This window comes from Heterocephalus glaber, unplaced genomic scaffold (assembly GCF_053883595.1).
Source record: "Heterocephalus glaber isolate CG9 unplaced genomic scaffold, H.glaber_assembly_v1.0 deba00000470, whole genome shotgun sequence".
NCBI lineage: Eukaryota > Metazoa > Chordata > Mammalia > Rodentia > Bathyergidae > Heterocephalus > Heterocephalus glaber.
The window spans coordinates 13,537,885-13,609,973 of record NW_028258145.1 but is presented as its reverse complement, the minus strand read 5'-3'; the positions used below and the strand labels follow the sequence as shown (position 1 = coordinate 13,609,973).

Genomic DNA, 72,089 nt, shown 5'->3' with positions numbered 1-72,089 from the left:
GACACCATCATGATGTCTCTCATCACAGGGAACACACTGACCCACCCCATTCAAGACAGGGAAAACTGGGAACACCACCATGGGGTCCCTCTATGCAGGGAACATGCCAATACAGCCCATTTCAGAAAGGAACAACTGTGGACACCATCAAGGTATCTCTTGTCACAGGGTACACACCGATCCATGCCACTCCTGATAGGCAAATCTTTGGACACTGTCACGGGGTCCCTTGTTGCAGGGAACATGATGCTCCAGCCCTTTCTGGACAGGCACACCTGTCGATGATGATGTGGGGTCCCTTGTTGTGGGAAACATGCCAATCCAGCCCCTTCCAGACTGGTGCAACAGTGGATGCCATTGCGGGATCCCTTATCATGGGGAACACTCCCCTCCAGCCTGTTCCAGGCAGGCACACCTGTGGACACTGTTGTGGGGTCCCTCGTCATGGGGAACATGTCGATCCATGCTGTTCCATACAGGCACAACTGAGGGTGACATCGCTGGGTCACTTGTCGAGGGGAACACACCAATCCAACCCGCACCAGAAAGGCACACCAGAAGATGCTGTTGTGGTGTCTCTCAACGTGGGGAACACACCGATCCATCTCACTCCAGACCGGTACACCTGTGGACACCATTGCCAGTTCCCTCATTGTGGGGAACATGCCAATCCAGGCCATTCCAGACAGGCACAGATGTGCATGACATCGTGGTGTCTCTTCTCATGGGGAACACACCAATCCACCCCCTTCCAGACAGGCAAACCTAGGGACAACATCGTGGGGTCCTTTGATGGGGAAACAGCCAACACAGTCTGTTCCTGAAAGGCACAGCTGTGGACCGCATCATGGCATCTCTCATCATGGGGCACACACCAATCCACTCCATTCCAGAGAGGCAAAACTGTGGACAACATCGTGAGACCCTTTGTCACAGGGAACATGCTGCTCCAGCCCTTTCCACATAGGCACACCTGTGCACGATGATGCGGGGTCACTCACTGTGGGGAATATGCTGTTCCAGCCAATTTCAGACAGGTACACCTGTGGACGCCATCACGGAGTTCCTCATCACAGGGAACATGCCACTCGAGCACATTCCAGGCCAACACACTTGTGGACGTCGTCACAGGGTCCCTGATCACAGGGAACTGGATGTTCCAGCCCAACCCACATATGCACACCAGTGGATGCCATCATGGGGTTTCACATCAAGGGGAACATGCTGATCCATCTCGCTCTGGACTGGCACACGTGGATGACATCAGAGGGTTCCTCGTCATGGGAAACACGTCTATCCAGCTCATTAGAGACAGACACAAATGTAGACACCATTGCGGGTTCCCTCATCATGGGCAACACACCGATCCAAACCATTCCAGACAGGCACACCTGTGGACTTCTTCATGGTGTCCCTTGTTGCAGGGAACACACTGGTCCACACAATTCCAGACAGGCAAACCTGTGGAAACCATTGCAGGGTCCCTAGAAGCAGGGAACATGCCGATACAGCCCAATGCAGAAAGGAACACATTGTGGACACCATTGTGGCATCTCTCATCATGAGGCACACACCAATCCATGACATTCCAGACAGGCAAATCTTTGGACATTGTTGCGGGGTCCCTTGTTGCAGGGAACATTGCACTCTAGCCCTTTGCAGAGAGGTACACCTGTCACTGTTGGCATGGGGACTCTCATGGGGAACATGCTGCTCTAGCCTGTTCCAGACAGGCACACCAGTGGACACGGTCACACAGTCCCTCAGCATGGGGAAAATGCTTATCCAGCCCCTTCCAGAGAGGTGCAATTGTGGATGGCATCACGAGGTCCCCTGACACAGGGAACACACCACTCAAGACCATTCCAGACAGGCAAAAATGTGGACCCTGTCGTGTGGCCCCTCACTATGGGAAACACTCCCCTCCAGCCTGTTCCAGACAGGCGCAACTGTGGACGCTCTCAAGGGGTACCTCATTGAGGGGAACACACTGATCCATGCCATTCCACAGCAGCACAACTGAGGACTCCATTGCAGGGTCACTAATCACAGCAAACATGCCAATCCAACCTGGACCAGAAAGGAACACCAGAGGATGCTGTTGTGGTGTCTCTCAATGCGGGGAACATGCCAATCTAGCCCATTCCACACAGGAACACCTGTGGACCCATCACGGTGTCACTCATAGCAGGGAATATGCCGCTGGAGCCCTTTTGAAACAGGCACACCTGTGGATGCCACTGCGGGGTCCCTAGTACCTGGGAACACACTGCTCAGACTTGTTCCAGACTGGCACACCTTTGCCCAGCATCGCGGTGTCCCTGGTCGCAGGGAACATGGCCCTCCAGCACATTCCAGACAGACACAACTGAGGATGCTATTGTGGGGTCCCTCATTGGCATGAACAGACCTCACCATCCCGTTCCAGACAGGAACACCTGTTTACACTGTCACTGGTTCTCTCATCGAGGGGAACATGATGATCCAGACCATTCCAGACAGGCAAACATGTGGACACCGTCGTGGGGTCCCTTGTCACAGGGAACATGCTGTTCCAGCCCTTTCCAGACAGGGACACCTGTTGACAATGGCACAGAGCTGCTCCATGTGGGAAACATGCTGCTCCAGCCTGTTCCAGACAGGCATACATTTGGATGCCTTTGTGGGTTACTTCATTGTGGGGAACATGCTGATCTAACCTGTTCCAGACAGACACACCTGGGGATGCTGTCATGGTGGTCTCAATTTGCAGGGAACACAACAATCCACCAAATTCCAGACAGGCAAACCTGTGGGAACCGTCGTGGGGTCCCTTGATTCAGGGAAGATGCCGATACCACCCATTCCAGAAACTCACACCTGAGGATACCATTGTGGCATCTCCCATCCTGAGGCACATGTCGATCTATGCTATTCCAGATAGGCAAATCTTTGGAAACCATCGTGGAGTCCCTTGTTGCAGGGAACATGCTGCTCCAGCCATTTCCAGACAGACACATTTGTCAATGTCAGCACAGGGACCCTTGTTGTGGGAAACATGCTGCTGCAGCCCGTTCCAGACAGGCACACATATGGATGACTTTGCGGGTTCCCTCATCTCGGGGAACTCACCGATCAAACCTGTTACAGACAGGCACACCTATGGACGCCATCATGGTGTCTCTCATTGTGGGGAACACAGCAATCCACCCAATTCCAGAGAGGCAAAACTGTGGACACCATCGTGGGGTCCCTTGTTGCTAAGAACATTGTGCTTCAGCCCATTCCAGACAGGGACAACATTGGACACCTTTGTGGGTTCCCTCATTGTGGGGAACACAACTATCTAACCTGTTCTAGACAGAAACACCTGGGGACGCCATCATGATGTCTCTCATCACGAGGAATACACTTATCCACCCCATTCCAAACAAGGAAAACTGAGAACACCACCATGGGGTCCCTGTATGCAGGGAGCATACTGATAAAGCCCGTTTCAGAAAGGCACAACTGTGGACACCATCAAGGTGTCTCTTGTCACAGGGCACACGCTGATCCATGCCATTCCCGACAGGCAGATCTTTGGACACTGTCACGGGGTCCCTTGTTGCAGGGAACATGATGCTCCAGCCCTTTCTGGACAGGAACACCTGTCGATGATGATGTGGGGTCCCTTGTTACGGGAAACATGCCAATCCAGCCCCTTCCAGACTGGTGCAACAGTGGATGCCATTGCGGGATCCCTTATCATGGGGAACACTCCCCTCCAGCCTGTTCCAGGCAGGCACACCTGTGGACACTGTTGTGGGGTCCCTCGTCATGGGGAACATGTCGATCCATGCTGTTCTATACAGGCACAACTGAGGATGACATTGTGGGGTCACTTGTCACGGGGAACACACCAATCCCACCCGCACCAGAAAGGCGCACCAGAGGATGCTGTTGTGGTGTCTCTCAACACGGGGAACACACCGATCCATCTCACTCCAGACCGGCACACCTGTGGACGCCATCGTGGGTTCCCTCATCATGTGGAACACGCTGATCCAGACAGGCACTCATGTGGATGATGTTGTGGTGTCTCTCTTCATGAGGAACACACCAATCCACCCCCTTCCAGACAGGAAAACCTAGGGACACTGTCACAGGGTCCTTCGATGGGGGAACATGCCAACACAGTCTGTCCCTGAAAGGCACAGCTGTGGACCCCACCATGGCATCTCTCGTCATGAGCCACATGTCAATCCACCCCATTCGAGACAGGCAAACCTGTGGACACCATCGCAAGATCCCTTGTCACAGGGAGCATGGTGCTCCAGCCCTTTCCAAACAGACACACCTGAGGACAATGGCACAGGATCCCTTGTCACAGGGAACATGCCACTCCAGCCTGTTCCAGACAGACACACCTGTGGAAGCCATGGCAGAGTTCCTTGTCATGGGGAACATGCCACTTGAGCCCTTTCTAAACTGACACATTTGTGGATGTCATCGTGGGGTCCCTGATCACAGGAAACTCGATGCTCCAGCCCATTCCTGACATGCATACCAGTGGACACCGTCATGGGGTTCCTCATCGAGGGGAAGATGCTGAGCCAACTCACTGCAGACCAGCACAAATGTGGACAATGTCACAGCATACCTCATCATGGGGACCACACCTATCCAGCCCGTTAGAGACAGGCACACATGTGGATGCCATCACGGGTTCCCTGGTTCCAGGAAACAAGCCAATCCAACCCGTACCACATAGACACACCTCGGGATGACATCATGGTGTTTCTCATCATGGGGAATACAATTCACCCCATTCTAGACAGGCAAAACTGGAGACACCACCATGGGATCCCTCAATGCAAGGAACATGCCGATACAGCCCGTTTCAGAAAGGCACACCTGTGGACATCGTCTAGGTGTCTCTTGTCATGGGGCACATGCCAAACCATGCCATTCCAGACAGGCAAATCATTGAACACGGTAGTGGGGTCCCTTGTCACAGGGAACATGCTGCTCCAGCCCTTTCCAGACAGGCACACATTTCCACAATGGTGTAGGATTCCTCATCATGGGAAACATGCCAATCCAACCCCTTCCAGACAGGTGCAACTGCGGACACCATTGCGGGATCCCTCATTGTGGGGAACACTCCCTTCCAGTCTGTTCCAGACAGGCACACCTGTGGATGCTGTCACGGGGTCCCTTGTTCATGGGGAACACGTCAATCCATGCTGTTCCAGAAAGGCACAACTGAGGATGACATCTCAGGGTCACTCACTGCAGGAAACATGCCAATCCAACCTGTACCAGACAGGCACACTGGAGGATACTATTGCAGTGTCTCTCGATGCAGGGAACACACTGATCCAGCCCATTCCAGACAGGCACACATGTGGACCCATCACAGGGTACCTCATCACAGGGAACACACTGCTCCAGCCTTTTTGCACACAGGCACACATTTGGATGCCATTGTGGGGTCCCTAGTGCTCGGAAACACACCACTCCAGCCCATTCCAGACAGACACACCTGTGCACACCATCCCAGTGTCCTTGGTCACAGGAAACACGGCCCTCCACTCCATTCCAGAGAGGCACAACTGTGGATGCTGTCATTGGGTCCCTCATTGCATGGTCCCTCATTGTGGGGAACAGGCTGCACCATCTCATTCCAGACAGGCACATGTGTGCACAAAGTCATGGGGACTGTAATTGTGGGGAACATGACACTCCAGCTCATTACATACAGGCACAACTGTGGACACCATCACGGGATCCTTCATTGTGGGGAACACTGAGCTCTAGCCCATTCCACAGAGGCACACCTGTGGACTCCATCGTGGGGGCGCTCGTTGTGGGGAATACTCCCCTCCAGCCCATTCCAGACAGGCAAAACTGTGGATGCCATGGAGGGGTCTGTCATTGTGGGGAACACGCCGATCCAGCCCGTTCTGGAAAGACCCACCTGTGGATGCCGACACAGGGTCCCTAGTCATGGGGAACATGCTGCTCCAGCCCATTCCAGACAGGCACACCTGTGGACACCATCATGATGTCCCTCATCATGGGGAACATGCCCCTCCAGCACATTCCAGACAGGCATACCCGTGGATGCCACTGGGGGTTCCTCATTGAGGGAAAAAGCTGATCCATCCCTTTCCACACAGCACACCTGTGGACACTGTCATGGTGGCTCTCATCACAGAGAACACACCGATCCACCCAATTCCAGACAGGCAAACCTGTGGACACTGTTGCGGAGTCCCTCAACACAGGGAACACACCACCACATCCCATTTCATAAAGGCAAACCTGTGGAGACCATTGGCATCTCTTGTCAGAGGGCACAAGCCGATCCATGCCATTCCAGACAGACAAACCTTTGGACACCATCATGGGGTCTCTTGTCACAGGGTACATGTTGCTCCAGTCCTTTCCAGAGAGGCACACGTGTCAACAAAAGTGCCAGGCCCATCATTGTCGGGAACATGCTGTTCCAGCCTGTTCCAGAAAGGCACAATTGTGCATGCCATCGCACATTCCCTCATCACGGCAAACCATGCTGATACAACCCGTTACAGACAGGCACACCTGGGGATAATGTCTTGGTGTCTTTCATCATGGAGAACACACCAATCCACCCCATTCCAGACAGGCAAGCCTCTGGACACTGTCGCGAGGTCCCTTGATGCAGGGAACACACCAATACAGCCCATTCCAGAAAGGCACACCTGTGGACAACGTTGAGGCATCTTTCATTGTGGGGCAGACGCCAGTCCATGTCATTCCAGGCAGGAAAAATTTTGGACACTGTTGCGGGGTCAACTGTGGCAGGGAACATGCCATTCCAGCCTTTCTGGATGGGCACATCTGTCAAAGATGGCACGGGGACCCTCACTGTGGTGAACATGCTGCTCCAGCCCATTCCAAACAGGCACACCTGTGGACACAGTCATGCAGTCCCTTGTCATGGGGAACACGCCAATCCAGCCCCTTCAAGACAGGAGCAACTGTGGATGCCATTGCGAGGTCCCTCAACATGAGGAACGCACCACTCAAGCCCATTCCAGACAGGCAAACCTGTAGATGTCATCACATGGTCCCTTGTCATGGGGAACACTCCCCCTCCAGCCCGTTCCAGACAGGCACACCTGTGGATGCCGTTGAGGGGTACCTCATCACAAGGAGCAAGCTGATCCATGCCATTCCAGAGGCACAACTGAGGACACCACTGTGGGGTCATTTGTCATGGGGAACACGTCAATCCAGCCAGACCAGAAAGGAACACTAGAGGATGCCATTGCGGTGTCTCTCAATGCCAGGAACATGCCAATCCAGCCCATTCCAGACAGGCACACCTGTGGACCTGTCACAGGGTCCCTCATCATGGGGAATATGCTGCTCGAGCCCTTTCCAAATGGGCATAACTGTGTATGTCACTCTGGGACCCTAGTACCCAAGAACATGCTGCTCCAGCCCGTTCCAGACAGGCACTCCTTTGCACACCATTGTGGTGTCCCTGGTCGCAGAGAACACAGCCCTCCAGCACATTCCAGATAGGCACAACTGTGGACACCATCGTGGGGTCCCTCGTCCCGGGGTCACTCATCGCTGGGAATAGGTCACACCATCCTGTTCCAGACAGGCACACCTGTGGATGAAGACATGGGAACCCTAATTGTGGGGAAAATCTCACTCCAGCCCTTTCCAGACAGGCATACCTATTGACGATGGCACAGGGCCCCTCCTTGTAGGGAACATGGTGCTCCAGCCATTCCAGACAGGCACAACTTTGGACACCATCGTGGGATCCCTCATTGTGGGGAACACTCCCCTCCAGCCCATTCCAGAGAGGCACACCTGTGGACACTGTCACAGGGTGCCTTGTCATGGGGGACACATTGATCCATGCTGTTACAGACAGGCACAACTGAGGATGACATTGTGGGGGTCACTTGTCACAGGGAACATGCCAATCCAACCTATAACAGACAAGCACACCAGAGGATGATGTATCGGGGTTCCTCATCATGGGGAACATGCCAATCCAACCCATTCCAGACAAGCACACCTGTGGATGCCGTTGTGGGGTTCCTCATTGCAGGGAACATGCTGATACATCCCACTTCAGGCAAGCACATGTGTGGACACCATCACAGGGTACCTCGTTGTGGGAAACACTCCTCTCCAGCCTGTTACAGGCAGGCACACCTGTGGACACCATTGTGGCATCCCTTGACATGGGGAACATGCTGATCCAGACCATTCCAAACAGGGACACATGTGGACGATGTCGTGGTGTCTCTCATCGCGGGGAACACACCAATCCACCCCCTTCCAGACTGGCAAAACTATGGACACCATTGCAGGGTCCTTTGATGGGGGAATATGCCAACACAGCCCATTCCTGAAAGGCACAGCTGTGGACCCCATTGTGGCATCTCTCGTTACAGGGCAGATGCCAATCCAGCCCAGTCCAGACAGGCAAACCTGTGGACACCGTCGTGGGATCCCTTGTCACAGGGATCATGCTTCTCTAGCATGTTCCAGACAGGCACAACTGTGGATGTCATGACAGGGTCCCACATTGTGGGAACATCCTCTCAAGCCCATTTCAGAGAGGCACACCTGTGGACACAGTCAGACGGTCCTATATCAGGAGAATATGCAGCTAGACAGTTCCAGAAAGGCACATTTGTGGAAACCAACGTGGGGTCCCTTGTCAAGGAGAACACGCCAATCCAGGCTGTTCCAAACAGGTACACCTGTGGACACCATCGCTAGATCCCTCATCACAGGGAACAAGTTGATCCAGGGCATTCCAGACAGGTACAACTTTGGATGCCATCACAGGGTCCCTCATCTTGGGGAACATGTCACTCAAGCCCATTCCAGACAGGCACACCTGTGGCCACCATCACAGGATCCCTCATTGTGGGGAACAGGCTGCACCATCTAATTCCAGACATGCACAGCTGTGGATGAAGTCACGTTGACCGTAGTTGTGTGGAACCTGCCACTCCAGCCCATTCCATTCAGGCACACCAGTGGATGTCATTGCGAGGTCCCTTGTCATGGGGAACACACCGATCCACCCCATTCCAGAGAGCCAAAACTGTGAACACCATCGTGAGACCCCTTGTCACAGGGAACTTGCTGCTCCAGCCCTTTCCACACAGGAACACCTGTGCACGATGGTGTGGGGTCACTCACTGTGGGGAATATGCTGCTCTAGCCTGTTCCAGACAGGCACACATATCGATGTCATCACAGGGTACCTCGTCACAGGGAAAACACCAATCAAACCCACTCCAGACACACACACCTGTGGATGCCATCATGTTGTCTCACATCACAGGGAACACACTGATCCACTCAATTCCAGGCAGGCAAACCTGTACATATTGTCCTGGGGTTCCTCAAAGCAGGGAACATGTTGTTACAGCCATTCCAGAAAAACACAACTGTAGACACCATCATAGCATCTCATCATGGGGCAAATGCCACTCCATGCCATTCCAGACAGGCAAAACTTTGGACACTGTCTCGGGGTCCCTTGTTGCAGGAAACATGCTGCTCCAGCCCTTTCCAGACAGGCACAGCTGTCGACGATGGTACAGGCCCCTCACTGTGGGGAACATGTTGCTCCACCCCATTCCAGACAAGCTCAACACTGGACTCCATCGCGGGTTCCCTCATTGCGGTGAACATGTGGATTCAACCCTTTCCAGACAGACACACCTGGGGATGCTGTCATGGTTTCTCTCGTTGTGAGGAACACACCAATACACCTCATTCCAGACAGCCAAAACTGGGGACACTGTTGTGGGGTCCCTCAATGCAGGGAACATGCCAATACAGCCCGTTTCAGAAAGGCACACCTGTGGACACTATCAAGGTGTCTCTCAACAAAGGGCACACAGTGAACCATGCCATTCCAGACAGGCAAATGTTTGCACACTGTTGTGGGGTCACTTGGTGCAGGAAACATGCTGCTCCAAACCTTTCTGGACATGAAAAACTGTCAACAACAGCATGGGTTCCCTCATGGGAAACATGCTGATCCAGCTCCTTCCATACAGGTGCAACTGTGGATGCAATCGTGGGATCCCTCATTGTAGGGTACACTCCCCTCCAGCTCATTCCAGACAGGCACAACTATGGACGCCTTTGTGGGGTCCCTTGTCACGGGGAACACATTGGTCCATGCTGTTCCAGACAGGCAAAACAGGACGTCATCAAACGTCACTCATCATGGGGAACACGCCAATCTAACCTGTACCAGACGGGCAGAGCAGAGGATGCTGTTGTGGTGTCTCTTGACATGGGGAACATGCCAATCCAGCCTGTTACAGACAGGCACACATGTGGACCCATTGTTGGGTACCTCATTGCAGGGAACACAACCCTCCAGCCCATTCCAGACAGGCAAAACTGTGGATGCCATCGCTGAGTCTCTCATCATGGGGTCCCTTGTTATGAGGAACAGGCTGCATCATCCCAATCCAGACAGGTACAGCTGTGGACAAAGTCATAGGGACCCTGACTGTGGGGAACATGCTGCTCCAGCCCATTATATACAGGCACACATGGGATGGCATTGCAGGGTCCTTTGTCATGAGGAACACTAAGCTCCAGACCATTCAAGACAGGCACACCAGTATAGGCTGTTGTGGGGTCTCACTTCATGAAGAACACGCCCCTCCAAACCATTCCAGACAGGCAAACCTGAGGATGCCATGGCAGGGTCCATCATCATGGGCAACATGCCACTCTAGCCTGTTTCAGACAGGCACACTTGTTGATGCCATCATGGGGTCCTTCATTGATGGGTAACTTGCCGATACACCCTGTTCCAGACAGGCACACTGGTGGACACAACTGTGGCACCTCTTGTCTCAGGGAACACCCTGATCTACCCCATTCCAGACAAGCAAACTTGTGGACACAGTCACAGGCCCTCTCATCACAAGGAACAAGCCGCTCCACCCTTTTCCAGACAGGCACAACTGTGGATGATGGCCTGGCGTCCCTCATCATGGAGAACATGCAGCTCTAGCCCATTCCAGACAGGCACACTGGTGGACTCCTAGACGGGGACCCACCTCTTGGGGAACAGGCCACTCAAGCTTGTTCCAGGCACCACACCTGTGGGTGCCATCAAGGGGTCCCTCATCACAGGGTCCCTCATCACGGAGAACAGGCCGCACCATCCATCCCAGTCAGGCACCCCTGTGGAGGAAGTGATGGGGACCAAGTTCTGGTGAACATGCTGCTCCAGCCTGTTCCATTCAGGCACACCTGTGGAAAACATCACGGCTTCCTTCATCTCAGGGAACACGCTGCTCCAGCCCAATACAGACAGGCACACCTGTGGACAGCAGTATGTTGTCAAGGGCCATTGGGAACACTTCCCTCCAGCCCATTCCAGAAAGGCAAATGTGTGGACACTGTGGCGGGGTTCCTCATCACAGGGAACATGCTGCTCCAGCCCATTTATGAAAAGCACAACTATTGAAGCAGTCATGGTGTCCCTAATCACAGGGAACACACCACTCCAGCCAGTTCCAGATAGGCACACCTGTGGATGCTGTCATGAGGTTCCTCGAAATGGGGACCACTCCATTCCTGCCCGTTCCAGACAGGCAAACATGTGGATGGCATCACGGAGTCCCTTGTCAGGAGAAAACACCCCTCAACCCCATTTCAGACAGGCACACATATGGATGCCATCACGGGGTCCCTAGTCATGGGAAACATGCTGCTCCTGCGCATTGCAGACAGGCACTCCTGTGGACACCTTGTGACATATCTCATTGCGCAGAACACACTGATCCACCCCATTCCAGACAGGCAAAACTGTGAACACCATTGTGGGGTTCCTCGACGTGGGGAACATGCAGATACAGCCTGTTCCAGAAAGGCACACCTGTGGATGCCATCTTGGCTTCTCTTGTTGGGGGGAAAATGCCGATCCACCCCATTCCAGACAGGCAAACCTGTGCACACTGTCGTGGAGTCCCTTGTCGCCAGGAATATGATACATCACCCCTTTCCAGACAGGCAAACCTGTGGATGATGCCACTGGGTCCCTCATCATGGGGAATAGTCTGCTCTAGCCCATTAAAGACAGGCACACCTGTGGACACTGGTGTGTGGTCACTGGCCGTGGGGAACACTCCCCTCCAGCCTGTTCCAGAAAGGCAAACCTGTGGATACTGTGGCAGTGTGCTTCGATGTGGAGAACATGCAGATACAGCCTGTTGCAAGAAGGCACACAAGTAGATGCCATCGTGGCTTCTCTGGTGGCTGGGAACACATTGATAATGCCCATTCCAGACAGATACATGTGTGGACCCATTGGGGGTCCCTCGTCACAGGAAATTGCCGCTCCAACACGTTCCAGACAGGCACACCTGTGGAGGTCATCATGGGTTCCCCCATTATGAGGAACACGGCACTCCATCCCTTTCCAGACAGGCAAACAGGTGGACAATGTGGCAGGATCCCTTGATGCAGGGAATACGCTGATAGGGCTCTTTTCAGAAAGGGACACCTGTGGACACCATCATAGTGTCTCTCATCTCGGGGCACACGCCAATCCATGCCATTGCAGTCGGACACATCTTTGGACACCTTGGCAGGGCACTCTGTCACAGGGAACACACTGCTCCACCCACTTCCAGAGAGGCACACATGTGGATGCCATGGGGGGGGGTCCCTCCTCACGGGAAAACACCGACACAGCCCCTTCCAGATAGGCACAAATGTGGTCACCATCACGAGGTCACTCATTGTGGGGAACAAACTGCTCCAGCCCATTCCAGGCAGGCACAACTGTGGAAAACTTCGTGGGGTCCCTCATAGTGGGGAACACTTCCTTCCAGAATGTTCCAGACAGGCACACCTATAGACAGCATCGTGAGTTCCCTCATCACAGGGAACAAACCAATCCAACCCGTTCCAGATAGGCACACCTGTGGACTATGTCATGGTGTCTCTTGTCACAGGGAACACACCGATCCACCCTATTCCAGACAGGCAAAAACTGAGCACAACATGGCAGGCTCCCTCAATGCAGGGAACGTGCCGATGCAGTCTTCCAAAAAGATACCCCTGTGGACAACGTCGAGGGATCTCTCATAGCAGGGCACGTGCCGATTCCATGCCATTCCAGATCGGCAAATCTTTGGACAACATCACAGGGTCCCTTGCCACAGGGAACATGCTGTTCCACCCTTTCTGGACAGGCACATCTGTTGGTGATTGGGGCCCCTCATTGTGGGTAACATCCTGCTCCAGCCCATTCCAGACAGGCACACCAGTGGACGTGGTCGCACAGTCCCTCAGCATGGGGAAAATGCTTATCCAGCCCCTTCCAGAGAGGTGCAATTGTGGATGCCATCATGAGGTCCCTCGACACAGGGAACACGCCACTCAAACAGGCAAAAATGTGGACCCTGTCACGTGGCCCCTCATCATGGGGAACACTCTCCTCCAGCCTGTTCCAGACAGGCACAACTGTGGACGCTCTCAAGGGGTACCTCGTTGAGGGGAACACACTGATCCATGCCATTCCAGAGTGGAACAACTGAGGACTCCATCGCGGGGTCACTCATCACAGCAAACATCCCAATCCAACCTGGACCAGAAAGGAACACCAGAGGCTGCTGTTGTGGTGTCTCTCAATGTGGGGAACATGCCAATCTAGCTCATTCCACACAGGAACACCTGTGGACCCATCATGTGGTCCCTGGAAGCAAAGAATATGCCGCTTGAGCCCTTTTGAAACAGGCACAGCTGTGGATGCCATTGTGGGGTCCCTAGTACCCGGGAACACACTGATCAGATTTGTTCCAGAGAGGCACACCTTTGCACACCATCATGGTGTCCCTGGTCATAGGGAACATGGCCCTCCAGCACGTTCCAGACAGGCACAACTGTGGATGCCATCGTAGGGTCCCTCATCGCTATGAACAGGCCTCACCATCCCATTCCAGACAGGAACACCTGTGGACAAAGACATATTGACCCTAATTGTGGGGAACATGCTGCTCCAGCCCTTTCCAGACTGGAACACCTGTTGACGATGACGTGGGGCCTTCTTCTGGGGAACATGGTGCTCCACCCATTCCAGACAGGCACAACTGTGGACGCCTTTGTGGGGTCCCTCATCACGGGGAATATGCGGATCCAGCCCCTTCCAGACAGGCATAGTTGTGGACGCCATTGGGGCGTACCTCGTCATGGAGAACACTCCCCTCCAGTACATTCCAGAGAGGCACACCTGTGGACACTGTTGAGGAGTCCCTCAATGCAGGGAACATGCCAATATAGCCCATTCCAGAAAGGCACACCTGTGGACACCATCATGTTTTCTCTCATGTGGAGCACATGCGAATCCATGCCATTCCAGACAGGCAAAGCTTTGGGAACCATTGAGAGGTCCCTTCCCCAGGGAACATGCCACTCCAGCCCTTTCCAGACAGGCACACCTGTTGATGTCGTGGTGGGGCACCTCATTGTGGGGAACATGCTGCTCCATCCCATTCCAGACAGGCACACCTGTGGATGCCATCATGGGTTCCCTAGTCATGGGGAACACGCCGATCCATCCCACTCCAGACCGGCACACATGTGGATGACATTGCAGGGTACCTTCTCATGGGGAACACACCTATCCAGCCCATTAGATGCAGGCACACATGTGGACACCATCATGGGTTCCCCCATCGCAGGGAACATGCCAATCCAACCCATTCCAGACAGGCACACCTGTGGATGCTGTCATGGTGTCTCTTGTTGCAGGAAATACACCAATCCACCCAATTCCAGACAAGCAAACCTGTGGACACTGTCACGAGGTCCCTCAATGCAGAGATATGCCAATATGCCCCATTCCAGAAAGCCAAACCTGTGGACATGATCGTGGCATCTCGTCATGGGGCACATGCTGATCCATGCCATTCCAGACAAGCAAACCTTTGGACACCGTCGTGGGGTCCCTTGTCACAGGGAACATGCTGCTCCAGCCCTTTCCAGACAGGCACCTGCTGCCATCAGTGCAGGGCCCCTCATTCTGGGGAATATGCTGCTCCAGCTTGTTCCAGACAGACACACCTGTGGAGGCCATCACAGGTTCTGTTGTTGCAGTGAATCATGCTGATCCAACCCATTCCAGACAGGCGCACCTGTGGACAATGTCATGTTGTCTCTGGTCTTGGGGAAGACACCAATCCACCCCATTCCAGAAAGACAAACCTGTGGACACCATTTCAGGGTCCCTAGGTGCAGGTAACAGGCCAGTACAGCCCGTTCCAGAAAGGCACACCTGTGAACACTGTCCAGGAGTCTCTCATCATGGGGCAAATGCTGATCCATGCCAATCCAGACAGACAAATCTTTGGACACCATTGTAGTGTCCCTTTTCACAGGGAACATGCCACTCCAGCCCTTTCCGGACAGGCACACCTGTTGATGGTGGAACGGTGCCCCTCACTGTGGAGAACATGCTCCATGTATTCCAGACAGGCACACCTGTGGATGTGGTCACCACACCCCTCATCGCAGGGAACATGCTGATCCAGCCCCTTCCAGTCAGGCGTAACTGTGGATGCCATCACGAGCTCCTTCATCTGGGGGAACACACCACTCCAGCCCATTCCAGACAGGCAAACCTGTGGATGCCGTCTCAGGGTCCCTTGTCATGGGGAACACTCCCCTCCAGCCCATTCCAGACAGGCACAACTGTGGACAGTGTCATGGGGTCCCTCACCGCGGGGTCCCTCATTATGGGGAACAGGCTGCACAATCCCATGCCAGACAGGCAAAACTGTGGACAAAGTCACGGGGACCCTAATTGTCGGGAACATGCCGCTCCAGCCCGTTACATACAGGCACACCTTTGGATGCCATTGCAGGGTCCTTCATCATGGGGAACACTCAACTCCAGACCATTCCAGACAGGCACACCTGTGTACCCTATTGTGGGGTCTCACTTCCTACAGAACACTCCCCTCCAAACCATTCCAGACAGGCAAACTGCGAATATCATGGTGGGGTCCATTGTCACAGGCAACAGGCCACTCCAGCCCATTCCACACAGGCACTTGTTGATACCATCATGGCATTTCTCATCATGGGGAACATGCTGATCCACACCACTCCAGACAGGCAAACCTGTGGACACTGTTGCAGGCCCACTCATCACAAGGAACATGCTGCTCCACCCCTTTCCAGACAGGCACAACTGAGGATAATGGCCTGGGGTCCCTCACTGTGGGGAACATGCTGCTCTAGCCCATTCCAGACAGGCACACTTGAGTACTCCATTGCAGGGTCCCACCTTGTGGGGAACATGCCACATGAGTCCATTCCAGGCAGGCACATCTGTGGATGCCATCAAGGGGTCCCTCATCACAGGGTCCCTCATCACAGGGTCCCTCATCACAGGGAACAGGCTGCACCATCCCATTCCAGTCAGGCACACCTGAGGAAGAAGTGACAGGGGCCTAGTTGCAGCAAACATGCCACTCCAGCCCGTTCCACACAGCCACACCTGTGGACAACATCGCAGCTTCCCTCATCACGGGGAACACACTGCTCCAGCCCAATACAGACAGACACACCTGTGGACACTGTGCCAGGGTTACTCATCACAGGGAACATGCTGCTCCAGCCCATTTAGGAAAGGAACACCTGTTGATGCAGTCATGGGGTCTCTAGTCATGGGGAACATGCCACTCCAACTGGTTCCACACAGGCTCATTTGTGGATGCCATCATGGGGCACATCATCAAGGGGAACATGCTGATCCAGCCAGTTCCAGACAGTCACACCTGTGGACACTGTCACAGGGTTCCTCAAAATGGGGAACACTCCGCTCCTGCCTGTACCAGATGCAAACCTGTGGTGTCACAGGGTTCCTCATCGGGAGAAAACACTCCTCTACCCTGTTTCAGACAGGCACACATGTGGACGCCATCATGGGGTCCCTAGTCACAGGAAACATGCCACTCCTGCCCATTCCAGACAGGCACTCCTGTGGATGCCTTGTGGCATATCTCTTTGTGGGGAAGACACCGATCCACCCTATTCCAGACAGGCAAAACAGTGGACACTGTCACGGGGTCCCTCGACATGGGGAATACGCAGATACACCCTGTTCCAGAAAGGCACACCTGTGGATGCCATCGTGGCTTCTCTTGTTGTGGGGAAAATGCTGATCCACCCCATTCCAAACAGGCAAGTCTGTGGACACTGTCGTGGGGTCCCTTGTTGAAAGGAGCACGCTGCTCCAGCCCGTTCCAGACAGGCACACCTGTGGATGATGCCACTGGATCACTCATCATGTGGAACAGTCTGCTCCAGCCCATTCCAGACAGGCACACCTGTGGACACCAGCACATGGTCATGGGTCATGGGGAACACTCCCCTCCAGACAGTTCCAGAAAGGCAAACCTGTGGACACTGTGGTGGTGTCCTTTGACACGGGGAACATGCAGATACAGCCTTTTGCAGAAAGGCACACTTATGGATGCCATTGTGGCTTCTCTTGTCACTGAGAACACACTGACCCTGCCCATTCCAGACAGGCACACCGGTGTACACATTGCGGGGACCCTTATCATGGGAAATCGCTGGTCCATCATGTTCCAGACAGGCACATATGTGGGCGTTGTCACGGGTTCCCTCATTGTGGGGCACACAATGCTCCATCCTGTTCCAGACAGGCAAACATGTGGACGTGGCAGGGTCCCTTGATGCAGGGAACACATAGATACAGCCCGTTTCAGAAAGGCACAACTGTGGACACTGTCATCATTTCTCTCATCTCAGGGCACACACCGATCCATGCCATTCCAGACAGGCAAATCTTTGGACGCTGTCGTGTGGTCCCTTGTTGCAGGGAACATGCCGCTCTAGCCCTTTCCAGACAGACACACCTGTTGATGACAGCACGGGGCCCCTCATTGTTGGGAACATGCTGCTCCAGTCCCTTCCAGAGAGGTACACATGTGGATGCCGTCACAGAGCCCCTCATCACGGGGAAAATGCCAATCCAGGCCCTTCCAGACAGGCACAAATGTGGACACCATCACGAGGTCCCTCATTGCAGGGAACACACCGCTCCAGCCCAGACAGGCACAACTGTAGACGCCCTTGTGGGGACCCTCATCATGGGGAACACTCCCTTCCAGCCCATTCTAGACAAGCACACCTGTGGACACCATCGTGATTTCCCTCATCACAGAGAACACACCGATCCAACACATTCAAGACAGGTACACCTGGGGACATCATGCTGTCTCTTGTCATGAGGAACACACCGATCCCCCCCCAATTCCAGAGAGGCAAACCTGTGGACAACGTGGCAGGGTCCCTCAATGCAGGGAACACATTGATACAGCCTTTTCAAGAAAGGCACACCTGTGGACAACATCGAGGCATCTCTCGTCGTGAGGCACATGCAGATTCCATGCCATTTCAGACAGGAAAATCTTTGGACACCATCACGGGGTCCCTTGTCGCAAGGAACATGCTATTTCAGCCCTTTCAAGATAGGCACATCTGTCAACAATAGTGCAGTGTCGTTCCTTGTGGGTAACATCCTGCTCCAGCCCATTCCAGACAGGCACACCAGCAGACACAGTCGTACAGTCCCTTGTCGTGGGGAAAATGCCAATCTAGCCCCTTCCAAAAGAGGAGCAATTGTGGATGCCATTGTGAGGTTCCTCAACATGGGGAACACACCACTCAAGCCCATTCCAGACAGGCAAACCTGTGGATGCTGTCACATGGTCCCTCATCATGGGGAACACTCTCTTCCAGCCTGTTCCAGACAGGAACACCTGTGAATGCCATCAAGGGGTACCTTGTCGAGGGGAACACACTGACCCATGCCATTCCAGAGAGGCACAACTGAGGACTCCATTGAGGGGTCACTTGTCATGGCAAACATGTCAATCCAACCCGGACCAGAAAGGAACACCAGAGGATGCTGTTGTGGTGTCTGTCTCTCGATGTGGGGAACATGCCGATCCAGCCCGTTCTAGACAGGCACACCTGTGGACCCATCACGGGGTCCCTCATAGCAGGGAATATGCTGCTTGAGCCCTTTTGAAACAGGCACAGCTGTGGATGCCATTGTGGGGTCCCTAGTACCCAGGAACACACTGCTCAGACTTGTTCCAGACAGGCACACCTTTGCACACCATCACGGTGCCCCTGGTCATAGGGAACATGGCCCTCCAGCACATTCCAGACAGGCACAACTGTGGATGCCATCATGGGGCCCCTCATTGCTGTGAACAGGCCTCACCATCCCGTTCCAGACAGGCACACCTGTGGACGAAGACATGGGGACCCTAATTGTGGGGAATGTGCTGCTCCAGCCCTTTCCAGGCCAGCACACCTGTCAAAGATGGCACGGGGCCCCTCCCTCTGGGGAACATGGTGCTCCAACCATTCCAGACAGGCACAACTGTGGAAGTCTTTGTGAGGTCCCTTATCATGGGGAACACGCCCCTCCAGCCCCATTCCAGTCAGGCACAACTGAGGATGCCATTGTGGGGTCACTTGTCACAGGGAATATGCCAATCCAAACTGTACCAGACAGGAACACCGGAGGATGCTGTCATGGTGTCTCTCAATGTGGGGAACATGCTGATCCAGCCCGTTCCAGACAGGCACACCTGTGAACCCATTATGGGGTCCCTCGTCCCGGAGAACACACCACTCCAGCCCTTTTCAAACAGGCACACCTGTCCATGCCATTGTGGGGTTCCTAGTACCCAGAAACATGCTGCTCCAGCCCATTCCAGACAGGCACATCTGTGCACACTGTGGCAGTGTCCCTCTTCACAGGGAACATGGCACTTCAGCCCATTCCAGGAAGGCATAACTGTGGATGGCATCGCGGGGTCCCTCATCACACAAACAGGCTGCACCATCCCATTCCAGACAGGAACATCTATGGATGAAGTCATGGGGACCCTAATTGTGGGGAACATGCCACTCTAGCCCTTTCCAGACAGACACACCTGTCTATGAAAGCGTGGGGCCTCTTGTGGGGAACATGCTGCTCCAGCCTGTTCCAGACAGGCACACCTGTGGATGCCATCGTGGGGTCCCTCATGGGGAACAGGCCACACCATCCCCTTCCAAACAGGCACACATGTGGATGAAGTCATAGGGACACTAATTGTAGGAAACATGCTGCTCTAGCCTGTTCCATACAGGTACAACTTTGGATGCCATCACAGGGTCCCTCATGGGGAACACTCTGCTTCAGCCCATTCCAGACAGGCAAATTTGTGGACAATTTAGTGGGGTCCCTCATTGCAGAGAACACACTACTCCAACCCATTCGGGAAAGGCACACATGTGGATGCCATTGCGGGGTCCCTAGACATGGGGAACACAGTGCTCCAGCCCGTTCCAGACAGGCACACATGTGGACACCATCACAGTCTCCTTCATGGTGGGGAACATGCCTCTCCAGGCCATTCCAGGCAGGCACACCTGTGGACACTCTCAGTGGTTCCTCATCATGGGAAAAAGCCAATCCATCCCTTTCCAGACAGGCACACCTATTGACGCTATCACGGGGTCCCTTGATGCATGGAAAATGCCGAGCCAGCCAGTTACAGACAGGCACACCTGTGGACACTGTTGCGGTGTCCCTCACAGCAGGGAACATACCCCTCCAGCCTGTTCCACACAGGCACACCTGTGGATGCTGTTTGGGGTTCCTCTTCATGGGGAACATGCCGATGCATCCCATTCCAGACAGGCACACCTGTGGACACTGTCACAGGATCCCATGACATGGGGGCCCTTGTCACAGGGAACAGGCTGCACCATCCCACTCCAGACAGGCACAGCTGTGCATGATGTCACGGGGACCCTAGTTGCAGGAAACATGCTGCTCCAGCCCATTCCACAAGGCACAACTGTGGATGCCATCGTGAGGTCCCCTGTTGTGGGGAACATGCTGCTCCAGGATATTTCAGACAGACACACCTGTGGACGCCATTCCAGGGTCCCTCCTCACAAGGAACATGCCTCTCCAGCCCTTTCCAGACAGGCACTTGTGTGGAGCATGGCAGAGGGTCCCTCATCATGGGGAACATGCTGCTCTAGCCTGTTCCAGACAGGCACACCTGTGGATGCCGTGACAGGGTCCCACATCACGGGGAACATGATGCTCTAGCCCATTCCAGACACGCACAGCTATGGACACCATTGTGGGTTCCTACATCATGGGATCCCTCATCGCAGGGAACAGGCCACACAATCCCATCCCAAACAAACACAACTGTGGAGGAAGTCACGGGGACATAGTTGTGGGGAACATGCCAATCCAGCCCATTCCTTGCAGGCCCACCTGTGGATGCCATGGTGGGGTCTGTTGTCACAGGAAACACAATACTCCAGCCCATTCCAGACAGGCACACTTGTGGATGCTGTCACAGGGCTGCTTGTTGTGAGGAACATTAAACCCCCCAGCACGTTCCAGACAGACAATCCTGGGGATGCTGTCACAGGGTCCCTACTCACAGGAAAGATGCCACTTCAGCCCGTTCCAGACAGGCACACCTGTGGATGCCTTTGCGGGGTTCCTCATTGTGGGGAACATGCTGATCCAGTCCATGCCAGACAGGCACAACTGTGGACACAATCACGGGGTCCCTCCTCTGGGGAACAGCAGCTCCAGACCATTCCAGACAGGCACACCTTTGTAAACCATCACAGTGTTTCTTGTCAAGGGGAAAATGCCACTCCGGCCCTTTCCAGAAAGGCACACATGCGGATGCCATTGCGGGGCCCCTCGTCGTGGTGCACAAGCCAATTCAACCTGTTCCATACAGGAACACCTGTGGACGCCAACGTGGTGTCTCTCATCAAGGGACACATGCCAATCCACATCACTCCAGACAGGCAAAACTGTGGACACCATCACGGTGGCCCTTGTTGCAGGGAACATGCCACTCCAGGCATTTCCAGACAGGCACACCTGTGGAGGATGGCACGGGGTCCTTGGACATGGGGAATATGCTGCTCCATTCCATTCCAGACAGGCACACCTGTGAACACCATCATGGGATCCCTCATCCAGTGGAAAATGACAATCCACCCTGTTCCATACAGGCACACCTGTGGACATCGCATGGTCCCTCATCACAGGGAACATGTCACTACAGCCCATTCCAGTCAAACCTGTTGATGCCATCTTGGTGTCCCTCACGCAGGGAACATGCAAGTCCAGCCAGTTCCAGACAGACATAACTCTGGATGCCAGAACGGGGTCCCTCCTCATGAGAAACATGCTGCGTGAGCCTGTTCCAGAAAGGTACACATGTGGAAGTCCTCATGGGAGTCCCTTGTGTTGGGGAACAGGCCACAACAGCCCATTCCAGACAGGCACACCTGTGAATGCCATCGCAGGGTCCCTTGTCACCCGGAAAACACTTCAGTCTGTTCCATAAAAGCACAACTGTGGATGCCATCACAGGGTCCTCAGTCATGCGGAACATGTCGATCCAGCCAGTTCCAGACAGGCACACCTGTGGATGCCATCCTGGGTTCCCTCATCAAGGTGCACAAGCTGATCCAGCCTGTTCCAGACAGGAACACCTGTTGGCCCCATCATGGCATCTATTATCGAAGGGCACAAGCTGATCCACCCCATTCTAGACAGGCAAAACTGTGAACACCAGTCAAAGTGTCACTTGTCACAGGGAACATGCCACTCCAGCCATATCCAGACAGGCACACATTTGGACAACTGCACAGGGTCCCTTATCATGGGGAACACATCAATCCAGCCCATTCCAGACATGCACACTTGTGGATGCCATCGCGGGGCTGCTCTTGTAGGTAACATTCCCCTGCAGCACATTCAGGACAAGCAAACCTGTGGACACTGTTGCAGCATCCCTAGTCATGGGGAAGATGCCACTCCAGGCCATTCTAGACAGGCATACTTGTGGATGCCATTGTGGGGTTCATAACTGTGGGGAACACGCCAATCCACCCTTGCCAGACAGGCACATCTGTGGATGCTGTCACGGGGAACCTCGTTGGGGGAATGTGCAGCCCAGACTGTTTCAGACAGGCATACCTGTGTAAACCATGATGGTGTCCTGTATCAAGGGGAACATACTGCTCCTGGACTTTCCAGACAGGAAAACCTGGGGAAGCCATTGTGGGCTCCCTCATTGTGGTGCACAAGCTGATCCAGCTTGTTCCAGAAAGCAACACCAGTGGACAATATTGTGGTGTCCCTTGTCAAGGGGAACATGCCGATCCACCCCATTCCAGACAGACAAAACTCTGGACACTGTTGTGGTGGCCCTTCTTGCATGGAACATGCCACTCCAGCCATTTCCAGACAGGCACACCTGTGGATGATGGCGCGGGGTCCCTGGTTGTGAGGAACATGCTGCTCCACCCCATTCCAGACAGGCACAACTGTGAACACTGTCAAGGGGACCCTTGTCGAGGGGAACATGATGATCCACCCCATTCCATACAGGCACACCTGTGGATGATGGTGCAGGGTCTGTTGATGCATGGAATATGCCAACTTAGCCCATTACAGAGAGGCAAAACTGTTGATGCCATCACAGTGTTCCTCACGTGGGGAACACACCACTCCAGCCTGTTCCAGACAGGTAGAACTCTGCACGCCAGAGTGGGGTCCTTTGTTGCGGGGCACATGCCACTAGAGCCCGTTCCAGACAGGCACACCTGTGGAATTCCTCACGGGGTTCCTTGTGTTGGAGAACACGACACTCCAGGCCATTCCAGACAGGTACAACTGTGAACGCCATCGTGGGGTCCATCATCATGGGGAACACACCGCTTAGGCCCGTTTCTGGCAGGGAAACCTGTGAAAGTCCTTGTGGGGGCCCTGTGGTGGGGAACATGCCATATCAGCCCATTCCACACAGGTACACCTGTGAATGCCATCGCAGGATCCCTCGTCATGCAGAACATACCACTCCGGTCTGTTCCATATAAGCACAACTGTGGATGTCATCACAGGGTCCTTCGTCATGCAGAACACGTCGATCCAACCAGTTCTAGACAGGCACACCTGTGGATGCTGTCGCTGGGTCCGTCATCATGGAAACATGAAGCTCCAGACCATTCCAGACACGCACAAATGTGGACACCATTGCAAGGTCCATTGTAACAGGGAACACAATGCTCCAGCCCATTCCAAACAGGCACACCTTTGGATGCCATCATGAGGCCGCTCATTGAGGGGAACATTCCTCTCCAGCCCATTTAAGACAGGCAAACCTGTGGATGCTTTTGTGGGGTCCCTAGTCACAGGGAAGATGCCGCTCCAGCCCATTCCAGACAGGCACACTTGTGGACATCATCGGGGGGTTCCTCATTGTGGAGAACAGGCCGAACCACACCGTGCCAGACAGGCACACCTGTGGATGCCATCTCGGGGTCCCTAGTTGAGGGAACACGCAGCTCCACAATGTTCCAGAGAGGCAAACCTTTGTAAACCATCGTGGTGTCCCTCAAGGGGAACATGCTGCTCCAGCCCTTTCTAGACAGGCACACCTTGGATGAAATCGCGGGGTCCCTCATCATGGTGCACAAGGCTATCCAGCCTGTTCCATACAGGAACACCTGTGGACACCATCATGGCATCTCTCATCAAAAGGGCACACACTGATCCACCCCATTCCAGACAGGCAAAACTGTGGACACCATTCCTGTGTCCTCTGTCGCAGGGAACATGCCACTCCAGCCACTTCCAGACAGGCACAAGTGTGAACGAAGTTGCAGGGTCCCTCGGGGGGGCAACACGATGATCAACCCCATTCCAGACAGGCACAACTGTGGATGCCGTTGTGGGGTCCCTCGATGCACAGAATATGCTGATTCAGCCCATTCCAGACAGGGACACCTGTGGACACCATCACGTGTTCCTTCATCACAGGGAACATGCCACTCCAGCCCATTCCAGACAGGCAAACCTGTTGACTCCTTCAAGGTATCCCTCACGAGGGGAACACACCACTCCAGCCCATTCCAGACAGGCACAACTCTGGACACCGAAGGGGGTCCCTCATCACATGGAACACGCTGCTTGAGCCCGTTTCAGATGGGCATATCTGTGGAAGTCCCTGTGGGGTCCCTCATGTTGGGGCACACGCTGCTCCAGCCAATTCCATATAGGCACACTTACGGATGCTCTCGCGGGGTTCATTGCCCCAGGGAATACTCCACTCAAGCCTGTTTCTGTCAGGCACACCAGTAAAAGTTCTCATGGCGTCTCTTGTTTTGGGGAACATGCCAAAACCATCCCATTTGAGACGGGCATACCTGTGGACACTGTCACAGGGTCCCTCATCATGGAGAACATGCCAATCCAGCCATTCCAGACAGGCACAACTGTGGACGACAGTGTGGGGGTCCCTCCTCATGGGGAACATGCTGCTCTAGCCCATTCCAGACAGGCACACTTGTGGATGTATTTGTGGGTTCCCTCCTCGTGGGGAACACCACACTCAAGCCCTTTCCAGACAAGCACACCTATGAACACCATTGTGGGGTCCCTTGTCTGGTGGAACATGCCACTTAAGCTCATTCCAGAGAGGCACACCTGTGGATGCCATCGTGGGGCCACTCAGTGTGGGGAACACTCCCTTCCAGCCCATTCCAGACAGGCACACCTGTGGAGGCCAATGCAGGGTTCCTCATTGCAAGGAACACGCCCCTCCCGCCCCTTTGAGACAGGCACATATGTGGACACTGTCTTGGTGTCCCTCGTCGAGGGTAACATGCCAATCCACACCATTCCAGATAGGCACACCTGAGGATGCCATCACAGGGTCCATCGACACAGGTAATATGCCAAACCAGCCCTTTCCAGACAGGCAAACCTGTGGACACAATTGTGTGGTCCTTCGTCATGGGCAACATGCCACTCCAGCCAATTTTTAAAAAGGCACACATGTGGACGCCATCACAAGGTCCCTCAAAGCAGTGAAAACCCCGATCCAGCCAGTCCCAGACAGCCACAACTGTGGGCGTCGTGGCAAGGTCCCTCAGAGCAGGGTCAATTGTTGCGGTTTCACTTGTTGTGGGGAACAGGCTGCACCATCCCATTCCAGACAGGCACATGTGTGGACAAAGTCACAGGGACCCTAGAGGTGGAGAAAATTCTGCTCCAGCCCATTCCATACAGGTACACCTGTGAACACCATCGTGGGGTTGCTCATTGTGGGGAACACTTCTCCAGCCCATTCCAGACAGGCACACCTGTGGATGCTGTTGCTGGGCCGCTCGTTGTGGGTAACATTCCCCTCCAACATGTTCCAGACAGACAAAAGTGGGGATGCTGTTGCGGGGTCCCTAGTCACAAGGAAGACGCCACTCCAGCCCATTGCAGACAGGCACAACTGCGGATGTTGTCACGGGGTACCTTGTCACAGTGAACACACCCCCTCCAGCCTTTTCCATACAGCCACACCTGAGGACGCTGTTGCGGGGTCCTTTGTCATGGGGAAGACAACCCTCCTGCCCATTCCAGACAGGCGTACCTGAGGACAACATCGCAGGGTTCCTTAGCGTGAGGAACAGGCTGATCCAGCCAGTTCCAGAAAGGAACAACTATGGATGCCGTCATGGGTCCCTCATCATGGGGAACATGCTGGTCATGCCCGTTCAAAACAAGCACACCTGTGAATGCCATCGCCAGGTCCCTTGTCCCAGGAAACACACCACTCCAGCCCATTGCAGACAGGCACACCTGTAGATGCCATCCTGGGTTCCCTCATCACGGTGCACAAGCCAATACAGCCTGTTCTAGATAGGAACACCTGTGGACCCCATTGTGGCATCTTATCAAAGGGCACATGCCGACCCACCCCATTCTAGACAGGCAAAATTTTGAACACCTGTCAAAGTGTCCCTTGTCACAGGGAACATGCCACTCCAGCCATATCCAGACAGGCACACATTTGGACGACTGCACATGGTCCCTTGTCATGGAGAACACATCAATCCAGCTCATCCCAGACATGCACACCTGTGGATGCCATCGCGGGGCTGCTCTTGTGGGTAACATTCCCCTCCAGCACATTCAAGACAAGGAAACCTGTGCACACCCATTGCAGCATCCATAGACACGGGGAAGATGCTGCTCCAGGCCATTCCAGACAGGTACACTCGTGGATGCTGTTGTGGGGTTCATAATTGTGGGGAACACGCCAATCCACCCTGTGCCAGACAGGCACATCTGTGGATGCTGTCGCAGGGACCCTCACTGGGGAAACACGCAGCTCCAGACTGTTCCACACAGGCATACCTGTGTAAACCGTGATGGTGTCCCTCGTTGAGGGGAACGTGCTGCTCCTGCCCTTTCCAGACAGGCACAACTGTGGACACCGTTGCGGGGTCCCTCATCACAGTGCACAAGCTGATCCAGCTTTCTCCAGAAAGGAACACCTGTGGACAACATTGTGGTGTCTCTCATCACGGGGTACATGCTAATCCTCCCCATTCCAGAGAGGCAAAATTCTGGACACTGTCCCAGAGTCCCTTGTCACAGGGAACATGCCACTCCAGCCATTTCCAGACAGGCACAACTGTGGATGATGGTGCGGGGTCCCTGGTTGTGAGGAACATGCCACTCCATCCCATTCCAGACAGGCACAACTGTGAACACCGTCAAGGGGTCCCTTGTCGAGGGGAACATGATGATCCACCCCATTCCATACAGGCACACCTGTGGATGATGTTGTGGGGTCCCTTGACGCATGGAATATGCCAATTCAGCCCATTACAGACAGGCAAATCTGTTGATGCCAACAGTGTCCCTCACGTGGGGAACACACCACTCCAGCCTGTTCCAGATAGGTAGAACTCTGCATGCCAGAGCGGGGTCCTTTGTCGCGGGGAACATGCCGCTTGAGCCCCTTCCAGACAGGGACACCTGTGGAAGTCCTCACGGGGTCCCTTTTGTTGGGGAACATGATGCTCCAGCCCATTCCAGACAGGCACATCTGTGAATGCCATCGCGGGGTCCCTCATCACAGGGAATACACCGCTTAGGCCCGTTTCTGGCAGGCATACATGTGAAAGTCCTCGTGGGGGCCCTGTGGTGGGGAACATGCCACATCAGCCCATTCCAGACAGGCACACCTGTGAATGCCATCGCAGGATCCCTCGTCATGCAGAACATACCACTCCAGTCTGTTCCATATAAGCACAACTGTGGATACCATCACAGGGTCCTTCCTCACGTGGAACACATCGATCCAGCCAGTTCCAGACAGGCACACCTGTGGATGCTGTCGCTGGGTCCCTTGTCATGGGAACACGAAGCTCCAGACCACTCCAGACATACCTGTGGACACCATTGCAGGGTCCACTGTCATAGGGAACACAATGCTCCAGCCCATTCCAGACAGGCACACCTTTGGATGCCTTTGTGAGGCCACTCATTGTGGGGAACATTCCTCTCCAGCCCGTTTAAGACAGGCAAACCTGTGGATGCTTTTGTGGGGTCCCTAGTCACAGGGAAGATGCCGCTCCAGCCCGTTCCAGACAGGCACACTTGTGGACATCATCGGGGGGTTCCTCATTGTGGAGAACACACCAAACCACACCGTGCCAGACAGGCACACCTGTGGATGCCATCTCGGGGTCCCTAGTTGAGGGAACACGCAGCTCCACAATGTTCCAGACAGGCAAACCTTTGTAAACCATCGTGGTGTCCCTCAAGGGGAACATGCTGCTCCAGCCCTTTCTAGACAGGCACACCTTGGATGAAATCGCGGGGTCCCTCATCATGGTGCACAAGGCTATCCAGCCTGTTCCATACAGGAACACCTGTGGACACCATCATGGCATCTCTCATCAAAAGGGCACACGCTGATCCACCCCATTCCAGACAGGCAAAACTGTGGACACCATTCCTGTGTCCTCTGTCGCAGGGAACATGCCACTCCAGCCACTTCCAGACAGGCACAAGTGTGAACGAAGTTGCAGGGTCCCTCGGGGGGGCAACACGATGATCAACCCCATTCCAGACAGGCACAACTGTGGATGCCGTTGTGGGGTCCCTCGATGCACAGAATATGCTGATTCAGCCCATTCCAGACAGGGACACCTGTGGACACCATCACGTGTTCCTTCATCACAGGGAACATGCCACTCCAGCCCATTCCAGACAGGCAAACCTGTTGACTCCTTCACGGTATCCCTCACGAGGGGAACACACCACTCCAGCCCATTCCAGACAGGCACAACTCTGGACACTGAAGGGGGTCCCTCATCACATGGAACACGCTGCTTGAGCCCGTTTCAGATGGGCATATCTGTGGAACTCCTTGTGGGGTCCCTCGTGTTGGGGCACACACTGCTCCAGCCAATTCCATACAGGCACAGTTATGGATGCTGTTGCGGAGTCCATCGCCCCAGGGAATACACTCAAGCCTGTTTCTGTCAGACACACCAGTGAAAGTTCTCACGGGGTCTCTCATTTTGGGGAACATGCCAATACCATCCCATTTGAGACAGGCGCACCTGTGGACGCTGTCGCAGGGTCCCTCATCATGGAGAACATGCCAATCCAGCCATTCCAGACAGGCACAACTGTGGACGACAGTGTGGGGGTCCCTCGTCATAGGGAACATGCTGCTCTAGCCTGTTTCAGACACACACACCTGTAGACGCCATCATGGGGTCCCTCGTCGTGGGGTCCCTTGTTGCAGAGAACAGGCTGCACCATCCCTTTCCAGACAAGCACAACTGTGGAGGAAGTCATGGGGACCTAGTTGGGGGAACATGCTGCTCCAGCCCATTCCATACAGGCACACTTGTGGACACCATTGCGGGGTCCATTGTCATGCAGAACACAATGCTCCAGCCCATTCCAGACAGGCACACCTGTGGATGTCACGGCATCCCTTGATGCATGGAATATACCAATTCAGCCCATTACAGACAGGCAAATCTGTTGATGCCATCACAGTGTCTCTCACATGGGGAACACACCACTCCAGCCTGTTCCAGATAGGTAGAACTCTGCACTCCAGAACGGGGTCCTCTGTAGCATGGAACATGCCGCTCGAGCCCCTTCCAGACAGGCACACCTGTGGAAGTCCTCAAGGGGTCCTTGTGTTGAACACGATGCTCAGCCCATTCCAGACAGGCACATCTGTGAATGCCATCGCGGGGTCCCTCATCATGGGGAACACACCGCTTAGGCCCATTTCTGGCAGGCATGCCTGTGAAAGTCCTTGTGGGAGCCCTGTGGTGGGGAACATGCCACATCAGCCCATTCCACACAGGCACACCTGTGAAAGCCATCGCAGGTTGCCTTGTCATGCAGAACACACCACTCCAGTCTGTTCCATATAAGCACAACTGTGGATGCCATCACAGGGTCCTTAGTCATGCGGAACACGTCAATCCAGCCAGTTCCAGACAGGCACACCTGTGGATGCTGTCACTGGGTCCCTTGTCATGGGAACACGAAGCTCCAGACCATTCCAGATATGCACACCTGTGGACATCATCGCGGGGTCCATTGTCACAGGGAACACAATGCTCCAGCCCATTCCATACAGGCACACCTGTGGATGCTGTCGCAGCGTCCCTTATGATGGGGAAAATGCCAATTCAGCCATTCCAGACAGGCAAACCTGTGGATGCTGTCACAGGGTCCTTGTTGCAAGGAACATGCCACTCTAGCCCTTTCCAGACAGGCACAACTGTGGACGACAGTGTGGGGTTCCTCATCATGGGGAGCATGCTGCTCTAGCCCATTCCAGACAGGCACACTTGTGGATGAATTTGTGGGTTCCCTCCTTATGAGGAACACCACACTCAAGCCCTTTCCAGACAAGCACACCTACGGACGCCACTGTGAGGTCCCTTGTCATGTAGAACATGCCACTAAGCTCATTCCAGAGAGGCACACCTGTGGATGCCATTGTGGGACTGCTCAGCATGGGAAACACTCCCCTCTAGTCCATTCCAGACAGGCATACCTGTGGAGGCCATTGCAGGGTTTCTCATTGCAAGAAACATGCCCCTCCAGCCCCTTTGAGACGGGCACACATGTGGACACCGTCTTGGTGTCCCTCGTCGAGGGTAACATGCCAATCCACACCATTCCAGATAGGCACACCTGAGGATGCCATCACAGGGTCCATTGACATGGGTAATATACCAAACCAGCCCTTTCCAGACAGGCAAAACTGTGGACACAATCGTGTGGTCCTTCGTCATGGGCAACATGCCGCTCCAGCCAATTAAAAAAAAGGCACACATGTGGACACCATCACAAGGTCCCTCAAAGCAGTGAAAACCCCGATCCAGCCAGTCCCAGACAGCCACAACTGTGGACGTCATGGCAGGGTCCCTCATAGCAGGGTCAATTGTTGCGGTTTCACTTGTTGCGGGGAACAGGCCACACCATCCCATTCCAGACAGGCACATGTGTGGACAAAGTCACAGGGACCCTAGAGGTGGAGAAAATTCCGCTCCAGCCCATTCCATATGGGTACCCTTGTGAACACCACTGCAGGGTTGCTCATCATGGGGAACACTTCTCTAGCCCACTCTAGACAGGCACTCTAGAGGATGACATTGCTGGGTCCCTCGTCGCGGGGAACACACTGATCCAGCCCATTAAAGACAGGCACATCTGTGGACGCCATCGTGGCATCTCTTCTCACAGAAAACACATCGATCCACCCCATTCTGGACAGGCAAACCTGTGGACACTGGTGCAGGCCCCCTCCTTTCAAGGAACACACTGCTCCAGCCCTTTCCAGACAGGCACACAGGTGCACCATGGCACAGGGTCCCTCATCATGGGGAACATGGTGCTCTAGCCTGTTCCAGACAGGCACTCTTGTGGATGCCATGACATGGTCCCTCGTCATGGGGAACATGCCACTCAAGCCCGTTCCAGAGTGGACACCATCATGGGGTCCCTTGCCGTGAGACCCCTTGTTGCAGTGAACAGGCTCCACCATCCCTTTCCAGACAACCACAACTGTGGAGGAAGTCATGGGGACCTAGTTGAGGGAACATGCCACTCCAGCCCATTCCATACAGGCACACTTGTGGACACCATCGCGGGGTCCATTGTCACGCAGAACACCATGCTCCAGCCCATTCCAGACAGGTACACGTGTAGATGCTGTCCCGGGGCCACTCATTGTGGGGAACATTCCCCTCCAGCACGTTCCAGACAGGCAAACCTGTGGACACTGTCGCAGTGTCCCTAGTCACAGGGAAGATGCTGCTCCAGCCCATTCCAGACAGGCACACATGTGGACACCATCGTGAGGTTCCTCATTATGGGGAACCTACCAATCCATCCCATTCCAGGAAGGCACACCTGTGTATGCCGTCATGGTGTCCCTCAATGTGGGGAATACACTGCTCCAGCCTGCTCCAGACAGGCACACCTGTGGATTCCGTCACGGGGTTCCAAGTCATGGGGAACATGCTGCTCGAGCTCATTCCAGACACGCACACCTGTAGACACCATCACAGGGCTGCTCCTGTGGGTAACATTCCCCTCCAGCTCGTTCAAGACAAGGAAACCTGTGGACACTATTGCCGCATTCCTAGTCACGGGGAAAATGCTGCTCCAGGCCACTCCAGACAGGCACACTTGTGGATGCTGTTGCGGGGTTCATAATTGTGGGGAACATGCCAATCCACCCTGTGCCAGACAGGCACATCTATGCATGCTGTCATGGGGAGACTCGTTTGGGGAACACGTAGCTCCAGACCATTCCAGACAAGCATACCTGTGTAAACCATGATGGTGTCCCTCGTCGAGGGGAACATGCTGCTCCCACCCTTCCCAGACAGGCACAACTGTGGACACCGTTGCAGGGTCCCTCATCATGGTGCACAAGCTGATCCAGCTTGCTCCAGAAAGGAACAGCCATGGACACCATTGTGGTGCCTCTCATCAAGGGGTACACGCTGATCTACCCCATACCAGACAGGAAAAACTGTGGACACTGTCCCAGAGTACCTTGTTGCAGGGAACATGCCACTCCAGCCATTTCCAGACAGGCACACCTGTGGACAATGGCGTGGGGTCCCTGGTCATGAGGAACATGCCGCTCCATCCCATTCCAGACAGGCACAACTGTGAACACCGTCAAGGGGTCCCTTGTCGAGGGGAACATGATGATCCACCCCATTCCATACAGGCACACCTGTGGACAATGTCGTGGGGACCCTTGTAGCATGGACTATGCCAATTCAGCCCATTACAGACAGGCAAATCTGTTGATGCCATCAGTGTCCCTCACGTGGGGAACACACCACCCCAGCCTGTTCCAGACAGGTTGAACTCTGCATGCCAGAGCGGGGTCCTTTGTTGTGGGGAACTTGCCGCTCAAGCCCGTTCCAGACAGGCACACCTGTGGAAGTCCTTCCGGGGTCCCTCATGTCCGGGAACAGGCTCCTCCAGCCAATTCCAGACAGGCACAACTATGGACACCATTGCAGGGTCCCTCTTTGTGGGGAACATGCCGTTTGAACCCGTTTCTCGCAAGCACACCTGTGAAAGTTCTCACGGGGTCCCTTGTGGTGGGAGACATGCCACACCAGTCCATTCCAGACTGGCACAACCAGTGGATGCCATCACAGGCTCCCTCATAATGCAAAACCCGCCACTCCAGTCCAATCCACACAAGCAAAACTGTGGACATTGTCGCGGGTTTCCTCATCATGGTGGACACATCAAACCAACCCATTCCAGACAGGCATACATGTGGACACCATTGTTGGGTACCTTGTTGTGGGGAACACGCCAATACAGCCCGTTCCAAACTGACACACCTGTGGAAGCCATTGCAGGGTCTCTCGTTGGGGGAACATGCAGCTCCATACCATTCCAGACAGGCACATCAGTGTAAACCATTGCGGGGCCTCTCGTTGAGAACATGCCAATCCAGGCAGTTCCAAACTGGTACACCTGGGGACACTGTCACTAGATCCCTTGTCATGGGGAACATGTCAATCCATCCCATTCCAAACAGGCACACCTGTGGATGCCATTGCACCATCCCTCAACATGGGTTCCCTCATCACAGGAACAGTCACAACATCCCATTCCAGGCAGGCACAGCTGTGGACAAAGTCACAGGGCCCGTAGTTGTGGGGAACATGCCACTCCCGCCTGTTGCATACAGGCACAACTGTGGATGATGGTGTAGGGTCCCTCATCATGGGGAACATGCCCCTCCAGCCTGTTCTAGACAGACACACCTGTGGACACTGTCGGGGTTTCCTCATAGCAGGGAACATGACCATCCATCCCATTCCAGACAAGCACACGTTTGGACACCTTCTTGGCTCCCAAGATGCAGGGAATATGCTGCTCCAGGACATTCCAGCCAGGGACACATGTGGATGCTGTCATGTGGTCCGTCGTCATGGGGAACTTGTTACAGACAGGCACAACTGTGCATCCTGATGTGGAGTCTCTCATCATGGGGAAGATGCTGATCCAGCCCCTTAAAGACAGGCACATCTGTGGATGTCATCGTGGCATCACTTGTCACGAGGAACATGCCGGTCCACCCCATTCTAGACAGGCAAACCTGTGGACACAGTTGCAGGGTCCCTCCTCACAAGGAACAAGCCACTCCAGCCCTTTCCAGACAGGCATACTTGTGGATGACAGAGCGGGGTCCCTTGTCATGGGGAACATGCTGCTCTAGCCTGTTTGAGACAGGCACACCTGTGGATGCTCTGACAGGGTCTCACATCGTGTGGAACATGATGCTCAAGCCTGATCCAGACAGGCACACCTGTGGATGCCGTTGTGGGGTCCCTCATTGTGGGGTCTCTCCTGTTGCAGACAAGCACAACTGTGGAGAAAGTCATGGGGATCTAGATGCCAAGAACATGCCGCTCCAGCCCAATCCATACAGGCACACCTGTGGACACCATCCCGCGACCCATCATCACAGGGAACACAACATGCCAGCCCATTCCAGAAAGGCACACCAGTGGATGCCATTGCAGGGCCACACATTGTGGGGAACATTCTCCTCCAGCACATTCCAGACAGGCAAACGTGTGGATGTTGTTGCAGGGTCCCTAGTCATGGGGAAGATACCACTCTGGCCCATTCCAGACAGGCACACCTGTGGATGCCATTGTGGGGTTATTCATTGTGGGGAACATGCTGATCCATCCCATGCCAAACAGGCACACGTGGATGCTGTCGTGGGGTCCCTCTTCGAGGGGAACATGCCTCTCCAGCCCTTTCCAGACAGGCACACCTGTGGATGTCATCGTAGTGTCCCTTGTCGCAGTGAACTCACCCCTCCAGCCTGTTCCATACAGGTACACCTGTGGACACCATCGTGGTGTCCTTCTTTGTGAGGAAGACACCCCTCCAGTCCATTCCAGACAGGCACACCTGAGGACAACATTGTGGAGTTCCTCATCACGGGGAACAGGTCAATTCAGGCCCTTTCAGACAGGCACACCTCTGAATGCCATCGTGTGGTCCCTCATCATGGGGAACACGCTGCTCCATCTCGTTCCAGACAGGCACACCTGTGAATGCTGTCGCAGTGTCCTCGTCAAGGGGAACACGACACTCCAGCCAGTTCCAGACAGGCACAACTCTGCACGCTGGAGTGGGGTCCCTCGTCATGGGGAACACGCCCCTTGAGCCCATTCCAGACAGGCAGACCTGTAGAAGTCCTTGTGGGGTCCCTCATGTCAGTGAACACTCCACTCCAGCCTGTTCCAGACAGGCATACCTGTGAAAGTTCTCACAGTGTCCCTTGTGGCGGTGAACATGCCGCTCCAGCCCATTCCAGATAGGCATACCTGTGGATGCCATTGCAGTGTCCCTCATCATGTGGAACACTCCACTACAGTCTGTTCCATACAAGCACAACTGTGGATGCAGCTGTGGGTTTTCTTGTCGCAGGGGACACATCAAACCAACCCGTTCCAGACAGGCACACATGTGGGTGCCCTTGTGGGGTACCTAGTCATGCGGAACATGCCAGTACAGCCCATTCCAAACTGGCACAGATGTGGACGCCATTGCAGCATCCCTTGATATGGTCAATACACCTATCCAGCCCATTCCAGACAGGCACACCTGTGGACGCCATCTCAGGGCTGCTCATTGTGGGGACATTCACCTCCAGCCTGTTCCAGCCAGGCAAACCTGTGGACTCTGTCATGGGGTCCCTAGTCATGGGGAAGATGCCACTCCAGCCTGTTCCAGACAGGCACTTTTGGACGCCATCATGGGACTCCTCATTGTAGGGAACACGCCAATCCACCCCGTGCCAGACAGGCACAACTGTGGACACTGTTGTGGGGTCCCTCAACATCGGGAATATGCCCTTCCAGCCTGTTCCGGACAGGAAACCTGTGGATGCTGTCGTGGGGTCCCTCATTGGGGAAACACACAGCCCAGACAGGCACACCTGTGTAAACCATCAAGGTGTCCCTCATTAAGGGGAATATGATGCTCCATCCCATTCCAGACAGCCACATGTGTGGACGCCGTTGCAGGGTCCCTCATCACGGGGTCACTCATCATGGGGAACAGGCCACACCATCCCCTTCCAGACAGGCAAACCTGAGGAAATAGGGGGACCCTAGTTGTAGGGAGCACGCCAATCCAGCCCTTCCCAGACAGGCACACCTGTGGATGATGGCGCAGGGTCCCTCTTTGCGGGGAACATGACACTCTAGCCCATTCCAGACAGGCACACCTGTGAACATCTTCGCAGGGTCCTTCAACGTGGGGTCACTCATTGTGGGGAACAGGCCGCACCATCCCTTTCCGGAAAGGCAAACCTGGGGAGGATGTCAGAGGGACCTGGGTGCAGGGAACATGCCACTCCATCCCGTATCATACTGGCACAACTTTGGATGCCATTGAGGGGTCCCTTCCTTGTCATGTGGAACATGCTGCTCCAGCCCACTCCAGACAGGCACACCTGTGGATGCCATTGCGGGGCTGCTCATCATGGGGAAAACCCGTTCTAGACATGCAAACCTGTGGACACTGTCGCAGTGTCCCTCATCTTGGGGAACATGCCCCTCCATCTCATTACAGACAGGCACAACTGTGGATGCCGTCAGGGGTTCCTCATCACAGGAACACACCAATCCATCCCATTACAGACAGACACACCTGTGAATGCCATCGCAGGTTCTCAAGATGCAGGGAACATGCCGCTCGAGACCGTTCCAGCCAGGGACACATGAGGATGCTGTTGCGGGGTACCTCGTCGCAGAGAACACGCCACTCCAACCTTTTACAGACAGGCACACCTGTGGATGCTGTCACAGGGTCCCTCATCCAGGGAAAACTCCCAGCCCGTTCCAGAGAAGCATAACTGTGGACTCCATCACAGGGTCCCTAGTCACGGGGAACATGCCACACCAGCCCATTCCACATAGGCACAACTGTGGATGCCATCATGGTGTCTCTCTCCGATGGGCACGTGCTGATCCACCGCATTCCAAACAGTCAAAACTGTGGACACCATCGCAGTGCCCCTTGTCTCAGGGAATAGGCCACTCCAGCCATTCCAGACAGGCACACCTGTGGATATCATCGTGGGGTCCCTTAACATGGGGAATATGCCACTCCAGCCCGTTCTAGACAAGTACACCTTTGGAAGTCCTTGCGAGCTCCCTCGTGTCAGGGAACATGCCACTCCAACCCATTCCAAACAGGCATACCTGTGGATCCCATTGGGGGGTCCTTTATCAGGGAAACATGCAGCTCCAGACCATTACAGACAGGCACATCTGTGTAAACAGTCACGGTGTCCCTGGTCGAGGGGAACATGCCACTCCATCCCATTCCAGACAGGCACATGTGTGGATGCCATTGTGGGGTCCCTCGTCCCAGGCTCACTCATCGCGGGAAACAGGCTGCACCATCCCATTCCAGACAGGCAAACCTGTGGAAGTAGTCACGGGGACTGTAGTTGTGGGGAACATGCCAATTGAGCACTCTGCAGACAGGCACACCTGTGGACAATGGTGCAGGGTCCTTCAACATGGGGTTGCTTGCTGCAGGGAACAGGCTGCACCATCCCATTCGAGACAGGCACACCTGTGGAGCATGTCATGGGGACCTGGTTGTGAGGAACATGCAGCTCTATCCCGTACCATACTGGCACAACTCTGAACGCCATTGCAGGGTCCCTCATCGCATGGAACATGCTGCTCCAGGCAATTCCAGATAGGCACACCTGTGGATACTGTTGTGGGGCCACTCATCATGGGGAACACTCCCCTCCAGCCCGTTCCAGACATGCAAACCTGTGGACACAATCGCGGTGTCCCTCATCACAGAGAACATGCCCCAAAAATGTACAAATTATTTTTATATATTTATTTATTTATTTTTTGGTACTGGGGATCGAACTTGGGACCTTGCACTTTCAAGGCAGGCAGCAGAGCCACTGAGCTAAATGCCAGCCTGGTCATGTACAATTTTGAGCAGAGAAATTACAAAATCTGAGCAGTGGTATTTAGAGTAGTAATCTGTGGGTTATGACACTGATTTTTCTTCATTTTTGTTTGTATTTTTTAAAAATTTTATGACACATATACTTTGTCATGTTATTTTTAATGAAATAAAAAATTAAAATGCAATCAAATATATCCTTTTGTATACAATACACTCAAGTAAATACAATTTTAGCAGAAAAAGAGTTTAGGGTTAGCAAAGCCTGTAGGTTAAATCTGCCTACCATTTGTATATTTGTATGATTGATGAGCTAAAATTTTTACATGTTTAGTTTTTACATTTTAATCTTCTTTTTTATATTTTTTGCTAGTTAAAAAACAGAATATTTTTTCATAACAAATGAAAATTTTATGAAATTCAATTTTTTTTTGGTACCAGAGTTCGAACTCAGGACCTTGAGCTTGCAAGGCAGGCAGCAGAACCACTGAGCTAAATCCCTGGCCCAAAATTCAATTTTTAGTGTCAATAAATAAAGCTTTAATAGACACAGGCAGGTTCACATATTGTCCTTGGTTGCTTTGTTTCTACAACAGCTCATGTTACAAAGGTTAACAGTTTTGTCGGAAACCCTATCTTACTATCTGGCCCTGCATAGGAAGTTTGCTAACCTCTGAAATAGAGCAAAAACTTTAAGATGGAGTAGATTCACTAAATTTAAAACAGAACTACTAAACTCACCTATACCCCTAGGAAAAGCAATATCATGCCCAGCACACTGGTGAAAGATGTGGACAAAACAGAGGTCTCATACACTGACTGACACATTGGTACAACCACTTTGTGGAACACTTTCATAAAATTTAGCAAGGATAAGGACAGGCATGTCTACTTCTAGGTTTATAGCCCTAGAAAACTCCCAAACGAGGAGGGCGGGGGATTTAGCTCAGTGGTTTCGCCACCTGCTGCGCAAGCGCAAGGACCCGAGTTCTGATCCCCGGTACCGAGAAAAAAAAAAAGAGGAAAGATTTACAAGACGTATATAATAACAATGCCTGGAGGAGTTGGCATAGTTAAGAGCTTAGTATAGTGCCTGACATATAGCAAGTACTTCATAAATGTTAGCTATATTAATAATAAAATATTAATTAAAAAATCAATTTCTACTGAGAAATAGATGCATAAATTATTATTTAGTCATATAATTTAATGTTAGATAGCAATAAAAATAATTTATTCTATATGCATTAGAATGGACAAATCACAAAAGCATAGTTTTGGTTGGTAAAACTAAATTTTGAAAATATATGAAACAACAATATACTATAGTTTTTGATAAGTAAATCTGTAGTGAAATATAAAAACATGGACAAGAAAGTTACATAACATCTGCTGACTAGTAATTAACTCTGGAAAGAGAAGGAAGATAATGGAAAGAAGTATTTTTTTAAATTTCAAGTGCTTCTATAAAATTCTGTTTCCTAAAAAAAAGGTATGAAACAAGCATGAAATACAGTGTTACTTTGGTTCACAAACTTTTATAGTTCTGGTTGTAAACTCAATTGCACAACAACCAAATCAAATTCAATGGTAAGGTTAGATGTTGACTTGTGGGGAAATTTGATTCAGTTCTCATCTAATTCAGTTTGTGACCAGAATCACAGAGAGAATTAAGTTTGTGAACTGTGGCACCACTGTAATAGTTAACATTCATAGCTGGGCATGGTGGCACATGCTTGTAATCCCAGCACTCGGGAGGCTGAAGCAGGAGAATTGCTAGGAGTTTGAGGCTGCACCGAACTATATAGTGAGTTCAAGACTAGCCTGAACTACAAAGCAAGATCCTGTCTCCAAAAAAAAAAAAAAAACAAGTACACTGTAATAGCTAACATTCAGTAATTCAGGATGTTTCAGGAGTGTTCATTATAATGTTTTATATTTCTGAATATTTGTAACATAAAATTTTACAGAAAGGTACTAAAATAAAAGTATCTCTTCTGTCAGCACTGAATACTCAGGTGCCAGATACCATTCTAAATGTGTCATTTATATTAACAATTTTAATCCTCATAATAACCCTAAAAAATAGGTAATATTAAAATCCCAATTTTTATGGGGGTAAACAGAAGCCCAGAATAGTTATGTGACTTGTCCAAAGTTGCACAGCAAGCAGTACGGTTCTAGAGTTTCTGCTATGCACACTCCTTCACTTACCTTCTCCTAAAAAACCTGAAAGTAACAGCCTGCAAACTTCATTCAACAAAATGATTGATGCTGAAACCAACAATCTGTATGCTCCCAGAGAAAAAAACAGGTTTTATTTTCTCTCCACTCAGAATGAGAAATCAACTAAATTCTGATAAAGAAGCTATATGTGTTTTTAGAAGCGGTATGTGATTTTCAAGAAGTTGGTATCATATATACAGAGTCCACCCAAAAAATATATAATAATACAAAAAAAATGTGAAGATAACCTATATATATATAGTATATATCCAAGAAACTGAATTATAATTTTTTAACTTTCCTGTAAAGGAACCTCTGGACCCAGATAACAAAGGGACAATGGGATGGCAATGGGTTTTTAGATATGATACAAAAAGCACAAGCAACAACAAAAACCCAAACAAATTAGATTCATCAGAGTCTGAACTTTACACACATCAAACATCACCATTAAGTAAAGACTACACAGAGAATGAGAGAGAGTATTTTCAAACTATGTTATCTGATAAGAGACTTGTAGGGCCTGGGATTTAGTTCAGTGGTTCTGCTGCCTGCCTCACAAGCACAAGGTCCCAAGTGTGATCCCTGGTACCAAAAAATAAAATAAAATAAAATAAAATAAAATAAAATAAAATAAAATTCAAAAGGAAACTAGGCCAACCATGGTGGCTCACCTGTAATTTGAGCAGCTCAAGAGGCTGAGGCGGGAGGACTGCAAGTCTGAGCCCAAAGTGGGCAACTTAAGGAGACTCTGTTTCAAAATAAAAAATAAAAAGGAGCCCACATGGTGGTACACATCTGTAATTCTAGGGTTCAGTCCTAAGTACTACCAAAAAAAGGAAACAAATAAAAGACTCTAACAATAGCTCTAACCAGATTTGGGACAGTACCTCTCCTCTATCTGCACAGTCCACACTGACTTGTAGAATAAGTTCATGAAATACTGTGTTGTAGATGTTCTGCTCCTTCTTTAACATATGTAATAGCTGGTGCATCTGACAGAAGATAAGTAAAATAATCAGTACTTAGGATAGTATTATCAGTTAAAAAGACATTTTAGGAGGTGAGAACTCTGAACAAGTTTTAGTAACAGGATTAATTTATTTCATTGCTTTTTCACATATATACACACACAAAATAATATATGATTTTTAAAATCTGTCTGTGCACATTTTTGTATGGCACACTGAGAAGGTGACAATATTGCTTGTATGCTATGCCTTCCAAAAACTTTTAAAACATGAATGTAACTATGAGCACACATCAGACAAGCCAAAACTAAGGAATATCTGACAGAATAACTGGCCTGTGCTGTTCAAAATGATCAAGGTCAAGAAAAACAATAAAGGCCACAGAACTGTGTCCAAAGGAACTTGATAACTAGAAGTGCTGTGTGATGCTGGGATGCCAGGCTAAGCAGAAGTAGCTATGAAAGCCATTACAGGGATAACTGATGAAATATGAAATTTGGCTATGGACTATGTTAGGTAATGTCTTGATTTTAATACTATGGATATTTAAGAGAATGTCCTTATTGGTACAAATAAACCCTATGATATATGGTAGTAGAGGCTAGATGTCTCCAATTTAGAATAGATGAGAAAGAAACTATGCATATACAATAGGGAATGAGAATGAAAAATGAATAAGGAACCATGTAAATAACAGGTGGGAGAATTTGGGTGCTAGACTTGAATGACCCTTCAAAATATATGCTGACATTTAATTGCTATTGTAACAATATTAAAAGGTAGGACTTTTAGCCAGATGTGGTGGCACACACCTGTAATCCCAGCATGTGTGGGGCTAAGGCAGGAGGATCATTGTGAGTTCGAGGACAGTATGGGCTACATAGTGAGTTCAAGACCAGTCTGAACTGGATAGCAAGATCCTGTCTCAAAAACCAAACAAAAACAAAAGGTGGGCCTTTAAGGGGTGATTAGAACATGAGGGCTCTGGCCTTATAAGTGGATTAATGCTGTCATTATCACATAAATAGCCTCCTGCTTACTTCAGGCCAATTTCTTCTCCCTATTCTATGAGATCACTTGCCCTTTCACCTTCCACCATGGAATGATGTAGCATAAAGGCCCTTGCCAGATGCTGCTGCCATGCTTTTTAACTCGCCAGCCTCCAGAACCATAAGTCAAATAAACTCCTACTGTTTATAAATTTGAGACATTGTGTACTCCATTATAGCAACAGAAGATACAACTAAGGCAATGGGTAAAGGCTCCATCAGATTATCTTCTACTAATTTTTTTTGTAAGGTTTAAACACATACAAGTAAAAAATATATCAAACAAAAAAGAAATAGCCCTGGGCCGGGGATTTAGATCAGTGGTTCCAGCACCTGCCTTGCAAGCACAAGGTCCCAAGTTAGATCCTCGGTACCAAAAAAAAAAAAAAAAAAAAAAAGACAGAAAGAAATAGCTCTAATAAAGAAAAAAATTTCGATGTAAGGTTGGAAGAGTTTTTTCATTAAGTACAAAATAAAAGTTACAAGTGGTAAGAAAGCACGGTTTAACTGGCAGAGTTTTTTAATAGTATATAAAGTAATGAAGTCTTTTGAAGGAAATAATAAATGCTGGTAGGGATACATTAAAAGGGAAGCACACATTTTAGAGGGAATGTAAATTAGTATAGCCACTATGGAAAACAGTATAGGGGTTCTTCAAAACACTACAAATACAACTACAGTATGATCCAGAAATCCCTCTACTTAGAAATATATTCAAAGGAAAGAAAATTAGTGTGTCAAGGACATAGCTGCACTTCTGTATTTATTACACTACTATTCATAACAGCAAAAAAATGGAAATTGCATGAAGCAAAGAATGGATAAAGAAAATGTGGTGCACGTACATAATGGAATACTACGTAGCCATAAAAACGCATGCTATCCCATCATTACACACTGTGTTAGGTAAAATAAGTCAAGCACAAAAAGGCAGGTACTGTATGTTCTCACTTATACATGGAAGCTAAAATCACTGATCTCATAGAAGTAGAAAGTAGAATAATGGTTACCAGAGGCTCGGAAGGGGATGGAGAGAGAATGGTTAATGGTTAATAACTTCTAATGTTCCACAGCACAACAGCATAAGTATAACTGACAATTACTTGTATATTTCAACATACCCCATGCAGAGGATTTTAAATGTTCGCAACACACAGAAATGATAAATGTTAGAGGTTCTGGTTATGCCAGTTACTCCAGGCTGATCATTCCAAGTTTTAGACATATATTCAAAAACCTACTTATTTCATGAATATGCACAATTATTATATAACAATTGAAAATAAATACATAATAAGGATCTTAAAAGCAGTGATGCCTATGTTCAGTGACACATGTAACAATACAGTCATGTGATACATAATGGCATTTCAGTAAACAACAGACCACATATATGACAGTGGTCCCAGAAGATGATGCACAAATACTTGTCATTGTATTATAAGTGCCTATAGCAGTCAGTATAGTTAATTTGCTGTAGTCATACGCTACATCATACAGCCTGTGTGCATAGCAAGCTATACCACATAGGTTTGTGTAATGATGTTCTCACAATGACAAAATTGTCTAATGATGCATTTCTCAGAAAACATCCTTATTAGTAAATAATGACTGACTATACTAATAATTAATTATATAATTTTATTACATGCTGGGCACTTTTCTGGGTACTTTATGTTTGTTATTATTCTAACCCAGGCACTCTGCCTCCAGAGCCCGTGCTCTTGAACACTGAATTACACTGATTTTTTGCAATTACCTTGGTTGGTCCTGCATATTCCTCATTTTCTACACCAGCCCTCTCTAGCATAGTGTTCATCACTTCACTCAGTTGGACCACTTCCACTCTTCTATTACGTTTCCTAGAAGATTAAGGTGGCCAAAATGTAAATAACATTTTAACATCTCATGCTCAAATAACAAAAAGAATATAAAATATATAAATAAAATGTATAATTATGGAATGTTAACAGTAATATTTCAAAGCACTAGACCTGTATCTATTCATCTAGTGGGATATTAGTAATAGAATTTTTAAAAACCAAGAAAACATGTAAATAGTATGATCCTTTTCTTAAAAGAAAATAATTCTCCCCTCCAAAGATTCTATATAACTATTATGTAAGATGGTCAGAACATATAAAAAAATGTGGAGAGACCAACACCCAGTGTGAGAGAAGAAAAAGGACAAAAGAAAGAAGACCGCAACAAAATACTAATCGTTAAATGTAGAATACAAGTGTTTCATACTAAATACTATTTACATTTGTATAGATTTGAATATGCAATTGGACATGTGAAAACAACTAATTAGATAATAGAACTGTAGAAAATTATTGTTTTGGGTTCCTGCTATACTTTTGTTTAATAAAATATCAACAAAAAGAATACATGTGAACATAATCATTCTTTCTAAACAACACTGTAAAATAGACCATACGTACATGGATGGGAAGAGCAATAGCCTGTTTTCACTATCCGTGAGAAGAGTAGTATATTTGCTACAATGAATAAGACAAGAACATGTGATTTTAAGAGAATGATTGGGGCCCGGGGATGTAGTTCAGTGTTAGATTATGTGCTTAGCATGCACAAGGGAGTGGCTTAGGCCTCAGCAGCACAGAGAACTTCTCTTCCCACTGAGGATTAATACCAAGAATATATAAAGAACTGAAGAGCTAACCCTCCCAAAATAAATGACTCAATCAAAAAAAGGACAAATGAACTGAATAGACACTTCTCAAAAAAAGTTCAAGTGGTATATGAAGTACAATAGATACATTAAAAATATTCAACATCGTTAGCCATTAGGGAAATACAAATCAGAACAATTTTGAGATTTCATTTTATCCCGATCAGCATGGCTGTCATTAAGAACACAAAATATGGGGCTCGGGATTTAGCTGCCTAGCAAGCACAAGATCCTGAGTTTGATCTCGGTACAAAAAAAAGAGAAGAAGAACACAAAATACAACAAATGAACATCTGGAGGAAAAAGAAACTCTCCTGTTTCTTTGGTGAGAAGGTAAACTAGTATAGCTCTTGATATCAATATGGAAATTCCTGAAAGTAACTAGAAATAGAAATAATCACCCAGCATTACCACTTCTGGGTATGTTCTCAGAAGAATTAAAGATATAATATTATAGTGACACATACATATGTGTTTACAGTGGCACAATTCACAATAGCTAAGCTCCAGGAACAACCTAGATGCGCACAAACACATGAATGAACATAGAAAATGTAGTATATATACACAAGGGAATATTATTTGGTCACAAAGAAAGATGAAATCAGGTCATTTGCAGAAAATGGATGGAACTTGAGACCATCACCTTAAGAAAAATAGGCTAGACTCAGAAAGTTAAATATTACATTTTGTCTTATACAAGAAACCTAAAATATAAATAAACAGACTAAGAGGGCCAGGGATTTAGCTCCTAGTGCCACTGCCTGCCTTACAAGCAAAAGCACAAGGTCCTAAGTTTGATCCCTGGTACCAAAATAAATAAATAAATAAATAAATAAATAAATAAATAAATAAGCTTTAAAAAAACAGACTCAGGCTGGGTGTAGCGGCACATGCCTATAATTCCAGCACTTGGGAGGCTGAGGCAGGAGGATTGCCATGAGTTTGAGGCCATCCTGGGCTACATATAGTGAGTTCAAGGCCAGCCTGAACTACATGATGAGACCCTATCTCAAAAATAACTAAACTAATAAAGGAGAGATGATAGGAAACTAGAAGGTAGACTCTTGGAAATGGGGAAGGTGATGGGGAGTAGGGAGAAAAGGGAAAACAGGAGGAAAGGGATTGAAAATCAACATATGTTATATGCATGTACCAATTCCCCAAAATAAACATCATTGTTCTATATTAAAAATATACAATAATTTTAAAAATTGTTAAATAAATGTGACATTTACAATGTCACATAGTACAAGAGCTACTAAAAAAACCATGAAATATAACAGAAATCAATGAGTCTAGAGGGTAAACTACCAGCTAATAAATATTTTTTTAAAAAGATGTAGCTTAAAAAAGTCATCCAAAGATCCATAGTTAATGGGTTTCCAGGAAATATACATTTCATTATTTGGTAGTACAGGAATATGATGTCTTAAATTTACTCTTTTTTTTTTTTGGTACTGGGGATCAAACTCGGGTCCTTGCACTTGTGGTACAGGCGGTGTAACCACTGAGCTAAACCCTCAGCCCTCAAATTTACTCTTAAATAGTTTGACATTCGTGTGTGTGTGTGTGTGTGTGTGTGTGTGTAAAAGCAAATGAGGCCAAATATAATAAACATTCTGAATCAGGAAAGAAGGTATATTGGAATTCCTTGTCCTGTTTTTACAACTTTTTCATGAGTTTGGAATTACATTAAAATCTAAAAATACCCCTAAAAATGAGTTCCATTTAGTTGTCTTTGGCCAACTGTTGTTTGAAACACTCTCACAAAGAAATGCCATATAACGTACATACTACATAACAAACAAGGAACAGCAGCTTCTCCATGCTTTATTATAAAACCTTAGTCCAAAGTTCTAGTTGTTTTATAGCCAGGTGTGGTGGCACATGCCTATAATTCCAACACCCAAGAGGCTGAGCCAAGAGAATTGCCAAAAGCTCAAGGGCATTTGGTGAGTTCAAGGCCAGCCTAAACTACATAGCGAGATCCTGTCTCAGAAAGAAAAAACAAACAAAAATCCCAAGTTCTTTTTTAAACTATGAAACATTCAGGGCTGGGGATTTAGCTCAGTGGTCCTACCACCTGCCTCACAAGCACAAGGACCTGAGTTCGATGCCCGGTACCAAAAAAAAACAAAAAGAAAAACAAAACTATGAAACATTCAAATGTTGTCTCAGAAAATATAACCAAGATCTCATTTTCAATCCCATAAACAGAAAATCAAAGACAATGAGATGACAAGTCTGCAGTCTGCGATTCTGACTCACAGGGCTACTTTCCTTTGTCTGCATGGTTATGACCATGTACAACCCATACTTAAAAGATACAGTCAATATTTGGAACAAAGTTCCAGTTTTTAAAATTTAAATTTAAAACTGCAGAAAGGAACAGAGAACAATTTAGTCATTTAATTACTAAAATCCCAAACCATGAAGTCTTCATTAGCTTTTTAAATTATATTAGGGCTGCTACCCTGCGTTTTCTCATTACACCAGGATACACCTGTGCTGTCCCCAGGTTTTTCTAGGCATGGGAAGGAGAAAATACTTCAACATGTCAGGTATTTGATGTGTGTCATATACACACTCATCGTAGCACTCCAAACCTGAAACTCCTGTATTTGACACAATATGAAATTCTTCAGGAATTAAAGTGTCTGTTAATCTCTTTGGCTTAAAAAATGAAAAAAGAGAAGAATAAATATATCAATAGATGAGAAAGTTGAGTTGTGCAAACCCTAATTCCTACCCCAAAGGGATACTATGTATTTTTTATTAGTATACATGTGTGACACATAATGAATATCTTCCTCTTGGAGGGCTGGTACACATACACATCACACCTCAATCCTTCTACATCCCTTTCCCCTCCCCTCCCCCTCCCCCTCTTCCCTACATCCCTTCCCATTTGCTTCTTGTTTCCTATAAGCTATCATTTATTTTCTTCTGAATTATTTATACTTTGGATTATACATATAAGAAAAACCATGTGATATTTGATCTTGTGAGTCAGATTTCACTTAAGATTATGGTCTCAAGATTATTTTCCTACAAATGACTCAAATTTATCCTTATTTATGCTTGAATAGTACTCCATTATGTGTATACACCACTTTTTCTTTATCCATTCATCTGTTTGTGGACATACAGGCCACTTTCAAGATTTAGCTGTTATGAGTTGTGATGCTATCAACATGGGTATGCATGTAGCATTATAATATTATATCTTTAACACTTTCTGAAGGATATCTAGAAGGGGAAAGCTGGGTCAAATGAAATTTCTAATTCTTTGGGGAATTCCATACTTATTTCCATAGTGGTTGTGCTAGTTTACATTCCCACCAACAATGTAGGAGGGTTCCTTCCACACACATACAACCTTGCCAGCATTTATTTGATTTCTTGATGATAGCCATTCTTTCTGGAGCAAGATGGAATCTCAGTGCTGTTTTAATTTGCATTTCTCTAATGACCAGAGATGTTGGAGATTTCTTCATGTACTTATTAGCCATTTGTATGTTTCCTCTTGAGAAGTGTCTATTCATTTCAATTGAATATTTTTGATTGGGTCTTTTATTTAGGGGTTCTAATTTTAAGTTCTTTATATATCATAGATATTAGTCCTGTTTCAGGTATAGCTGGAAAAATGTTTTGCCATTGTGTAGGTTGTCTTTTTACTCTGTTGGTGGTTTCCATTGCTGTGCAGAAGATTTTAATTTGATATAATCCCATTTGTTGACTCTTGGTTCTATTTCTTGTGTCATTGGAATTCTGTTCAGAAACTAATTGCCTAAGCCTATGTCTTCAATAGTTTTACCCATTTCACCTTCCAGCAAATTGGTTCTATTTTAATACCTAGGTATTTGATTATTTTAATTTTAGTTTAGTACATGGTTAAAGAGACAGGTCTGTAAAAGGTATAATAGACAATGTTAAATAGGAAAAAAAGGGGCAAAGGGGAAGAGGAAGTGAGAGGGGTAGGGGAAAGGAAAGAAGGAAATGGAATTAATATGAGAAAATGAAAAGATGGAAATAAAGTCTTTGTAAATAAGGAGGGGTAGAGGAGTTAAAGGGAGGGCAGGGGAAGGGGGAAAAATAAGAACCAAGAGAGATTATGTAAAGGTGCAAATTTCCAATGATGAATGTCATTATATTGTATACCTAAAATGTACCAATAAAATTAAATTTAAAAAAAGAGATGGGTCTAGATTCAATCTTCTGCATGTGGACAACCAGTTTTCCCAGCACTATTTGTTGAAGAAGCTCTATTTTCTTCAGCCTCTGTTTTTCTCCCCTTGTCAAAGATAAGATGTCTGAGTGTGCCTGGAATTGGTTCTGCATCCTGTATTCTGTTCCTCTGATCTACATATCTAGTTTTGTGCTGTACCATGCTGTTTTTATCACCATAGCTTTGTAATATAGCATGAGATCCAGGACTGTGATGCCTGCTTCTTTGTTCTTCCTCCCTAGGATTGTTTTTGCTGTTCTGGGTCTCTTCCTGTTCCATATGAATTGTAGGATTGTTTTTCTAGTTCTGTGTGGAATGATGTTGGTATTTTGATTGGATTTGCATTAAATGTATAAATTGGTTTTGATATATGGCCACTTTGACAATATTAGTTTTCTCTATCCGGGAACAAAGAATGCCTTTGCATTTTCTGGTATTCTATTTAATCTCCTTTTTCAGAGTACTATAATTTTCATTATAGAGGTCTTTCATTTCCTTGGTTAGGTTAATACTAATATTTTTGAAGCTAATTTGAAGGTAATGTTTTCTTGATTTATTTCTCAGTGTATTCATTGTTTGTGTAGAGAAATGCTATTGAATTTTGTGTACTAATTTTGTATCCTGCTACTTTGCTGAATTTTTTTATTAGTTCTAGGGGCTTTCTGGTGGAATTTTGGGGGGTCTTCTATGTATAGAATCAATGTAGGACTGCATAACTCTGTAATCATAAAACTCCCCTAGCCCCAACTGTGATTGAATGTGAGTAAATAGATAAAGATGCTTCTTAGTTCCAGGACACTAGATAAGATCCGTATTAGTCTTAATTATCCAACTCTTTGTTCCCTGGACACCACTATCTATAGAACAATCTACAAAGCATCTGCTACCAGTACATGTCAGGCTAATTAACATACAAATGTAAGACCACTAAACCTTTGTTCCTTCTTCTGTAAATTTAGGCTGTTAACTCCCCTGCAAGCCCCTATAAAAAGAGCCTGGGACTCTGGACTAACGCCTCTCTAAGCTACTTTGCTTTGGGAGTGCCCTCTGGCCAGACTAAGGTCTGTTTCACTTTCCAACTTGTCCGGTGTGTTCCTTCCCGGGTGTTCTTCGCTGCAGTCAGCTCCTTGGAGCATTTGGTAAGGCCTTTGGTCTTACATTCTGGAGGCACCACTGGGATCCCTGGGTGTGCTCCACTTCAGCTCCTTGGAGCATTTGGTAAGGCCCTTGGTCTTACATTATGGAGGCACCGCTGGGATCCCCGGGTATGCTCCACTTCAGCTCCTTGGAGCATTTGGTAAGGCCCTCAGTCTTACATTCTGGAGGCACCGCTGGGATCCCCAGGTGTGCTCCACTCCAGCTCCTTGGAGCATTTGGTAAGGCCTTTGGTCTTACATTCTGGAGGCACCGCTGGGATCCCCGGGTGTGCTCCACTCCAGCTCCTTGGAGCATTTGGTAAGGTCCTCGGTCTTACATTCTGGAGGCACCACTGGGATCCCCAGGTGTGCTCCAATTCAGCTCCCTGGAGCATTTGGTAAGACCTTTGGTCTTACATTCTGGAGGCACCGCTGGGATCCCTGGGTGTGCTTCACTACAGTCAGCTCCTCGGAGCATTTGGTAAGGACAGCGGTCTTACATTATGTCACCTGTGAATAAGAATAGTTCAGCTTATTCTTTTCCTGTACACAAAAGGGATACTATTTATTAAGTTGAGAGATCTTGATTACAGAAATAAAAGTGTTTTAGTAATGTACATGATCGCAAACAACAGGAACAAAACTTTAAGCAGAGCATACATTTTTAAAAGTAAGCATGAATTTAAGAACAAGTTTAGCTCTAATGTAATTGCCCCTCAATATCTGACAAAGGCTGGTTCCAGGAATCCCCACACATACCAAAAATCTCCAGATGTCAAGTCTGCTCTATAAAATGGTGCAGTATTTGCATATAACCTATACACATCCTCTCATTTATTTAAATCATCACTAGATTATTTATAATATTATAAATGTTATATAAATAATTGTGATACTGAATTATTGAGGAAATAATGATAAGAAAAATTCTATACAGGTTCACAACAGATGCAATTTTTAAAAAATATTTCCCATTTGTGGGTGGTTGGGTATGCAGATGAGGACCTCTCAGATATACAGATCTCAGTGTATTCAGAAATTCATCATTAGGCCAAGCATGGTGGCACATCCCTATAATCCCAGCACGCAGGAGAAGCTGAGGCAGCAGGATCACTTCGAGTTCAAGGTCAGCATGGGCTATATAGTGAGTTCAAGGCCAACCTGAACTACATAGCAAGATCTTATCACAAAAAAACAAACAAAACAAAACAAAAAGAAAGAAACTCATTATTTTTTTAACTTAGTAGGAAAACTAAAATTCAGCTTAGCATCATACCATGAATAAGAAATCTACAACTTTGTATGTGGATTTCTGGAAGGAAAAATCTAGTCTTCCCATTGTACTTTCTAAAGTGGCAACTGTGGTTTGGAAAACAGCTTAAGGTATTTTTGATCTTTAGCCATTAAATAGCTTTTTAAGGAAATAAGACAGTAAGCAATCTATTTGGGGGAAGTTATTTAAAGAGTAGAGAGAGGGAGAGAAGATTATTTATCAAATGTTTTACCTTGTGAGACAGGAGGACACCATCATGTTTCTTGTGATCATCTTTGGATTGTAACGCATGGTCCAAATGTGGGGGACAAATTGCATTCTCTCTAGTCTCTTCTTTTACATATTTAACATCATACAGAAAGAAATATCCCTAAAAATAAGAAAAATACATATTTCAAAAATAAATTTTCATTCTGGCTACTACATAAGAGGGAGTAAGATCCACACATATCCTACTAGTGAATAAATTGGTCATTTATGTCAGCAAAACTGATCTCCTTACAGCAGACTTCCTAAGAAGATTGGACCATTAGATACAAGTTTCTCCAACATTCTTCCTCAATATGAAATCTCATTCACATCAGAAACTCTTTCTGTCAATCTTAGGCTAAGATAAATTCTCTTTTCCATGGTTATTCCTTCCACTTATCCACTTGATTCCATCCTTGCCTACATCACTGAGTATTCTGGTCATAACATCAGTCATAACTTCTGTGTTTTTCCTACTCTATTGAAACATTCCTCTTGGTCTATAACCAGTCTTTTCCCCTTCTAAAAACTTTGCTTTACCATACACTGCTATCATTTCATCATGATTGGCCTATCTATCTATCATCTCTCAATTTCCGTTCATCAAACTTCCCTACAATCTGATTTCCACCCACATCTCTATTCTGAAACCATTTTCCAAAAAGCTCATGATGATTTGCCACTGTAAAGGCAAATTATCTCTTATTAGTTATCTTCTACTACATTTCTCTGGTATATTTCCAAAATTGACCACCTCTCTGCTTAAAAACTCTCTTCTTCTATTATCTGTGTTACTAGACACTCCTGGTTTTTTGTCCTAACTGTTCCATCTTAGACTTCCCTGTGTCCTCCTGCTACTAAATGGAAATGCTCCACAAATGCGTGTCCTCATACCTCTACTCTTTTTCCTGTACCTTTTCTCCCTTGGCAATGTCATCAAATCTCACCTTATCCCAAATGTTACTTCCAGGAACAACTGACTCCTTCCATTCTATCATTTTCCTCCTCTCGAATTCACTAATTCTGTCAATTAGCACTATCCTTCCCTCATCTAAATATCACTAGAATTATTGAGACTCTCCCATTTTTAACCCCTTTGTAAACTTTTTTTATTAGTACATATTTGTCATACACATTGATCACAATCATAATAAGGAATTTGTACCTATACATAATACATCTTCATTTTTCTTTTTTTCTCATTCCCCTCCCCTCCCTTCAAACTCTCTTCCCCTCTTTATTGACAAAAGCTTTGTTACCATTTTTTCCTTCTCTCCCCCTTCCCTTCTTCCCCTCTCTTATTCCCCTTCCTATTTGAACATGTTCTTCCTACTTCCAAATATTTATCCATCATTATGCTCCTTATTTACCTTTTGGGTTTCTTACACAAGATACACAGTATGATATTTAAACTTTTGTGTCTGATTTATTTAAGATTATGGTCTAAAGGTGCATCCATTTTCCTACAAAAGACTCAAGTTTATCCTTCTTTATGGCAGTGTAGTGCTCCATTGTATACAAATGCCACATTTTCTCCATCCATTCATCTGTTGTTGGGCATTTGGGCTGTTTCTAAGATTTAGCTGTTATAAATTGTGCTGCTATAAACATGGGTATGCATGCATCACTGTGATATGATGCTTTTAATTATTTCAGGAAGATACCTAGAAAAGGAACAGCAGAGTCAAATGGGACTTCTATTTTTAATTTTTTGAGGAATCGCCATACTGATTTCCATAGTGTTGTAATAGACTACACTCCCATCAGCAACGAAGAAGCGTTCCTTTTTTGCCACAGCCTTAACAGGATTTGTTAGTGGTTGATTTCCTGATGATAGCCATTCTTTCTAGAGTGAGATAGAATCTCATTTCTCAAATGACCAGTGATGCTGAGCATTTTTCATAATTTGTTTCTGTTTGTACATCCTCACCTGAGAAGTGTCTGTTGATTTCAGATGCTCATTTTTGGATTGGGTCTTTAAATTTAAGGGGGTCTGATTATTTTGAGTTCTGTATATCATTGACTTTTTTTTTTGGTACCGGGGATCGAATTGAGTTCTGTATATATACTAGATGTTAGTCCTTTGCCTGAGGAATACCTGGTAAGAATTTTATCCACATTATGGGTTGTCTCTTCACTCCATCGGTGGTTTCTCTTGTTGTGCAAAAACTTTTTAATCTGATATGGTCCTAGTTGTTGATTCTTTGTAATATTTCCTGTGTATCTCAGGTTTTGTTCACAAAGTCTTTGCCTATACCTATGTCTTCAAGACTTCCACTTATTCACTCTTCTAGCAGATTTAGTGTTTCTGTTTTAATATTTAGATCTTTGATCTATTTTTATTTTAGCTCAGTGCATGGTGACAGATATGGGTCTAGTTTCAGTCTTTGGCCTGTGGAAAGCCAGTTTTTGAGAACCACTTATTAAAGAGGGTGTCTTTCTTCCAGTGAAGGTGTTTCATCCCTTTGTCAAAGGTAAGATAGCTGACGGTGCTTGGAGTGCTTTCTGCATCTTCTGCTCTGTTCCATTGATCCTTGTATCTGTTTTTTCGCCAGTACCATACTGTTTTTATCAGAATAGTTTTCTAGTATAACTTCAAATTGGGGATTGTGATGCTTTCTGCCTTGCCCTTGTTGCCCAGAATTGCTTTTGCTATTCAAGGTCTCTTCTGGTTCCAAATGAATTTTAGGATTGTTTTCTTTATTTATGTAAGGCATGTTACTGGCATTTTCATTGTGATTCAGTTAAATCTGTATATTGGTTTTGGAAGTATGACCATTTTTACTATATATTAGTTCTGCCTATTCAAGAACAAGGGACATCTTTCCATTTTCTGATATCCTCTTTGATGTTTTTCAAAGTATTGTAGTTTACAATATATGTCTTTTAGTTCCTTCATTAGATTGATTCATAAATATTTCATTTTCCTTGATGCTATTGTTAAAGATATTGTTTCCCTAATTTCTGTCTCAGTGAGTTTGTTATTCATGTACAGGAATTCTATTGATTTTTGAGTGTTCACTTTGTATGCTGTTATGCTGGCAAATTTGGTTATTAATTCTAGGAGTCCTTTAGTGGAGTTTTTGAGGTCTTCTATGTAGAGTATCATGTCATCAGCAAGCAATGATAATTTAATTTCTTCCTTTCCTATAAGTATTCCTTTCATTTCTTTCTCTTGTCTAATTGCTCTGGTTAATGTTTACAGAACTATATTGAACAGGAATGGTGATAGTGGTCACCCTTATCTTGTTCCTGATTTTAGAGTGAAAGCTTTTAGGTTTTGCTGATTTAGTATGATGTTGGCTGTTGGTTTGTCATCCATGGCTTTTATCAAACTGAGATAAGGACTTTCTATTCCAATTTTCTGTACGGTTTTTATAATGAGTGTGTACTGGACATTGTCAAATGCTTTCTCTGCATCTATTGAGGTGATCATGGTTATGTCCTTCATTCTATTAATGTGCTGTGTTATATTTATTGATTTGCATGTGTTGAATCATCCCTACATCCTTGGGATGAATCCCACTTAGTCATGGTGTATAATCTTTTTGATAATTTGCTGCATTGTTTGCCAGTATCTTATTTTAGAATCTATGTTCATTAGGGAGATTAGCCTGTAGTTCCTTTTTGGTTCAATCCTTCTCTGGTTTTGGTATCAGGGTAATGCTTGGTTCCAGGAATGAGTTTGGGAATATTGTTTCCCTCTCAGTTTCATTAGAGTTTGAGGCATAATTGCATTAGATCCTCTCTAAAGTTCTTGTAGAATTTAGTAGTGAATCCATCAAGACCTGGGCTTTTCCTTGGTGGTTTTCAAAACTTACTGCTTCAATTTCACTGATTGATATTGGGTCATTTAGAATTTTTATATCTTCTTGATTCAGATTCGGTAATTCATATGTGTCTAGGAATCTGTCAATTTCTTCTGAGTTTTCTACCTTCTTAGAGTACGTGTAGGTTCTCAAAGTAGGTATTGATGATCCTCTGTATTTCTGCAGGATCTGTTGTGATTTCACTCTTTTCATTCCTAATTGCATGGATTTGGGTTTTTCCTTTCTTGATAAGGTTGACTAGGGGTTTGTCTATTTAATTTTTCAAAGAACCAACTTTGATTCAGTAATGTTTTGTACTGTTTTCATAACCTCAATAGCATTAATTTCTGCTCTGATCTCTATAATTTCCTCCCTGTATGGACTAGGGGTTTAACTTGTTCTTCTTTTTCTACAACCTTGAGGTTGAGCATTAGGCTATTTATTGGAGCTCACTGTTTTCTGATGTGGGAACTCACTGCTATAAATTTTCCTCATAGGACTGCTTTCATTGAGTCCCATGTCATACTGACATTGTTTAATTGTAGAAACTGTCTGATTTCTTTAATTTTATCTGTGACCCATTGGTGTTCAGGAGGGTGTTATATCATTTCCATGCATTTATGTACTTTTTATGATTTCTTATGCCACTGATTTCCAATTCATTGCACTATGATCTGATAATATGCATGGATGATTTAAATTCCTTTGCATGTACTTATGCATGTTCTATGAGCTAGTATGTGGTCTAATTTGGAGAAAGCCCCATGTGTTGCTGAGAGGAATGTGCATTCTGTTCTTGTTGGATAAACACTACATAGATATCTACTAAGTCCTTCTATTCAAAGGTTTTGTTCAGCCCTGATGTTTCTTTGTTGATTTTTTTAGGTTTTTGTTTTTTTTTCAGTTGATCTGTCTATTTGTGACAGTGGGGTATTGAGGTCCCCCATTACAACTGTATTAGTGCTTATCTGACTTTTCATATTCACTAGTATTTGTTTTATGTAGTTGGGTGTGCCAGTATTTGGTCCATATATATTTATGATTATCTCTTCCTCTTGGATTGTTCCCTTAGCAATTATGTGGTGACCTTCTTTGTCTCTTCTGATCAGTCTTGGCTTGAAATCCATTTTGCCTACTAATAGAATAGCTACCCTGGCTTTTTTCCAGGTTCCTGATGTATGGAGTACTGTTTTCCATCCTTTGACTTTCAGTCTATGAATTGCTTTTTTAGTCAAACATGTTTCTTGTATACAGTATATTGTTGTACATTGTTTCTTTTTTTAATTTAATTTTATTGGAACATTTTAGGTATATGATACAATGACATTCATCATTGGAAACTTGCACCATTATGTACATTGTTTCTTGATCCATTCTGTCAATCTATTTCTTTTGACTGGTGAATTGAGACTATTCACATTCATGGTTATAATCTATATATATTGACGACGGTTTGTCATATTATTTTCCTGTTGTTCATTCCCTTTATTCCCCTTCTAACTCCTTGCTTTGCCTGGTGGATTCATTCGATTCGGATTCTTGGTATCGTTGTCTTTTTCTAGAATATCCTTCAGAGCACTTTGCAGTGCTGGTTTGGTGAATTTCTTCAGGTATTCTTTATCATGGAAGTATTTCTCCATCAATTTTGAAAGATAGTTTTGGAGGGTACATCAGTCTGAGTTGGAGATTGTGTTCTTTTAGGGCTTGAAATAGTTCCCTCCAAGCTCTCCTTGATTTGAAGGTTTGTGTTGAGAAGTCTGCTGTGATTCTGATGGTTTTTCCTTTATGGGTGATTTGTTTCTTTTCTCTTACAGCTTTTAATATTCTGTTCTTGTGTTGGATTTCTGGAATGTTGACTATTACATGCCTTTGTGTAGTTTTTTTCTGATCATGGCTAACTGGAGTTCTACATGCCTCATTTCTCTGTATCTCAAATTCTTTTTCCATGATTGGGAAGTTTTCTGTTATTACTTCTGCGAACAGGTTTTTTTTTGTTTTTTGTTTTTTGCAAACAGGTTTTTATATCCTTTGTGCTATCTTCTGATTTTGATTGATTTTGATTAAGCTTATATTATTCTTCTTTGCATCACCTAGCATCAATTGGATTGATTTTTTGTGGTCCCTTGCTATTTTTAAGAGGTCTTTCATTTAATGTTCACTAATCACAATCCCATCTTCTAGATCTGATATTCTATCTCCACATTAGTTGACTCTGCTGCATATACTTTCACTAGAACTTTTAATCTCCTGGGTATCTGTTTGAACCTGTTTTAGGGAATCCTGTCCTTTCCTAGGTTTGGTAATTCATGGTTTTCAGGTCTTCCCTAATCTCCTCTATTTTTTTAAATCTGTATTTGCTCTAGATTCACTAACCATTTCTTTCATTATGGTCATCAGCTCTTTAATTATCTCTGTTTTGGTTTTGTCAAGAGACTTATTCATTTGTTTTGTTCTGCTGCAACCATTTCATAAAATTCAGCTGGGTGGTTTTTTATTTCTACCACCTCAATGCCCCCTTGATTTGCCTTGGGGTGAATTGGGGGTTATGGGTTGCATCTTGGTTCTGTGTTTTCGCTTTCTTTTCTTTCTTTCTTTCTTTCTTTTTCTTTCTTTTTTATTTCTTGTTTTTGTTTTGTTTTCTGCTTTAAGGCTTGTAAATTGCTTGTGATAGGTAGCTTTATTACCACTATTGAGATCTCTTTAGGAAATGACTTTTCAGAGATGTCCTGTAGGTGTAGCTTGCTGTTGGCTTTTGAGTCTATCCCAGGATCCTGCCTTTTCAATTTATTAGGGATGAAAGGTTGCTGCCTGTTTGGCCTAGCACTCAGTTCTCTGAGACTGGACTATAGTATTATTTATGACCACCCCACCCCCTGTCAGGCAATCTAGGTATTGGCATACAAGGAAGATCAATTGATCACAACTATGTCACCTTGGCTAAAGTAGTATAATCAGTAATAACACTAGCATCAAGCACAGACTGGAAAATGACAAACTTTGAAACTACTAATTTGCCACCTTTAACCACAGGTATATAATTTATAGTAATATAACAAACTCTAAGACAAATCAGAAAATTATAGACAGTTAATATTCACTCAATAGAGTGATTTTACCCTAAGAGGAGATAACTGAAAAGGGATAAGAGGAAAAAATAGAGAAATAAAAGAGAAAGAGATTTACAGAAAGAATGAAGGACAGAGGAAGATTACTGGTTAATCCCAGCAAACCTGCTAAGGATCAAGATTCTTGTGCTTGCTAAACACACACTCTACCACTAAGGTACACCTCCAGCCCTCTATAGCATTGTTTTAATCATGCCACTTATTGTAAACAAAACAAAACAAAACAAAAACCACCTTTTCAGACGTCTTTGTCCCTGCACCCAATTTTAAAGTCAGCATTGGTCAGATTCAAACTCATTTTTTTTTTTTTGGTACCGGGGATCGAACTCAGGTCCTTCTCCTTTCGAGGCAGGTGGCAGAACCACCGAGCTAAATTCGGGGCCCCAAATTCATTTTCAATTCTTATTCTGGGGTGTATTCTACACACTATTACTGTCTACCTATAGTGGACATTTATTGATTTTTGCTAGCAAGGTATGCATATTCTCTTATTTTAAATAATAATATCTGATTTCCCTTTGAGGAACTACCCTATTCCCCTGCTGAAGATGAGACAGATTAGGGCATGGCAAAGCTGGCTGGGACATAGGCCTGACCTGTTAATTACAAGATCACAGAATACATGTGCAGAACAGTTCCCAAAGCTCTGCATGTGGACTTCTCAAGAGAACTCAAGCGGGTTTTCAATGGGTTAGTCTAGACCTGATGTCAACCTGAAGCATGGGATCCCAGCACCAACTCTCAGGATCCACATGTAGAAGTTCGCATAGGTTTCCTCAAGATTTGGACAGTACAAAAGAAGCCCCATGAAGAGGTTACTGCATCCTCCAGGATGTACTTTTATTTTCCTTTTTCCTCTTTTATTTGGCCCAAGCTCACTCTGCAGAGCCAGTTTCATCCTCACACTTCACTTTTATTTTTCTAATAAACTTTGCCACTGTTTTTGGCTCATTTTGTTCAACTCTTTATTTGAGATGAGAAGAATCTGGAATCAAACTCCAGAAGAAATGAGAAACCCAAAATGTTTGGGTAACATTTATTTGGCAAGCCACTTTTAGAAGAAGCTCTTCAAAACAAAGAGACTATCAAAAAAAGTTCTATTGCTGGGTACATAAATTAAAGAGCCTTACACTTCGTAATAGCTAAAACATGGAAACACCCCAATTGCTCATCAACTGGAGGATGGATAAAGAATAATGTGGGGTTTTTTTATAAAATGGAGTACTACTCACCCATAAAGAATGAGAAAGTAGAGGCATTTATAGCTAAATGGATGCATACTGAGGCAATACTCTTAAGTGAAATAAATAGGACATGCATGTGTAAATACCGAATTGTCTCTCTGGTGTGAGAAAATGAAAGTGGAAATAAGGATCAAAATGTATAATAAATAATGTGAAATAGGAAGAAAAGGTGCAAAAGGGAAGAGGAAGTGGGAGGGGTAGGGGAAAGGAAAGAAGAGAAAAGAAAAAATGAGAAAATGGTGAAATTGGTGAAAAGAAAGAAGATAACGGAATTAATTTGAGAAAATGAAAAACTGGAAACAAAGTCTTTGTAGATAGGGAGGGGTGGAGGGGGTGGGGGGAGAGCAGGGGAATAGGGAAAAATTAAAATCAAGATATATTATGTAAAGGTACAAATCTCCAATGATCAATGTCATTATATTGTATACCTAAAATGTATCAATAAATTTTTTAAAAAACAAATTACAAAGCCTATAATTCCATCTACTCAAGAAGATGAGGCAGAAGAATTACAAGTTTGAGGTCAGCCTGAGCAAGTTAGTGAGACCCCTGTTCCCAACAACAACAACAACAACAACAACAAAGACAAGGATGTAGCTTAGCACTCCTTGGTTTCAATCCCTCATACAAAAAAACCTCTACATTAGTAGAAAAGTGAAAGAAAGTCTAATAAAGTTTAGTTATCAATGTTGTATCAACATTAACTTCACACTTCTCACAGATGTACCATGATTATGTAAAATGTTAATATTGTGGAAAGCTGGAAAGGAAAAACGGCTGAGTAGTGATCAGCAGCAAAATACAGCCTCTCCAGGACCCAGAATCCAGACACACCTGGGAAGTAATAACCTGGTAAAGAGAAGAAAAAAAGTAGATCTCCAGGAGTCTGGAGGGAGCTGACAGGAAAATGAGAAACTACAGAAAAAATAGAGAAACAGAACAAAGAAAAGGATGAAGCAAGCTGGAAAGCTCATGCTGGCTCCTGGGGAAGGAAACTTGCCTCTGCAGACATAAGGTAAACCCACAGGGTCCAGAGCTCCAAGGGAAACAACTGATGGATCCAGAAGCACTATTCCCAAGAAAAGCCCATGGCTGCTGTAAACTGCAAAGACACCATGGGGATTTATTCTCAAAGTAACTCCTTCCACAGGGCAGGCTAGAGTTGCAGAAGAAATCCAGGGTAGCACCACCATATTGCCAGAGGATGTTTATTCAAGAGCCACTTGAGGAAGGAATTGATTGTATAAGACTATGACACAGAACAACTACAAAATAACTTTCCTTTAGGGTTTCCAATGTTACCCTCCAACAGTGACTGGGTGAGAGACAGCCACGGGAGACAACAGTGGAAAAAGTGTAGGCTAGACATAGATGCCCTAAGAAGATTAAGCTCAGACTGGGAAGGACACAGGGCTCTGCCCTTTCTGGTGAAAAGCCAGGGCCAGCTTGTGTACAAGCAGAGGGGGAGGGGTCTGAAAGTGCTGGCCTTAAGTCTGACGAATTTCTCTCCCCTGCTGCCTACATCCAGCACAGATCAGAGGTCTGATTGTGTTCCCTATCTACCAACATGAGCAAGGACACCCCTCAGCTAGAATAATTGCCTCAGTCTGGGGTGTGGACAGAGGAGCCAGTATAAGAGAGGGCAGTTTACAAACTCACAGGCCACAAAGCTAGGTGGAAAAAGAAAAAAAACACCTTACTTGTTGGATTACAAGACTGCAGATCCAGGAAAGAAACCACTCATTCAAAAATACAGAGGAATATTTTTACTCTTTTCTTCTCCCCTTCCCTCTCCCCTCCCCCTCCTCCTCCCTCTTCATTGGTTTGGGAGGGGTTGAGGTATTTTTTAATTTTCATTTTTTACTTTCTTTATTTTCTTTTTCTTCTTATTTTGTCATCTTTTTTTCCTTCTTTTTCTTGTTTGTTGTTTTCTGTTGCCTTTATCTAATTCTATTAATTTCGTTTGACTCCTTAATAGGATCCTTTATTTCACTTTTCCCTCCTACTCCTCAACTTCTGCTGCTCGATTTTTCAAATCTTATTTTTTTACTCTCTCATTCCACATTACCTCTATCTTTAGTAGTATAACCATTAATCTTTATTCATCTTTAGATAGTTAATTCTATGGTATTATTGTTGAATTCTTTTTTATTGTTAGTAAAGGTATAGTTGTTGCACTAAGTACATATTTACTCTATTTCAATATTTGGTTTGTCTTGGTGTTTATACTTTTTTCTATAGTTAGGGTGGTGCATTATTGGTTATTAGGGAACATCAATATCCAGTTTGTCTTTGATTCTATTATAATTGCTCTTGCCAGGGTGAAATAGTTGTTGCTATTAACTGATTTTCTCTGTATGACAATTTCTGGCCTGCTTTTGCATGATTAACAATACTATGGCCCATTCCCAGAGAACTAGGGCCTCAGCAAAATACATTGCAGCCTCCCCTCCTGAATAAACAGAGTTGGATCTTGGATAGAGGCAAAGACCTATAGTTAGCCATTCCCACCATGCATCAATGAAAAGCAGACACTAATTAAGAGATCTCTATACTAACAACCAAGTCTTTCCATGATAAGTGCCCAACACCTCAACATACACCATACACACACACACACACACACACACACACACACACACACACATAGGAACATGCCTCCCCAAACTCCCAACTCTCCTGAAACTGATTCCTGAGGCACTGAAGGGGAAGAAATCAAAAGCCACACACCTAAATTATTCAAAATGATAAAAGATTAAAAAACAGATCAATAACATGCTCAATAAATTCAAAGAAGATACAACTAAAAAGGTAATGGACTTAACAAACAAAATTATCATCAAGTTTACAGAAGACATTAATAAAAAACTAGATGAGCTACATAAAACAGTTCTAGACATGAATGACCAGTTTAACAAAGAATTTGAGTCCATGAAATGGTATCAAACAGAAATTCAGGAGATTAAAAACTTTATGGAAAATGTGGGCAACAAAAATGATGGCTGCAAGAACAATGTGTCATAACTAGAGATGTGACTGATACACTGAGCAATTACTCTGAGATTCCTTGAAAACAAAGAGAACATGAAAAATCAATCCAAAAGGCCCAGGGATTTAGCTCAGTGGTTCTAGCACCTGCCTCGCAAGCACAAGGTCCCGAGTTCAATCCCTGGTACCAAAATATATATATATATATAACTATATAACTATATATATAACTATATATAACTATATATAGTTATATATATAGTTATATATATAGTTATATATTTTTTATATATAGTTATATATATTTTATATATATTTATATATGTATGTATATTTATTTTATATACACATATATATCAATCCAACAGCTGCTAATGATGCAAAGAAAACTAATCTAAGATGAATTAGAATTGGTAAAATCAAAAGACAACACAGATGGCATAAAAAAAGCTGTTTGCAGAAATAACACCCAGGTATGGTGGCACAGACCTGGAATCTCAGGACTCGGGAGGTTGAATCAGGATGACTGCCATTAGTCCAAGGACATATTGGGCTACATAGTGAGAGCAAGGCTAGCCAGAATGACATAGTGAGACCCTGTCTCAAAAACAAACAAAAGGAAATAATAGCCGAAAACTTTCCAAATATGAGGAAAGAATTAATAAACATAAAGATAACCAAGGCATATAGAACCCCAAAGAGTCACAATTAGAAAAGAACTTCTATACAACACATCATAGTTAAAATCCCAAAAGTCCAACACAAGGACAAAATCTTAAAAGCTATTAGAGAAAAGCAACAATTAATAGTAAACCCATTAGTATTATAGTAGATTTCTCTACATAAATCTTAAAGGTCAGGAGAGCTTGGGTGAAGGGTTTCAACTCCTAAATGAAAACAACTTCCAACTCAGATTGATATTCTACAGAACTATCTTTCAAAATGGAAAAATAAGATCTTTCCATGACAATTAGCCCCTTAAGAAATTCATGATCACCAAGGGGCCAGGGATTTAGCTCAGTGATGCTGTGCCTGCCTCGCAAGCAGAAAGTCCTGTGTTCAATCCCCAGTATCAAAAAAAAGGCCTGCAAGAAATTCATGACCACCAAACCAGCATTACAAAAAATCTTCAAGAATACCCTTGAAAGAGACAATAAAGCTAAAGCCGCTAAAAAAAGTCTAATAGAATGAACACACAAGGCAAGGTGAGCAGTTAAGCAGAAATAAAAACCAATCAGCAACAGGAAAATAATTCAATGACAGGAATAAGTTAATACCTCTCAGTAATAATGCTCAATGTGCATGGTCTCAATTCCTCAATCAAAAAACACAGATTGGCAGAATGGATCAAGGAAGAAAAAAAAAAAACAGCGATATGTTGTATACAAGAAACACATTTAATCCAAAAAGAAATTCATAGACTAAAAGTCAAAGCATGGCTGGGTGTGGTGGTGCATGCCTGTAATCCCAGCACTTGGGGGACTGAGGCAGGAGGATCATTGTGAGTTTGAGGCCAGCCTGGGCTATATAGTGAGTTCAAGGCCAGTCTGAACACATAGCAAGACCCTGTCTCAAAAAACAAACAAAATAAATAAATAATAAAACTCAAAGGATGGAAAACAATATTGCATGCAATGAGAATGCCCAAACAAGCAGGAGTAGCTACCTTATTTTCAGACAAAGTAGACTTCAAGCCAAAACTGGTCAGAAGAGGTAAAGCAGACTACTACATATTGGAATGATAAAAATTATAAATATATGTGCACCAAATACCAGTGCACCCAACTTCATAAAACAAACATGACTAGATATAAAAGCTCAGATAAACATAAATACAGGGCCTGGGATTTAGCTCAGTGTTTCCCCCACCTGCCTTGCAAGGTCCTAAATTCAATCCCTGGTACCAAAAAAGAAAAAAAAAAAAGAAAGAAATGGCCAAACATAAACACAGTTATAGTGGGAGACCTCAATATCCCACTGTCACAAACAGACCAACTGGACAAAAAAAATCAACAAAGAAACACCAAATCTTTGATTTCAACCAAAATCTTTGAACAAATGGGCTTATATATATGTATATATATATATATATGTATATATATATATATATACATATATATAGTATTCCACCCAGTAACAACAAAATACACATCTTTCTCACCAGCACATGGAACTGTCTCCAAAACACATCACATGCTAGTCCATAAAACCTGCTTAAGTAAATGCCAATGAATCACATCACAGCAAAATAAAAGAAAATAAATGGCAAAAGAAAGCACAGAAATTATGCAAATATAAAGAAATTAAAAATATTCTGTTGTGGGGCTGGGGATTTAGCTCAGTGGTTCTACTGCCTGCCTCGCAAGCGCAAGGTCCAGAGTTCGATTCCCAGTACAAAAAAAAAAAAAAATACTCTCTTGAGTAATCAATGGCTCACAGAAGAAATCAGGAAAGAAATTACTTCCTACAATCAAAAGATAATGCCAGGACTTATGAGATACAAAGAAAGTAGTACTGAGAGAGAAATGTGTAGCTGTGAATGCCCACATCATAAAAACAGAGTGAACCGAAAGTAATAACTTAACAATGCACCTCAAGATCCTAGAGAAACAAGAATGATCCAAATCTAAAGCTAGTACAAAGAAGGAATTTATAAAGCTCAGAGAAGAAATTGATGAAATTGAGACTAAAAATATCTATAAAGAACCAATGAAGAGCAGTTTCTTCAAAAGACCAAGCAAAATAGACAAACTCTTAGCCAATCTCGCCAAAAAAGGAAAGGCCCATATCAACACAATTAGAAATGAAAAAGATGAAATCACAATAGACACCACTGAAGTCTGGAATACTATTAGTAAATACTTTGAAAATCTGTAGTCCAGGAAATTGGAGAACCCAGAAGAAATGGATAAATTCCTAGATATATATGAATTACCAACACTGAACTGAGAAAAATAGAAAACTCCTGAATAATCCAATAACTGGCAATGAAATTGAGTAGTAATTTTTAAAAAACCTACTAACTGGGGCAGGGGATTTAGCTCAGTGGGTCCACCACCTGCCTCGCAAGCGCAAGGTCCCGAGTTTGATCTCTGGTACCAAAAAAAAAAAAAAACCCTGCTAAGAAAAGCCTAGGAATCAATTGATTCACTGCTGAATTCCACATGTACTTCAGAAAAGATGTAATGCTAGTACTCCTCAAACTCTGTAGTGAAATTCAAAGGGAAGGAGTACTGCTAAAGTCATTTCTGGAAGCTAGCATTATCCTGATTCCAAAACCTGAAAAAGATCTACCAAAAAAGAGAACTACAGGTCAATCTCTTTAATAAACATAGACACAAAAATCTTCAACAAGATACTGGCAAACAGAATTCAACAAATCATGAAAAAAGTCATACATTATGACCAAGTAAGCCTTATCCCAAGTGTGAAGGGATGGACAAAATACACAAATCAATAAATGTAATACATCACAGAAACAGAAGCTAGAACAAAAAAATCACATGATCACAATAGATGCAGATAAAGCCTTTGAAAAAAATACAACATCCACTCATGATAAAAAAAAAACCCTAAAGAAAATAGAGATAGAAGGACCTTGCTGCAATCTAGTAAAAGCAATTTAGGATAAACCTACTGCCAACATCATATTAAATGAGAAAAGCTGAAAGCTTTGCCTCTAAAATCAGGAACAAGACAAAAATGTCCATTATCATTACACATGTTTAATATAATACTCAAAATACTAGCTAGTGCAATCAGGCAATAAAAAGAAATAAAAAGGATATGTACAGGAAAGGAAGCAGTCAAATTATCATTATTTGTCATTATATTAATAACATTATGTTGTCTAACATAATCTTCTACATAGAAGACCCAAAAATTCCACTAAAAGACTCTTAAAATTAATAACCAAATTCAGAGACTTCCAGAAAGATGGCAGAGTGGTGAGCAGCAGAGAAAGAGTCCCTCTGAGATTTGGTGTCCTGAGGATAAGAAGGAGAAAAGTGGGACCCAGGAAGGATCTCAAGCAAGAATTGAAGCCACAGGGAGAGCAAAGAGAGACTTCAGTGAAAAAGAGGGAAGTGGCAGGCAGTGCTTTGTTCCACAGTCCACACTCACAACAACGTGAGTCAATGAAAAAGTAGGAGATAGCACAAATGGCAAAAAAAAAAAAAAAAAAAAAAAAAAGCTGTTCATGGAAGTGATGACAGAAGACTTCCCAGACAGGGAAAAAGAATTGGACATTCAGATAATTGAGGCATATAAAACTCCAATTTGCCATGATTAAAAAAAATCTTCCCTAAGGCATATAATAGTCAAGATTCAGAACACAGAAACTGAACACATTCTTTTCTCTGTTAGAGAAAATTTAAAAATCACCTATAAAGGAAAGCCCATCAGAATCACAGCAGACTTCTCAACACAAACCCTCAAGTCAACTTGGAATGAAGTATTTCAAGAACTAAAGGAAAACAATCTCCAACCCAGATTGATGAAACCTGCAAAACTATCTTTCAAAATTGATGAATAAGGTAATTCTGTAAAAAGAAACACCTGAGGAAATTCATGAACACCAAACCAGCACTCAAAAGTTCTCTGAAGGATATTCTACAAAGAGATAATAAGGATTACAACTCAATGAACCCCAACAGAATGAATCCACCAGGCAAGGCAAGAAATTAAACAATGAGGAAAAAAGGAAGCCAAAAACAGGAAAATAACATTACAGGGATAAGTCAATACATTAGTTATAACCATCAATGTTAATGGTCTCAATTCACTAATCAAAAGGAAAAGATTGGCAGAATGATCAAGAAGCAAAATCCAACAATATGCTGCATACAAAAAACACATTTAATTCAAAAGGAAATTGATAGACTGAAAGTCAAAGGATGGAAAACAATACTCCATGTGACAGGAGCCCAGAAAAAAAAGCAGGCGTAGCTATTCTATTTCCAGACAAAGTGGATTTCTAGCCAAGAATGATTAATTCTTGCTTTTTTTTTTTTTTTTTTTTTTTGGTACAGGGATCAAACTCGGGACCTTGCACTTGTGAGGCAGGCACCGGAACCACTCAGCTAAATCCCTGGCTTAGCCAAGAATGATTAACAGAGACAAAGAAGGTCAGTACATCCTTACAAAGGGAACAATCCAAGAGGAAGACATAACAGTCATAAATAGATATGCACCAAATAGCAGTGCACCCAACTATATAAAACAAATATTAATGGACATGAAAAATCAAATAAACACTAATATAATTATAATGGGGGACACTTCAATACCTCATTGTCACAAATAGACCAACTAGACAAAAAACCAACAATGAAATATTAGAACTGAACCAGATTCTTGAACAAATGGACTTAGTAGATGCCTACAGAGTGTTCTACCCAACATCAATATACACATTCTTCTCAGCTGTACACAGGACATTCTCCAAAATAGATGACATACTAGCTCATAGAATATGAATAAGTAAATACAAAAGAAACTGTCCCATGCATATTATCAGACCATAATGCAATGAAATTGGAAATCAATGGCAAAAGAAACCACAAGAACTTCATAAACACATGGAAATTAAATAACACCCTCCTGAGCAACCAATGTATCACTGATGAAAGTAAAGAAGAAATTAGACAGTTTCCACAATTAAACAATAATGCCAATACAAGATATGGAATGCAATGAAAGCAGTCCAATGAGAAAAATTTAAGAGGTGAATACCCATATCAGAAAAGCAGAGTGGGCTCAAATGAACAACCTAATGTTGAACCTAAGCATCTAGAAAAAAAAGCATGTCAAGCCCAAGCCCAAAGGAAGGAAACTGTAAAGATCAGAGCAAAACTTAATGCAATGGAGACTAAGAAAACCATACAAAGAATCAACGAATTGAAGAATTGGTTCTTTGAAATATTAAAGGGACAAACCTTTAGCCAACCTTATCAAAAAGAGGAAAGAAAAGACTCAAATCTACACAATTAGGAATGAAAAGGGTGAAATCACAACAGATTCCACAGAAATCCAGAAGATCATCAATACCTACTTTGAAACCTGTATTCTAATAATATGGAAAATCCAATGGAAAATGACAGATTCCTAGATACATATGAATTATCAAAACTGAATCAAGAAGATATAAAAATTTTAAATAAACCAATATCAGTCAATGAAACTGAAGCTGTAATTAAAAATCTACCAACAACAACAAAGAAAGCTCAGGCCCTGAAGGATTCACTGCTGAATTCTACAAGAAATTTAGAGAATGAGGCCCAACAGAGGGAAGCCACCAGGCAAGGTAAGAAACTAAAGGGAAAAGGGGAAAAAAATAAGAAATAGATCAGCCAACAACAGCAAAACATCATGACAAGGATGAGTCAATATTTATCAATTATAACTCTCAATGTTAATGGCCTCAATTCACCAATCAAAAGAAACAGACTGACAGAATGGATTAAGAAGCAAAATCCATCAACATGCTGTATACAAGAAACACACCTAACTCAAAAAGAAATTCGCAGACTGAAAGTAAAAGGATGGGAAACAGTTCTCCACACCACACGAACCCAGAAAAAACCAGGAGTAGCAATCTTATTTGCAGACAAAGTAGATTTCAAACCAAAACTAATTAAGAGAGACAAAGATGGTCACTACATCCTTGTGAAGGGAACAATCCCAGAGGAAGAGATGACAATCCTAAATATATATGCACCAAATACAAATGCCTCCAACTATACAAAACAAATATTAATGGACATGAAAAACCAAATAAGCACTAATATATGTGTAGTGGGGGACCTCAATACACCACTATCACAAATAGACAGATTGTCTAGACAAAAATTAACAACAAAATTCTAGAACTGAACCAAGCTATTGAACAAATAGACTTAATAGATGTTTACAGAGTATTCTACCCCACAAAATCAGAATACACATTCTTTTTGGCTGCACACAGGTCATTCTCCAAAACAGACCACATGCTAGCTCTTACGACATGTCTAAGTAAACGTAAAAGAATTGAAGTTAGCCCCTGTATATTATCAGACGATAGTGCAATACAATTGGAGGTCAATAACATAAGAAACCGCAAAACTCCCACAAACACATGGAAATTGAATAATACCCTCCTGAACAGCCGATGGGTCACAGAGGAAGTTAAAGAAGAAATTAGACAGTTTCTACAAGTAAATGCTAATGCCAGTACAACATACAGGAATCTATGGGACACAATGAAAGCAGTTCTACGTGGGAAATTCATAGCAGTGAAAGCCCATATTAGGACAATAGAGAGAACTCAGATAAATAACCTAATGCAAAACCTCAAGCTCCTAGAAAAAGAAGAGCATAACAAACCCAAAGCTTGTACAAGAGAGGAAATTATAAAGATCAGAGCAGAAATCAATGCAATGGAGACTAAGAGAATGATACCAAAAAAATTAATGAATCAAAGAGTTGGTTTTTCAAAAGAATAAATAAAATCGATAAACCCTTAGCCAACCTTATCAAAAAAAGGAAAGAAAAGACTCAAATCCATGCAATTAAGAACAAAAAAGGTGAAGTCACAACAGACCCAGCAGAACTCCAGAGGATCAGCAATACCTACTTCAAGAACCTGTACTCTAATAAAATGGAAAACACACAAGAAATGGACAGATTCCTAGATACATACAAATTGCCAAAGTTAAATGATGAAGATATAAAAATTTCTAAACAACCCAATTACAATGAGTGAAATTGAAAATGTAATAAAAAATTTACCAACAAAGAAAAGCCCAGGTCCTGATGGCTTCACTGCTGAATTCTACAAGACATTTAAAGAACTATCCCCATTACTCTTTAAACTCATCAAGGAAATTGAAAGGAAAGCAAGACTTCCAAATTCATTCCTGGAAGCAAGTGTTACTTTGATTCCAAAACCAGGGAAAGATCCAGCAAAAAAAGGGAACTACAGGTCATCTCCCTAATGAACATAGATGCAAAAATCCTCAACAAGATACTGGCAAACAGAATACAGAGGGTCATCAAGAAGATCATATACCCTGACCAAGTCAGATTTATCCCAGGGATGCAAGGATGGTTCCATATTTGTAAATCAATAAATGCAATACACTATATTAACAGAGTCAAGGACAAACACCATATGACTATCTCAATAGATGCAGAAAAGGCATTTGATAAAATCCAACACCCATTCATGATAAAAAACCCTACAGAAATTTGGAATAGAGGGTCTTTATCTCAACCTGATTAAGGCTATCTATGAAAAACCAACAGCCAACATCATACTAGATGGTCAAAAACTGAAAACTTTCATGCTAAAATCAGGAACAAGACAAGGATCCCCACTATCACCACTCCTGTTCAATATTGTTCTGGAAACATTAGCCATAACAATTAGAAAACGGAAAGAAATAAAAGGAATAAATATAGGAAAGGAAGAAGTTAAACTGCCATTATTTGCTGACGATATGATACTTTACATAGAAGACCCAAAAAACTCGGCCAAAAGACTTCTTGATTTGACAGATTCAGTAGAGTAGCCAGATATAAGGTCAACACTCAAAAAATAATAGCCTTCTTATACACAAATAACAGACTCACTGAAAGAGAAATTAGGGAA

At 45.7% G+C, this 72,089-nt stretch overlaps 1 long non-coding RNA gene across 1 annotated transcript; it reads right to left on the bottom strand.

Annotated features, from left to right (window-relative positions):
- Positions 1–37,962: 37,962 nt before the first annotated feature.
- On the bottom strand, positions 37,963–59,725 carry LOC110349081 (uncharacterized). The gene is made up of 4 exons (XR_015448511.1): positions 52,278–59,725; positions 45,158–45,214; positions 44,473–44,575; positions 37,963–41,688 (listed from the first exon to the last, which is right to left on the bottom strand). It is a non-coding gene; the product is annotated as an uncharacterized LOC110349081 (long non-coding RNA).
- Between the last annotated feature and the right edge of the window lie 12,364 nt (positions 59,726–72,089).